The 65,477-nt window shown below is 45.6% G+C and overlaps 1 long non-coding RNA gene and 1 other non-coding gene across 3 annotated transcripts; both read right to left on the reverse strand.

Annotated features, from left to right (window-relative positions):
- Positions 1–19,994: 19,994 nt before the first annotated feature.
- Positions 19,995–20,098, reverse strand: LOC112438835 (small nucleolar RNA U13). Its single transcript, XR_003027156.1, has one exon. It is a non-coding gene; the product is annotated as a small nucleolar RNA U13 (small nucleolar RNA).
- Positions 20,099–28,006: 7,908 nt separating this feature from the next.
- On the reverse strand, positions 28,007–50,010 carry LOC134730958 (uncharacterized). Of its 2 annotated transcripts, none has more exons than XR_010112905.1 (3): positions 47,287–50,010; positions 36,735–42,327; positions 28,007–29,005 (listed from the first exon to the last, which is right to left on the reverse strand). It is a non-coding gene; the product is annotated as an uncharacterized LOC134730958 (long non-coding RNA). The 2 variants fall into 2 exon arrangements; XR_010112904.1 differs by having other exon boundaries at positions 36,735–44,221; positions 46,257–50,010.
- Positions 50,011–65,477: the final 15,467 nt, after the last annotated feature.

The following is a 65,477-nucleotide window of genomic DNA, read 5'->3' on the forward strand; positions in this document are numbered from 1 at the left end:
AGCACATGAAAATTTGGTCAACACTATTGGCCATCAGAGAAAAGAAAGTCAAAACTATTGGTATCTAGTGGGATATACCAATTCACACCACTAGAATGGCTATTATAAAAACAAAGAACAAAAAACTAATTAAAAAAAACAGATAATAACAAGTGTTGACTGGGTACGGTGGTTCACATTTGTAATCCTAGTGTGTCCGGAATTGGTGGGTTCTTGGTCTCACTGGCTTCAAGAATGAAGCCGCGGACCCTCGTGATGAGTGTTATAGCTCTTAAGGCAGTGCATCTGGAGTTGTTCTTTCCTCCTGGTGGGTTCATGGTCTCACTGGCTTCAGGAGTGAAGCTGCAGACCTTCTCGGTGAGTGTTACAGCTCATAAAGGCAGTGTGGACCCAAAGAGTGAGCAGCAGCAAGATTTATTGCAAAGAGCCAAAGAACAAAGCTTCCACATTGCGGAAGGGGACCCAAGCGGGTTGCCACTGCTGGCTCCGGCAGCCTGCTTTTATTCTCTTATCTGGCCCTACCCACATCCTGCTGATTGGTCCATTTTACAGAGAGCGGAGTGATCTGTTATGACAGGGCGCTGATCGGTGCGTTTACAATCCCTGAGCTAGACACAAAGGTTCTCCACCTCCCCACTAGATTAGCTAGATACAGAGTGTCCACACAAAGGTTCTCCAAGTCCCCACCAGAGTAACTAGATACAGAGTGTAGATTGGTGCATTCACAAACCCTGAGCTAGACACAGAGTGCTGACTGGTGTGTTTACAAACCTTGAGCTAGATACAGAGTGCTTACTGGTGTATTTACAATCCCCTAGCTAGACATAAAGGTTCTGCAAGTCCCCACCAGAGTCAGGAGCCCAGCTGGCTTCACCCAGTGGATCCCGCACCAGGACTGCAGGTGGAGCTGCCTGCCAGTCCCGCGCCCTGCGCCCACCCTTGGGTGGTCGATGGGACTGGGCGCCATGGAGCAGGGGGCGGCGCTCGTCGGGGAGGCTTGGGCCGCACAGGAGCCCACGGAGGGTGGGGGAGGCTCAGGCATGGCAGGCTGCAGGTCCCGAGCCCTGCCCTGCGGGAAGGCACCTAAGGCCCTGCGGGAAATTGAGCACAGCAGCTGCTGGCCCAGGTGCTAAGCCCCTCACTGCCCGGGGCCAGCGGGGGCCCGCAAGCACCTCGCGCAGCCCTGGTTCCCGCCCGCGCCTCTCCCTCCACACCACCCCGCAAGCTGAGGGAGCCGGCTCCGGCCTAGGCCAGCCCAGAAAGGGGCTCTCACAGTGCAGCGGAGGGCTGAAGGGCTCCTCAAGTGTCGCCAAAGTGGGAGCCCAGGCAGAGGAGGCGCCAAGAGCAAGCGAGGGCTGTGAAGACTGCCAGCACGCTGTCACCTCTCACTAGCACTTTGGGAGTGTGAAGCGAGTGGACTGCCTGAGCTCAGCAGTTAGAGATCAGCCTGGCCAACATGGCAAAACCCCGTCTCTACTAAAAAAAAAAAATTAGCCAGGCGTGGTGGCACACACCTGTAGTAGCAGCTACTCGGGAGGCTGAGGTAGGAGAATCACTTGAACCTGGGAGGCAGAGGTTGCACTGAGCTGAGATCACGCCACTGCACTCCAGCCTGGGCAACAGAGCAAAACTCTGTCTCAAAAAACAAAACAAAACAAAAACCCAAAAACAAAAAACAAACAAAAACCCCCGCCCAAAAAAAAAATAAATAAAAAACCCAAAAAACAAGTGTTGGTGAGGATTTGGAGAAATCAAAACCATGATACTCTTCTGGTGAAAATGTACAATGGTGCAGCTGCTTTGGAAAATAGTCTGGCAGTTCTTCTAAGTGTTAAACATAGAGTTTCCATATTATCCAACAACTCCACTCCTAGGAAGATCCTCAAGAGAAGTAAGAACATGTCCACACAAAAACTTGTACATGAACATTCCTAGCAGCATGTTCATAAAAGTCAAAAAGAGGGAAAACTCCAATGTCTATCCATCAACTGATGAAGGGACAAATAAAATGTGATATGTCCATAGAATGCGATATTTGGCAATAAGATGAAGTATTGATGCTCCTCAACTCACAGTGAGGTTACATCCCAATAAACCATTGTAAGTTGAAAACGTCAAAAGTCGAAAAATGCATTGAATACACCTAATCTACCAAACAACACAGCTCAGCCTAGCGTACCTTAAACGTGTTCAGAACACTTAAATTAGCCTACGGTTGGGCAAAATCAGCTAACACAAAGCCTATTTTATAATAAAGTGTTGAACATATCATATAATTTACTGAATACTATAATGAAAGTGAAAACCAGAATGATTGGATGGGTTCTTGAAGCACAGTTCCTACTGAATGCATGTTGTTTTTGCACCATCATGAAGTCAAAAAATTGTTAGTTGAGCCATTTTAAGTTGGGGAATGTCTATATTGATACATACTACAACATGCATGAATCTTGAAAACACTGTGCTAAGTGAAAAAGAAAACAGTTACAAAAGACATCATATTGTATGATTTTATTTATATAAAATGCCCAGAACAGGCACATCTGTAGAGACAGAAAGTAGTTGCTGCCTAGGACTGGGGTCAGTGGGATGAGGTGTTTCAGCAGTGGTGTCTAAGGGGCATAGGTTTTGTGTTTTGTTTTTGTGGTAATTAAAATGTTCTACAATTAATTGTGGTCCTAGAAGTGCACTTTGTGAAAATACTAAAAACCACAGGTTTGCATAACTTGAAAGTGTGAATTGTATGATATGTGAATCATATCTCAATAAGATGGGTATGGTACAGGACTCTCTGTACTGAAAAAAAGAAGGGTATGCAGCAGTGGAAACTCTCAAGTGATGTTGATGGGAATGAAAATTAGCATAACCACTTTGGAAAGATGTTTGCCAATATCTCGTAGTTGAAGACTACATAGTATCTCTATGACTCAGCAATTGTATTCCTGAATATATCCACTTGGGAAACTTGTACACATGTGTAGCAGGATACATTTATGAGAATAGCAGCGTTAATTGCAATGACTCCAAAAGGGAAACAACCCAAATGTCCATCATTAGAGTGTGTAATTAAATTGTAGTATCGCAATATCATGGAAGACTTTTGAGAGAAGAAAATGAATGAACTAAAACTATTCTCACCAATTGTGGATGAAGCCTAAAAACTTAATGTTGAAGGAAAGAAACATGACACCAGAAATATAGACAGTATTAATTCATTTACATAAAGTTCAAAAACCTGAAACTAAAAAGCAGAAACTAAAACACAGAATTTAGGGGGGCTATCCATAGATGGTAAAAGATAAAGAAATACAAAGAAAGTAATTATCTAAAAAGTCAGAATAGTGTTTACTCACCCTCAGTGGGGAGGGGACACTTAAGGGGTTTTGGGACCTTGGCAAGGACTTTCCTTGACCCAGTATGAGTACACAGCTGTTCCCTTTAAAATTACTCATTAAACTGTATATTTATATTTTTTGGTCTTTTTAAAATATGTAGTAATACACAATAAAAAAGCTCAAAGAAAAGTCTGAAAAATGTTTGGAATTAATAAAGAAAACATATTAATATTTTAAAATTATTTTAAATATATTATTCGTAGATGTTTGAATCGAATTGGAAAGAATTCTACATGTTCATATATAATATTGTCCTACTGACCCAGAAATTGACATGTTGCATTATAAACAAAAGAACTCATTACCTCTAGTGCCCTCAGTGGGACTGTATGCTGAAATGTAAGTAGGTTCAAGAAGGGTTTGGAGGAATTGATGGAAGACAGATCTCAAACAGTGATACATACAATAAATTCCTAACCTTTTGAAGTGGATGTCGAAGAGGGTAATTGGATTCTCTTCAACATGTTTCCTGTTGCTGCTGTCAGATAGAAAGCAAGACTGGATCGATGGAGGGTCTGACCCAGGAAGGCAAATCTCATCTTCTTCTGTAACTACGGAAGATACAACTCTTCCCCAGAGGATCGCATTCCACGGCAGGTGCCCAGGATGAAGGAAAAGGCTCATCAACCAGTATTTACCATGCAACTTAAGACTAGAGTAGTTTCTGGGTCCCTGTTTTCAAAGAATTGATAATCTGACTGGGAAGACAAAGTGACACTCGTGACCAGAAGCTTCAAATTTTGAATTATGTGGCTTTAACAATAAATATATTCTCAGGAAAAATATTTGCAGATATTAAGTTAGGAAAATTTACAAATCAATAAGAAAAATATAAACAACCCCAAAGAAAAATGAGCAAAGGGACTGGATGGGCAGATCACAGAAAAAGAAATCGAGACACCAACAAGCATATGAAAAGTTGGTTACCTTCATACTCAAAATGAACAACTGTAGATCAAAGCAATAAGGTGTTCTTTATCACCTGTATTGTCCATTCTCACATAGCTATAAATAACTACCTGAGACTGGGTAATTTAAAAAGAAAAGAAGGTGAAGTGGCTCATGGTTCTGCAGGTTGTTCAGGAAGCATGGCTGGAGAGGCCTCAGGAAACTTACAACATGGTGGAAGGCAAAGGGGAAGCAGGCACATCATCATATGGCCAGAGGAGAGAGTGAAGGGGGACATGCTCCACGCTTTTAAAAAACCAGATCTTGTGAGAATTCACTCATTGTCATGAGAATAGCAGGGGAGAAATCTGTCCCCATGATCCAATCACTTCCCAACAGATCCTTCCCCCAACATTGGGGATTACAATTCAACATGAGATTTGGGTGGGGATGCAGAGCCAAACAATTCATCACCTATTACATTGGCAAATATTTACGAGTTTAAAAAGAGCCAGTGTTGGTGAGTGTGTGGGCAAATAAATATTGTTTGCTACTAGTAGAAACATAAATAGCTATTTATTAATTCCTAATTACTAAATTAATATTTAGTAATCACTAATTACATCCGTACAACCTTTTTGAAGAACAAGTATCCAATATCAACTTTAAAAAAACACACACATACTCTTTGACTCAGCAATTTGAGTACCAGGAATTCAGCCCTTGGATATTCACCTAAAAGTACCAATGTAGAGATAGATAAGAAACAAGTAACATAAATTTCCCCCATGGAGGGGAAAATAGTGGCTGGGGGCTGTCTAGGAGGGATGCAATGGGGATTACAGAGAAAGAAGGGGAGACTTTTTGCTTTATAATCTCTTAGATATTTGAATTTTGAATTTTGTAAATGAGTTTATAAAATCATTAACAAATTTGTTTTACATTAAAAATAATTTTAAAAAAACTTAAAAAGAGGATCTCACCACTGTAAGATGAGTGTGTATAATAATATTATTCCTAGTAGCTGGGTGACAAAATAATCTGTAAAACAAATCCCTGTGACCCAAGTTTAGTTAAAACACAAACCTGCACATATATCCCTGAACCTAAAAGTTAACAAAACTCAATAAATATTATATGGTTTCAAATAGCTAGAAGGGGGATATTGATGTTCCCAACAAAAGAGAGTGATAAATGTTTGAAATAATGGATATGCTAATTACCCTCATTTGATCACTACACATTATATGTATCAAAATATCACTATGCACCCCATAAATATGTAAATATTATTTGTCAATTAAAAAACATAATTTAAAAAAGGACTTCAAGATACGTTCATTGGAACATTACTATTGCAAATCACTGAAAAATACCCAGATGGTCATCAACAGGTGACTGCTTGAGTAAATGTACGTGGAATCTATGTAGCTGCTTAAAAGAGTGAGATGAGGCCAGGCATGGTGGCTCATGCCTGTCATCCCAGCACTTTGGGAAGCTGAGTAGGGAGGATCGCTTGAGGCTAGGAGTTCAAGACCAGCTTGGGCAACATAGTGAGACCCTATCTCTAAAAAAAAAAAAAAAAAAAAAAAATAGCCAGAAGTGGTGGCCCTGCCTGTATTTCCAGCCACTCAGGAGAATGAGGTGGGAGGATCACTTGAGACCAGGACACGGAAGCTGCAGTGAGCTATGCTCGTGCCACTGCACTTCAGCCTGGGTGACAGAAATGAGTGGGACAAACTCCATGGGGGAATATCTCCTAGATACATACAACAAAAGCAAGCTATAGATGTCTCCACAGAGGAATTCTAAGGAGTTGTGTTTTTTTTTTTGTAAATTAAAAAACATACATGCAGATAATCTTTGAGGGGGGAACTGGGAGTGGGGAGGGAGGAAGATTTATCTTTATTTTGAAATGTCTATATTGTTTGAATATATTACATTTTCCTTTTTAAATACGTAATTTTTACTTTAAAACATTTTAATAAAGATTTTTGGAGATCATTAATTTAGCAAACGCCTACTGAAATTTGTTGTGTTCCAGATTCTGTGGTAGACAGAAGGGAAGAAAAAGTATAAAAAAGACATAGCACCTTTGCTGGAAGAACTCAGTCTCACTGAAGACCATTTATAGACAATTACAGCACAGTGGAAAAAGCCCCACTGAGAGAGAGAGACTAATGCTGTGTGGTGGGGTCACAGAAGACTTGGGTTTTGGAAAAATTTCTCAAAGTTCCTAGGCAGAAAGAGGGGTGCTGCCCTAAACCAGGCAGAGATGACCAGGAGCTGACCCAGGTCATTGGCAATGGGATGGACTGAAAAACCTTTTCTATAGTAGAATCGACTCAAGATAGGTGATTAGTGGGCTGTGGGCAGGTGAAGGAGAGAGCTATTTCTATGTGATTGAGTTAGGAACATCAACTGAATTTGGTATTATTTTCAGAACAGCAGAAACTGTTATGCAGTGTTCGGATGCAGCAGGCATATGAAGGTCCCCACCCCCAGAGAGGCTTAAATCTGGTTGGTGAGAAAAATGATACTGGCTTTTACCTGTCATTAGTCTAAGCTGACACTTCAATTCACTAAAACCTGCCCTTTTGCCAACAACCACTCAACGTCTCTGCTGCAATGTGTTGAAGAGCAGCACCCAGCGCCTTCCCTGATCGACGGTTGCACTGCCTGGCTCTGCCACTCAATGGCTGCGTGATCATGAGCAAGTGACCTCACTGCTTCCACCACTCTTTCTTCATCTGTAAAATGGGGATGAGGATAGCACAGGCTTTATGACACGTAAATGATATAAGGAATGTAGAGACTTAGCATAGCGTTTGGCATGTAGCAGTGCTCACCAAATGCGATCTGTGACTGTTACTATTATTTTATAAAAATCATGGGGGAGGGACCAGGCACGGTGGCTCATGCCCCGTAACCCCAGTGCTTTAGGAAGCCTAGGTGGAAGGATCGCTTTGAGTGTTGAACTCCAGCCGGAGCAACATAGGGATACCTCTGTCTTTACAAAAAATAAAACTAAAAACATTAGCTGAGAGTGGTGGTACACGCCTGTGGTATCAGCTACTTGAGAGGCTGAGGCGGGCAGATCCTTTGAGCTCAAGAGTTCAAGGCTGCAGTGAGCTATGATCATGCCACTGCACTCCAGCCAGGGTGACAGAGTAAGACCCTGTCTCAAAAAAAAAAAAAAATCATGGGGAAAGGAGTTCAGGTGTTGATCAGCAAAGCTCCTCCAGGCCATTTTAAGTTGTGAGGAGGCAGCCCTGCTGCTTGAGCTGTGAGGACTGGCTATGTACATGCAGAGTTTGGTAATAACATCTGCAATAGTGACACATGTGTTTGTTACTGTGCTACATGGTCATTAGATATAAATAGCAAGCCATTCACATAAATAAAAATATTTACTTTTTTAATGAGACCAACCTGGCCAACAGGGTGAAACCCCGTCTCTACTAAAAATACAAAAATTAGCTGGGCATGGTGGCAGGCACCTGTAATCCCAGCTACTCGGGAGGCTGAGGCAGGAGAATCGCTTGAACCCAGGAAGCAGAGGTTGCAATGAGCTAAGATCGTGCCATTGCACTCCAGCCTGGGCAACAAAGTGAGACTCTGTCTCAAAAAAAAAAAAAAAATTGCAACAAGAAGAAAACAGGCCAAGTGTGGTGGTTCACACCTGTAATCCCATTACTTGGGAAGGCTGAGGTGCGAGCATCACTGGAAGCCAGGAGTTCAAGACCAGCCTGGGAAACAAACCAAGATCCCATCTCTACCAAAAAAAAAAAAAAAAAAAAAAAAAAAAATCAGCTGGGCATGGGAGCGTGTGCCTGTAGTTCTAATTACTCAGGAGACAGGATTGCTTGACCTCAGAAGTTTGAGGCTAGTGAGCTATGATTTCTCCACTGCTCTCCAGCCTGGGTGACAGAGCAAGACCTTGTCTCTGAAATAAACAAGAAGTAAATGCATTGTTGATAAAGTCAGAGAATAATGAGGGAAATGTTTTGTAGAGAAAACAAAGCTGGAGTGAAGGCCTAAGAAGAAGCCGAAGATGTTTGATTGCAGAGTTACGGGGCTAAAGCCAAAGCTACCTTGTGTGTGAGATGCAGAGACGCATTACGGGAAGAGAAGGGTGTCTGAGGCTTTTAAAGAAAAATCCAAAAGAAGGAATAAAGGGGATTGGAAAAGAAATGAGTGAGAAGGGAAGAACTAGGGCTGGCAGTGACCGTTTCCTCTTCCTAGAATGCCTCTTCAAGGAGAAAGCATTTATTGATGAGCTGCAATTCATTCCTTCACTTGACATCTGGAGATGGTTTGAGAAATCCTGCTGTAGAGTAGCCGGGGCTGCTGCTAATGCCTGCCTAATCCCAGATGGCGGGAAGAAGATGGGTTCCTTCCTTCGGTCTCCTGTGCCAGAGATGCCTTTTGCATGAAGATGCCTTGGCCTTGTAGGAACAGGAGAGGAAAATGAGCTTCCTTGGATGTAGAAACACAAGGCTGGGAGGAGAGAGGGGTGTGGGGCCCAGAGGCAAGGCTTCTCAGGTGGCCTGTGCCTCCACTACCATCACCATCAGATCCCTGCTGCATGTGTCCAGGCAAATCGATTAGTATGTCCATCTCAACAGACCCATTCAGCAAGAATGAGTTCATATGCCAGTGTATGGGTTGGCCCACATGCCCTCTGAACCAAAACCAGAAAGCAGGCTGTTGTGTGACATCAACCCCTGAGAAGCAAGGTGTCTTTCTTTCTCGTTTCTGCTGGGACACCCGCTGACTTCAGGTAGTCAATGTTACACTTAGGGAAGAGGGTGGCAGGACGAGAGGCAGGGAGGGAGAAGCAGTTTCGAGTTTATCAAGAGTGGAAGGGCTCATGCTGTATTTAATTTTATTTAATTTTTCATTTCTGTGGGTACATAGGAGGTGCATCTATATTTACAGGTTACATGAGATGTTTTGATACAAGTATGCAAAGCTTCATAATCACATTAGGGTAAATGGGGTATCCATCACATCAAGCATTTATCATTTGTATTCCAAACTATCCAATTATACTTTGTTATTTTTAAATGTACAATTAAATTATTGACTACAGTCAGCCTGTTGTACTACAAAATACTAGGTCTTAGAATTCTTTCTAGCTACTTTTGTACCGATTAACTATCCCCACTTCTCCCCACCCCCCACTAACCTTCACAGCCTCCAGTAGCCATCATTCCACTATCTCCATGAGTTCAATCATTTTAATTTTTAGTTCCCACAAATAAGTGAGAAAATACAACACTTGTCTTTCTGTGCCTTACTTATTTTACTCAGCATAATAACCTCCAGTTCCATCCATGTTGTGGCAAACGACAGGATCATGTTCTTTTTTATGGCTGAATAGTACTCCATTGTGTATAAGCACCATATTTTCTTTATCCATCTTTCTGTTGATGAACACTTGGGTTGCTTCCAAATCTTGGCTATTGTGAACAGTGCCTCAGTAAACATGCGACTGCAGATATCTCTTTGATATACTGATTTCCTTTCTTCTGGGTTTATATCCAGCCGTTGTATTGCTGGATCATATGGTAATTCTATTTTTAGTTTTTTGAGGAGCCTCCAACTGTTCTTCATAGCAGTTGTACTAATTTACATTCCCACTAACGGTGTACAAGGGCTCTGTTTTCTCCACATCCCTGCCAGCATTTGTAATTGCCTGACATTTTTTTATTTTATTATTTATTTTTTTGAGACGGAGTCTCACTCTGTCGCCCAGGCTGGAGAGCAGTGGCGTGATCTTGGCTCACTGCAAGCTCCACCTCCCAGGTTCATGCCGTTCTCCTGCCTCAGCCTCCCAAGTAGCTGGGACTACAGGCGGCCGCCACTACGCCAGGCTAATTTTTTTGTATTTTTAGTAGAGACGGGGTTTCACCGTGTTAGTCAGGATGGTCTCGATCTCCTAACCTTGTGATCTGCCCGCCTCGGCCTCCCAAAGTGCTGGGATTAGGGGCGTGAGCCACCGCCGTCACCCAGGCTGGAGTGCAGTGACGCGATCTCGGCTCACTGCAACCTCCGCCTCCCGGGTTCAATTGATTCTCCTGCCTCAGCCTCCAGAGTAGTTGGGATTACATGTGTATGCCACCACGCCCGGCTAATTTTTTTGTATTTTTAGTAGAGCTGGGGTTTCACCATGTTGGCCAGGCTGGTCTTGAACTCCGGACCTCAGATGTTCCACCTGCCTCGGCCTCCCAAAGTGCTGAGATCACAGGCGTGAGCCACAGTGCCCGGCCTGTTATTGCCTGACTTTTGGATAAAAGCCATTTTAACTGGAATGAGATGATATCCCATTGTGGTTTTGATTTACATTTCTCTGATGCTCAATGATGTCGAGCATCTTTTTATACACCTGTTTGCTATGTCTTCTTTTGAAAAATGTCTATTCAGGTCTTTTGCCCATTTTAAAATCAGATTGTTAGATTTCTTTTTCTATAGAGTTCTTTGAGCTCCTTATATGTGCTGTCATTAATCCTTTGTCAGATGGGTAGTTTGCAAATATTTTCTCACATTCTGTGGGTTGTCCCTTCACTTTGTTGATTGTTTCACTCGCTGCTCTATTTTAAAATCTTTCTATATCCTTGGTCCCTTTTAGGAATACTAGCAGTGTCACTTTGTTAGGATCTATAGTTGCATTGCCTTGAGGCCTATGAGCTTTTAAGGAGCCTACAAAAAATATCTGAGGTCTAGAAAAAAGAACATATGACTCTAAGATGGAAAAAATTGAAATAAACATATGTTTGCACTACATGAACATGTGAACTATGTGAACAAACATATATAAAGTGTAAATTTCTATCAATTTTATGATTGATTAAATTTAGTGTTCATAAAATGTCATTACATGTATAGTTGAAAGCTACCTATAGGTTTGCTTTTCTCACTTCACAAGAATTCTGGTATATGCCTATCTGATTGCAGAGAAGTCGTAGCGGAATTAAATGTGTTCCTCAGAGGTAAAGAATTTCAGAAGCCAAATTATAAAAATTATTTTAATTTTTTACAGCAAAAACAATTGTACTTAACGTGAGCCACATGTGCATTTGAGAATGCTTGATATTAGGTAGGATGAAATTTCTCAAAGTGAACACGGAGGGACTGTGGAATCTTAAAATGGCAGTGCACACATATATCTGCCTGCAAGGATGTTCATCACAGTTTGGTTTACAATAGCAAATAAGTTCAAGTCAATGACAACTTGAAAAAAATAGCAAATAATTTGAAATCACCTATATTGACACCAATCAGAGACTATTTTAAGAAATTATGGTACCACAAAATAGATATGAGGTAATTGCTGAAAATGAGGTCGTCATAGGAAATTATTTAATTTGATCAGAAAGACCTTCGAGATGTATTAAAATGTAAAACAGTTTGTGCAATATGATTGCCCTTGTTTATACAATGAAAAACTATTTCCAGAGAAAAAGACTGGCAAGAGGTACATCAGTGTGGTCTCGATGAGTGGTTATCTCTGGGTGGTACAATAACAAGTGAGTTACATTTTATTTTCTTTTATAATTCTCTGTGTCTTCTACCAGGAGTATTTACTATTTCTGGAAAGCAGACAGATATGTTTTATACAGATAGGAAACACTTCATAATGGATGACTTTTTTCCTGATAATCAATATGTTCGAGTCAAAGAAGGCTATATGTGGGGTTGGACTGAGTGGAGTCAGCAGACGTCTGCCTTTCTCAAGTTTGAGGTTGAACACATTGAAATGTTATAAAAATAGAACTACCATTTGATCCAGAAATCCCTGGATCTACCCAGAGGAAAAGAAGTCGGGATAGGAAAAAGACACTCAGACACACGTGCTTATAGCAGTACAATTCACAATTGCAAAAATATGGAAACAGCCCAAATGCTAATCCATGAGTGGATAGAGAAATTGTGGTGTATACCACACCATATAGATATATATATGTATATATATATACACACACACACACATCACATCATATATATATATACCACATCATATATATATACCACATCAATATATATATACCACATCATTCATATATACGTGATGGAAAACTACTCAGCTATAACAAGGAATTAATTAATGGCATTTGCAGCAACCAGGATGGAACTGGAGACCATTATTCTAAGTGAAGTAACTCAGGAATGGAAAACCAAACACAGTATGTTCTCACTCATAGGTGGAAGCTAAGCTATGAGGATGCAAAGGCATGAGAATGGTACAGTGGACTTTGGGGACCAAGGGGAAAGGGTGGGGGGGGTTGAGGGATAAAAGACTACAAACTGGATGTAGTATATATTGCTCAGGTGATGGGTGCACCAAAATCTCACAAATCACCACTAAAGAACTCACTCATGTAACGAATACCACCTGTTCCTCCAAAACCTATAGAATTTTTTTTTAAAGAAATGCCATTTAGACAGAGATTTTGACTACATAATAGCAACACTCATGTCACCACCAGTAGTCAAAATAAGCCTTTTATTTTCTCTTAAAAAAATTTTTTTTAATTATACTTCAAGTTTTAGGGTACATGTGCACAACGTGCAGGTTTGTTACTTGTGTATACATGCGCCATGTTGGTGTGCTGCACCCATTAACTCGTCATTTGGCATTAGGTATATCTCCTAATGCTATCCCTCCCCCCTCCCCCCACCCCACAACAGTCCCCGGTGTGTGATGTTCCCCTTCCTGTGTCCATGTATTCTCATTGTTCAATTCCATGGAACTTTGCTATGTTGCCCAGGATGGTTTCGAACTGCTGAGCTCAAGCGATCCTTCCACCTCAGCCTGTCAAAGTGCTGGGATTACAGGTGTGAGCCATGGCACCCGGCTTCTTTTCTATTTTCTTTTCAGACAGGGTCTTGCTCTGTCTCCTAGGCAGGAGTGCAATGGTGTTATCATGGCTCACTGCAGCCTCTGCCTCCTGGGCTCAAGCCATCCTCCTGCCTCAGTCTCCTGAGTAGCTGGTGTGCAACACCATGCCCAGCTAGTTTTTTATTTTTTTTGTAGAGATGGAGTCTCAATATATTATCCAGGCTGGTCTTGAGCTCCTGAGCTCAAGTGATCTTTTTGCCTCAGCCTCTGAAAGTGCTGGGATTACAGGCATGAGCCACTGTGCCTGGCCCGGAATAAGCCTTTAAAAAACTAAATTGTATTTTGCAGTCCTTCAATGTTGTCTCTTATAAAGACTTATAAAGATAAGATTCCAAGACATCACCTTAGCCTGCCCCTTCTCCTCAACTGTATCCATATCTCCAGCGTGATCTCCAGCTACTCTGATGCCCCTGCGTGACTATCTGAAGGCACAGACATGTGCCCCTATCACATTGGGTAGGGAAAAAGCAGATTACATACAAAGCATGTCTGGCATATCCTAGTTTATGTAAAATTGAAGACACCTATTTTATATAATATTAATTTTTTTTTAAGAAATGGGATCTTACTATGCTGCCCAGGCTGGAACACAGTGACTATTCAGAGAACCCATAGTTTAATCTGCATACATGCACAAAACTTTCAGGAAGGAAATGCTCAAAACATTCACTGTGGTTACCTATGGATGGTATCATTGTGAGCAACTTTAAAAATACATGGTTTGAAATTTTTACAGGGGTAAAATGTCATTTTTATAAAATTGATCTGTGACTCTTGGATTGTTTGACTCATTCTTTGTTTAAGAGCTCTGATAGGAAAGAGCAAATGAAATATGATCTCAGGCCGGGCGCAGTGGTTCACACCTGTAATCCCAGCACTTTGGGAGGCCAAGGCGGGTAACCACCTGAGGTCAGGAGTTTGAGACCAGCCTGACCAATATGGTGAAACCCCATCTCTACTAAAAATCCAAAAAAAAAAAAAAAAAATTAACGGGGCGTGGTAGCATGCGACTGTAGTCCCAGGAACTCGAGAGGCTGAGACAGGAGACTTGCTTGAACCCAGGAGGTAGAGGTAGCAGTGAGCCGAGATCATGCCACTGCACTCCATCCAGCATAGGCAACAAAGCGAGACTCCATCTCAAAAAATAATAAAAAACAAACAAATAAATAAATAAATAAGACATCAAAATGCCGAGTGTTGTGACTTATGCCAGAAATCCCAGCACTTTGGGAGGCTGAGGTGGGAGGATCTCTTGAGACCAGGAGTTTGAGACCAGCCTGGGCAATAGCGGGACTCCATCTCTATAAAATATTTAAAAACTAGCTGGGTGTGGTGGTGCATGCCTGTAGTCCTAGTGACTTGGGAGGCTGAGGCAGGAGGATCACTGGAGCTCAGGAGTTTGAGGCCACAGTGAGCTATGATCATGCCACTGCACTCCAGCCTGGGCAACACAGTGAGATCCCATCTCGAAAAAAAAATTCTCAAAAATTAATTTTTAGAGAAAAAGTGGATGGAGAGTGTGCATGGTTAGCAGGATGAAGTGGGGCTACTGGAATGCTTGGCTTTGTTCTGGGGCATGTGTGCTTGGTCTTGGGGTGGTCGTCACCACTGAGCATGTTATGAGGGACACATAGATTCGATTTTACCCCAGGCAAAGGACTCAGAATGTTGGCACTGCTGAGGCCACTGTTCTTCCACGGAGGGGCACAGGCCATCTCCTTTAGGCAAGAATCATGAATGTAGCCAAGAGTCTCAGCTACCTGGGAGGAGGGGACCTATGTGTAGACCAAGCAAATAGAAGAAAAGCACCTTTTGAGAGGCGAACATTCAGCATTCAATTTAGAGGGTTGTGGGAGGCAATATGAAAAGGTGGGTAATTAGGAGGATCTGGGATCAGAGAGGCTTCTATCCCCATCCCACCCCACCACTCAAAGTGGGACCTTCTTACCATTCCAGACACGTTCAATTCTCATGCCAATGAGGGACTTGTTACCCCAACTGCTGGGAGTGTGGTCAAAGACTACCTCCAGCTGCCAGCACCCTCAGGGTTTGCCTCAGCTGCAGAGCCACCTTGCCCAGAGCCACACCCTTCAGGGCTGTCCCACGTCCAGTGACTGATCGAGAGGGCGTATAAAGTCCTGGCCACCCCGGCCCACTTAGAGAAAACCATGAAGTGCCATTCAGGCTCCAGAGCTTCCCGCGTGCTGGCTGAGGCTGGCAGTGGTTGCACCAGAGCTCCACTTCTTTATCTGCCCACTCCTGCTCCCCTCCCTTCCAAGGGTATCAACTCAAGGGCACCCCCCGAGGAACACACTGCATACTAACCCTGGAGTCTCCTTGCTGAGGAGCCCAACCTGGGACAGTTAAGTTACTTAATCACTCCGAGCCTCCATTTCTTTTCTTGTTTTAGAGATGGGGTCTTGCCGTGTTGCCCAGGCTGGAGTGCAGTGGTTATTCACAGGTGCAGTCATGGCTCATTACAGCTCGAACTCCTGGGCTCAAGTGAACCTTGTGCCTCAGCCTCCCAAGTAGCTGGGATTACAGGCACATGCTACTGTGCCCACCTTCCATTTCTTCATCTATAAAAATCAGGATGATAATAATTTGGTGTCCATTGCATAGGAATGAGAATTATATGAGGTCATATATGTAAAACACTTACCAACTTTGTACATAATTCCTTAATAAATGGTAACTATTGGTATTGCTATTAGGAAAGAAACAACCTATCCTTGACTCTCCCCATCATAATTCATTAACAGTTTATCCTGTAGTTTAGCCCCTAAGAGAAGGCTCCAGAAAATGTGGACACAGGGTGAATAAGGGCTGGTGGAAGACAGAAGTGAAGAAGGTTTGGAGGAAGGGATGTTACCAAACAAGGGCAGCCTGCAAAAGGGTGCATTCTTCTAATAAAAGATCAGTCCGGGCCAGCTGCAGTGGCTCACACCTGATAGCCCAGGATTTTGGGAAGCCGAGGTAGGAAGGCTGCTTAAGCCCAGGAGTCTGAGACCAGCTTGGGCAACTTAGCGAGACCTCGTCTCTACAAAAAAGAAAAAAAAGAAAAATTAGCTGGGTACGATGGTGCATACCTGTAGTCCCAGCTACTCGGGAGGCTGAGCCAGTAGGATGGCTTGGACCCAGGAGGTCACGGCTGCAGTGAGCTATGATGGCACCACTGCACTCCAGCCTGGGTGACAGAGTGAGACTGTCTCAAATAAAAACAAAAAAAAGACCAGTCCACAGGCATCTGGGCCAACCACAAGCCTCCTACAAGTCTAGTTAGCACAAGGCAGTTCCCGTCGGGCTGGCCACTTTGGAGCAACCTAACCAGTTGTGATATTGGTCTGCCATGCTGGGAGAAGCTGGAGCCGCAGTAGCTTCCAGGAGAGTGGGCATCCTCCGTGGTCCATCTTCTCGAGGTGCTGGGCCTAACACAGGTAACGGTGGCCCATGCTGCAGGACTGTCCACGCAGTGTGGCCTCACGGGTGTACAAGGCTGGGCCCTCACACTTTAACGAGGACTAGAGAGGGGTATGTCTGCCCTCCCCACTGTCGCTTCTGTCTTCCACATGCATGCCCCTTGCCCATTTCCTGGGCCTTGGTGTCCGACTCTAGGTCCTCCCAGACACCTGGCAGCTGTCCTCCTCACCTCCTTCATGTGGTGCTCCATTTGGGGCAGCAGAGGGAACCATCGCTTTACAGTGGTGGGGACTTTTTGTTCCCTCAGATGTTTTTGTATCTGGCTTGGCTGCATTTTCCTCTAGAAATCTGCATCCTGGGTATAGATTTGGCTTTGGGGGAGCCGTCCATCTGGATGTGTTTGATTGTAAATTACCATCGTGTATTTAAAGTTATGGCCATCCATGATGAAGAGCAGACCTGGGCATGTGGTTTTCTAGCCCAGAGATTGCACGAAGCCTCTGGGGCTTCAACGACTGCAGGAGGCGTGCAGTCTGTAGAGTCATCGGTATTCTGAGACATCCTATTTGTCCCCAAGCTCTGGCAAGTGAAGCTCAGAGCAGCCCTGGCCTGCCAATCCCTCTTCACAGTGCCTATAAATTTCAGAAATCTTACTTTGAGGATATCATTTAGCTAACACATAATTTTTTTCTGGCAGTTTATTGATACTTAAAAATAATGTTTGCCGTACTCCAAGTTGGGACTAGTGTACATTGATAGTCTACCATATGGCATCACTAGGAAATAAGGGAATTCTTTCTCTATCTAAATAAAGATAAGCCCATTAAATAGAAAAATCACTTCCCAGGTAAATCTTTCATATATATAGATGAATATATAGTTCACCTTTTAAAATAATTCATATCATTACTAAATACTAATGATCTTCCAGGCTTTTACATACATTGTTGCATTTAGCCCTTAAAAACCCCAAAAAGCCGGTATTATTCTCGCCATTTAGCCAGTGAGGAAAATAGAAGCCCAGAGAACTTACTTAACATGGCCAAAATTATACGCTGGGTGAGCGAGTGCCCGAGTGGGGATTTGAATTCAATTTTGTCCAACCCTGCAGCCCATGGGATGGCCACCACGCTGCGATGCCTCACTTATTTCTTTCAAATTAGAGGTGATCAAGCATATTTTTAACCTTTTCTTCATGAGTTATCGACAAAATTATGAACATCAGTGATAACGCAGTGCCAAAGGACTGACTCAGGCAGGATCCTCAGGTGAAGTGATGGAAATCAAGTAATGCTTAAGCAAAGAGAGAAGGAGCAGGGTGCAGCCGGGTCTCAGGAATGAGCTGGGACTCAGACCCATACCCATCGGGACCTTCTCCATCCTTCCTCTCTGCTCTACTCCATGCACCTATTTCTATTTCTTTTCTCCCTTTTCCTGCAGACCAGTCTGAAGGTGGGCAGTCCAGAGCTGGTGTCCATGACTCTAGGGCATCATCAAAGACCTAGAGTCCTCACAGCTTCCCGCTCTGCCTTTCTTCTGCTTTTGCTCTTGTTATCAGAAGATGGCTGCCATTTTTGCAGGAACCTGCCTCTCCTTCCAGGCTAGAATACGGGATAAAGGTGAAGGGCAATGGAGAATCTGTCTTTTTGCCTCCAGTGCACAGGGGCAGATCCTGCCTTACCATCATGGAACTTCTAAACCCTCAGGGAAGATGAACATGGAGCAGTTAATTGCACAACTGAAGAACGCCGTTAAGAAGACGTAAGAGTACCCAAGAGAAATGAGCGCCTACGAAAGGCAGCTGTAAGAATGTTCATATAGCTTCATGCATAATAGCCCCAAATGGCAAATAACCCAAACGCTCAACAACAGAAGAATGAATAAATAAATTTCATACAATGGAAGACTATTCAGCAAAAACAGCAACAACCCGCTGCTGAATGCAACAGCATGAATCACTCTCACAGGCGTAGGGCTGCATGCGAGAAAGCAGACACAAAAGAGCACACGCTGCATTCTGTTTATATGAAGTCTAAGAAGAGGCCAGAGAAGACAGAAGAGCGTTTACCTCCGAAGGGGAGTTAATATTAGTATTTTTTGAGTCAGGGTCTCGCTCTGTCACCCAGGCTAGAGGGCAGTGGTGCAATCTCAGGTAATGCAACCTCCGCCTCCCAGGTACAAGTGATTCTCCTTCCTCAGCCTCCCGAGTAGTTGGGATTACAGGCTGGCACCACCATGCCCAGCTAAATTTTGTATTTTTAGTAGAGACAAGGTTTCACCATTTGCCCAGGCTGGAAATGGTTTATATCTTGATCTGAATGGTGATTTTGCAGTTGTACACATATGCAAATTTGTCAAGGTGTGCACTTGTACAGTTTTCTCTATTTACATTATCCCTCAGTTTTTGTTTTCTTTCCTTTTTTTCCCGAGTCTTGCTCTGTTGCCCAGGCTGGAGTGCAATAGAGCAACCTCAGCTCACTGCAGCCTCTGCCTCCCAGATTCAAGAAATTCTCTTGTCTCAGACTCCCGAGTAGCTGGGATTACAGGCGCGCATCACCACATCCAGCTACTTTTTTAAAAGTAGAGATGGGGCTTCACCATGTGGCCAGGCTGGTCTCAAACTTCTGGCCTCAAGTGACCTGCCTGCTGTGGTCTCCCAAAGTGCTAAGATTACAGGTGCGAGACACCGTACCTGGCCCATTATCCCTCAATTTTTTAAAGGTAAGTGGATATGGACCTAAAAGGGAATTTTCAACTTTTTTTTTTTTGAGACAGGGTCTCACTCTGTTGCCCAGGCTGGAGTGCAGTGGTGCAATCACAGCTCACTGCAGCCTCAAACTCCCAGGCTCAAACGATCCTCCCACCTGAGCCTCCTGAGTATCTGGGACCACAGGCACCTTGTTCCAAAATAAATAAAGAGAGATAGATATGTAGATAGTCCCTGAAGCTTGTAATTGGCCTTGTAGTTTTCACTGTTGGCTCACAGCTATGTTGCACAGTAGTTCTCAATTGTGGCTGTGCATTAGAATCACTTTTGTTTTAATTTTGTTATTTCTTTTCTTTTCTTTCTTTTTGTTTTTTTGAGACACAGTCACACTCTGTCGCCCAGGCTGGAGTGCAGTGGCACAATATCGGCTCACTGCAACCTCTGCCTCCTGGGTTCAAGTGATTCTCCTGCCTCAGCCTCCCAAGTAGCTGGGATTACAAGAGCAAACCATCATGCCCAGCTAATTTTTGTATTTTTAGTAGAGACAGGCTTTCATCATGTTGGCCAGGTTGGTATCAAACTCCTTAGCTCATGTGATCTCCCGCCTTGGCCTTGCCAAAGTACTGGGATTACAGGTGAAAGCCACCATGCCTGTCTCCTTTTTTTTTTTTTTTCTTCATGTCAGACAGGTAATGTGCCAATGTTGTAACAAGGTTTGAGGGAGGCACATCTCACACTTGAGCACAACATCCCAATCATCGCACTTATGACCTACAAAAGGGTCTAATCTTTGACACAGGTAATCTATTTACGTGATTTAACATTCAACTAATTTTAAAAGGTCCGTAGGAAAAGTTGCTCTCTGCCCTCTGTCTCCCAGCCTCCTATAACTCCCTCAGAGGCAACCCTCATCCCAAGGATCTTGTGAATCCTTCCAGAGATTTTATGCTTCTATAACCAAAGGCAAATACACATTATTATCCCCTATACAAATGGAAGCATACTGATTTATACCAGCTTCATTCATATAATATTGGATCTTGAGACTTTTTTCTTACCAGGGTAATAAACAGCTGCCCCAGTCTTTTTGATGGTTGCCTAGTAATCCAGTGTCTATGTTTACCAGCGTTTATTTGAGTCCCTGGGTTTTTCTAAAGATACTCATGCCCTGGGGCTTCCTCAGCTCTAATGTGCCTGGGTGTGAGGTGCAGGCAGGTGTGGGAACCACTGGCATGGCTCACTGGTCTCCTTCTTTCTCAGCCTATGGTAGGAACAGTCCTGGTTTCCTAGCACTTAGAGAGCTGGTTCAGGGTTTTGGAAAGTGAAATGAATTCCTTCTTTCTGATGAGCAGAGAGCAGTCATAGATAAGACTCTCATTTGCAATGGACACAAGACCAAGAAATTGAGAAAAGCTGGCCCAAAGCCCTGGTCCTTTATGTAAGAGTAGGGAAGGAGATTGCATGGCACAGTCCCTAGGTTTGCAGATAGCACAGGACTTGACAGGTAGTGGAGATACAAACAAAAAGTCATAAGATACATGAAACTCTTGCCAGATTCTCTGAGCTACAGAGAAGTGGTAGGTGGGTTTCAGCCCAGGTCAATGAAAGATGGAATTTTTATTTTTATTTTTTAGAGACAGGGTCTCGCTATGTCACCCAGGCTGGAGTGCAATGGCGTGATCATAGCTCATTGAGCCTTAAATGAACTCTTGGGCTCAAGTGATCCTCCTGCCTCAGCCTCTCGAGTAGCTGGGAAGTATAGGTGCCTGGCCAACATGGAATGTTGACAAAAATAGTGCAGACTATACTTACAGCTCCTAGGGCTAAACATACGTCTGTGAGGAATATTAGACTGTTTTCTGAGCTCATCAACTTTAGGCAGCCAAAAAAGTTGGCTATATGTTGGGCCGAATCAAGAGAAGTAATAGAAACATAAGATAAAACATTATTATACTATCATATAAAAGTATTGCATTTTAAGAAAGAAACAGGGTCTTGTTCTGTCACCCAGGCTGGAGTGCAGTGGTGTGATCATAGCTCACTACAGCCTGGAACTCCTTAGCTCAAGCAATCCTCCCACTTCAGCCTCCTAAGTAACTGGGACTACAGGTGCACGCCACCACGCCTGGCTACTTTTTAAATTTTTTGTAGAGACATGGTCTTGCAATGTTGCGCAGTCTGTTCTTTAACCCCTATTATACCGCCTCAGCCTCCCTAAGGGCTGGGATTATGGCTGGGATTACAGGTGTGAGCCACTGCATCTGGCAAAATTATTGCATTTTTGAGTCTGAATTTTATGGAATTTTGGTCAATAAACCTCAGAAAAATATGCTTAGGACGTGAGCAGGGCAGTTTAAAAGTTAAAGGAAAAGGTAAGAACAGGGATTTGGAAGGAAACTGGAAGCATTTGGACTTTTTAATATGGTAAAATCGACAGATGATATGCCTAATGATTTTATTTTATAAAATTAAATAGACCTGGCCAGGTGTGGTGCCTTATGCCTGTAATCAGCCGTTTGGGAGGCCGAGGAGGGTGGATCACTTGAGATCAGGAGTTTCAAACCAGCTTGGCCAACATGGTGAAACCCCATCTCTACTAAAAATACAAAACAATTAGCTGGACATGGTGGCAGGTGCCTGTAATCCCAGCTACTTGGTAAGCTGAGGCAGGAGAACTGCTTGAACCCGGGAGGTGGAGGTTACAGTGAGCCAAGATCACGTCACTGCACTCCAGCCTGGGTGACACAACAAGACTGCATCTCAAATAATAATAATAATAATAATAATAATAATAATAAATTAAATTAAATTAAATAGACCTAACCTCAAAGTGGAAACAACCAAAATGTCCTTCAGTAGGTGAATGGTTATACAAACTGTGCTACAGCCATGCTGTGGAGTACTATTCAGCAAGAAAAGCAAATGGCTATAGATGCATGCACGTACTTGGGATGAATCTCAAGGGAATTATGTAGGGTGAAAAAAGCAAATTTCAAAAGCTTACATGCTGTGTGATTCCACTTAGATAACATTCTATAAATGAAACTGCGAGGTACAGTGGCTCATGTCTGTAATCCCAGCACTTTGGGAGGTCGAGGCACGTGGGTCGCTTGAGTCCAGGAGTTTGAGACCAGCCTGGCCAACATGGTGAAACCCCATTTTTAGGTTGGGTGTGGTAGCTCACGCCTATAATCCCAACACTTTGGGAGGCTGAGGTGGGTGGATCACCTGAGGTTGGGAGTTCAAGACCAGACTGGCCAATGTGGTGAAACCCCATCGCTTCTAAAAATACAAACATTAGCCAGGCATGGTGGCATGCACCTGTAATCTCAGCTACTCAGGAAGCTGAGACACGAGAAGAGCTTAAACCCAGGAGGCGGAGGTTGCAGTGAGCCGATATTGTGGCATTGCACTCCAGCCTGGGTGACAGACTGAGACTCTGACAAAAAAAGGAAAGAAAGAAAGAGAGAGACAGAGAAAGAAAGAGAAAGAGAAAGAGAGAGAGAGAGGAAGGAAGGAAGGAAAGAAAGAAAGAAGGAAAGAAATAAATAAAGAAAGAAAGAAAGAAAAGAGAAAGAAAGAAAGAAATCTTGTGTCTATAAAAAAATAGAAAAATTAGCTGGGTATGGTGGTGTGTGCTTGTAGTCCCAGCTACCTGGGATTCTGAGGTGAGAGGATCACCTGCAACCTCACTTGAGATTGAGGCTGCAGTGAACGTGATTGCACCACTGCACTCCAGAGCCTGGGTGACAGAGCAAGACCCTATCTCCAAACAAAACAAAACACCCAAATTATAGAGATGGAGAATAGAATAGACAAGTGATTGCCAGGGTTAGGGAGGTGGGGAGGAAGGGAGATGGCTATGACTGTAAAAGTGAAGCACCAGGGGGCCGGGCACAGTGGCTCATGCCTGCAACACCAGCACTTTGGGAGGCCGAGGCGGGTGTATCATGAGGTCAGGAGATCGAGACCATCCTGGCTAACATGGTGAAACCCCGTCTCTACTAAAAATACAAAAAATTAGCTAGGCATGGTGGCTGTTGCCTGTAGTCCCAGCAACTTGGGAGGCTGAGGCAGGAGAATAGCGTGAACCTGGTAGGCGGAGGTTGCGGTGAGCAGAGATTGCACCACTGTACTCTACCCTGGGCAACAAAGTGAGACGCCAGCCCAAAAAAAAGTTAAAAGTGAAGCACCAGGGACCATAGTGGTCATGAGACTCTTACATAGCTTGCCTGTGGTGTTAGTTTTACCCACCCATGCAATAAAACTATGTAGAACTAAATACACACACGCACACACAACTAGTGAAAATCTGATGTAAAACGAGTGAAATCTGAAAAAGATCAGTGGATTGCACCAACGTCAATTTCCCAGTTGTGACATTGGGTACTATAGTTACGCAAAATGCTACCATTAGTGAGAGACTGGGTGAAGGGCACAATGGATAGATTTGAGATCTGCAATTATCTCAAACATCTAATTTAAGAAATCAAATAAGCCTAGACTGTTAGTGCTAGAGAAAAGTGGAAATGGACCACAATGACTTTTACCCAACTCAAAAGGGGTCAGCTCTTGACTTTTAATAGAGGCAGATTTTAAACAAATGAAAACTATGCACCTTTTCACACACTGAATAATAAACTTATGAAATGTGTTAGCCTAACAAATGAGAGGATGAAGATTTATACAATGTGTACGTGTGTGTGTGTGTGTGTGTGTGTGTGTATATATATATATATATTAATTAAAGACAGCATCTCCGCTCTGTCACCTAGGCTGCTAGAGGGCAGTGGCGGAATCATAGCACACTGCAGCCTCAAACTGCTGGGCTCAAGTGATTCTCCTGCCTTGGCCTCCCGAAGTGTTTGGATTATAGGCATGTTGAGCCACTATACCTGGCCCAAATGTACCTGGCCCATATATGTATATGCAACATTGGGTTTCTAAGACACATGAAGTTTTGGGAGCATTTCTGACCTTGGAGTTTGACATCACAAATAAGAGCCTCATGCATCTACAATCAGGTCCCAAGTCAATTTAAAATGAGCTCAGTGAACATTTGCTGAGTTCCTATGAAGTGTCAGGCATGTCTTGGTTGCTCAGTGTTAGAAACGCTGGGTGCAGTGGCTCGTGCCTGTAATCCCAGCACTTTGGGAGACCAAGGCTGGAGGAAAACTTGAGCCCAGGAGTTCAAGAGCAGCCTGGGCAATATGGTGAGACCCCATATCCACAAAAAGTCAAAAAATTAGCCAGATGCATTGGTGTATGCCTGTGGTCCCAGCTGCTCAGGAGTCTGAGGTGGGACGATCGCTTGAACCCAGGAGTTCCAGGCTGCAGTGAGCTATGATCGCATCACTACCCTCCAGCCTGGGTGACAGAACAAGACCCTGTCTCAAAAAAAGAGGAAAGAGAGAAAGAGAGAGAAAGAGAAGGAAGGAAGGAAGGAAGGAAAAGAAAAGAAAAGAAAGAAAAGAAAAAAGAAAGAAAGAAAGGAAAGAAAGAAAGAAAAGAAAAGAAAGGAAAACATAAAAGACACAACCCTGTCCCTCCTGGTAAGTGTCCCATTGTTCAGGAATTCAGTGCTGGTGACATTACTTGTGGAAGGGAAATGAATGTCACCCTGACATATTATTTTTAATGATATCCTGATTAATAGTCATACTTGAGGCTATTTTAAAAATGGAAGCAGTCACCACGAAGTGTGATAGGAATTACCCCAAAATAGACTATGTTATCCTCTGTGAATAATTTAGACACCAGCGCTCCGAAGGCAGCGAGAGCATGAGGACTGTGAACAAGCTGATTGGGAGCTTTGGGAAAGTGAGGCTGGCATCTTATTATCTCCGCAGCCCAGGACTTAACAGTGCATGCTTGGTATGCAGCAGGAGCTCAATAAGTAAATGCTGACTTGACAATCACGATCTTTTTATTCTTATTTTATGTAAGTTTAGGCCAGAAGGAGCTTATGGGACTCTACCACTGATAACTGGAAACTGATTTTGACTAGGATCAGGAGGTACTGGGATAGGATATGAAATAAAAGAGAAAAAGCAGAGGACAGAGGTAAAGATCTGTTGGCACAGGATAGACCTGGAGCTGTCCTGGGAACACCTTTGGCGATCAGGGGTTCTCTGGCCTGCAGTAGCTCATTCCCAGACAGTGGCTGCTCTGCTACTGTGGACTTGAGCTTCTCCCCTGGGTAAAGGAATGAAATCCCACCCACTCACCCCTTTTCTTTCAGAAGTAGTGTGGGGATGCACATTTACTGGCCATTTAACATTCACAGAGATGCATTTAGCATCATGAACGTTATAGAAACGACAGTGGCAAATCATTACAACTGCTTTTTGGTGGTAAGCTTCCCAGAAGAAAATTATGGAAGAGATGTGGTACAAAACATGAAGACAGCATTTAGCATACTCAGCCTCATTTCCTGCCATCAATGGCAGGTTGTTGTTGTTGTTGTTGTTTTGAGATGGAGTATTGCTCTGTCACCCAGGCTGGAGTGCAGTAGCATGATCTCGGCTCACTGCAGCCTCTGCCTCCTGGGTTCAAATGATTCTCCTGCCTCAGCCTCCCAAGTAGCTGGGATTACAGGCTCCCGCCACCATGCCCAGCTAATCGGTGTAGTTTTAGTAGAGATAGGGTTTCACTATGTTGGCCAGGCTGGTCTTGAACTCCTGGGCTCAAGTGATCCACCCCACCTCGGCCTCCCAGAGTGCTGGAATTACAGGCGTGAGCTATGGCGCCTGGCATGCAGGTAGTTTTATCTTTAACTTCTAGGAGCAAATAATGAATACCTACCAGTACGGTGGGAACTATGGGCATAAGGAAGTTGATCTCTGTCATTTATTGGCAGAAGTGGATATTTAGATCAACACCCAAGAATTTAAAAATGTTATAGGCTAATTCTTTTTGAATGTCACATTTTTATCTCTCTGATAACAAGTCAGAGAAGACTGGAAACACTGCAGAGTGAGTGGCCTCATGAGACTCTTTCTCTCTCTCTGCCATGTGAGGACGCGGTGAGGAGGTAGCCATCTGCAAGCCAGGACAAGGGCCCTCACCAGAAACGGAACTGGCTGACACCTTGATCTTAGACTTTGCAGCCTCCATAACTGTAAGAAAATAAATGTCTACTGTTGAAGCTGCCATCTATGGTATTTTGTTACAGCAGCTGGTGTAGACTAAGACAGCCTGTGACTCTGAAGCATGGATGGGAACATCTAGATGGATGTTGAAGATGTTGATTCCACAGACGCCGGTAGACCCCCTGGCCTTGCAGAGGTTGTCTGCCCTGCCAGCTCGTCTGTTGTGCCTTCAAGGTGCTGTCAACACTTCTCCTTGTTGAGGCATTAGGTGATCCCCTAAGGAACACCCTCATCTCCGCTGCCAGGCTGATAACTGGGTTAAGTTCCAGCACACCATGGATGGAAATGAACCGGGCCAGATGAGGGAGAAAAAGAGAATCCACACCTAAGGAATTGTAGGAAACAGACAGCCAGAGCAAGGGAAGGGCTTCTGGGATTGGATTTTAGGGTGTTTGATCAGGTGGGCTGGAGTGGGAGGTTGGATAAATAAGAATGGATTAACTTGGAGACTCTTTCTTAGAACATGAGATGTTAACACCCAATTGAGGACCCTGAGGGACGGAAAAACTCAGCTGCTAGGCCAGGGTGGTACTTAGATGCCTGGAGAAAAGCAACGGAATTGTTAACACAGAGCAGAGTGGGAAATGCTTGAGCTGCTCTGGAGGATGGTGGCAGAAGGTGTATGAGGCTGAGGGAGCAGGTGTGCTGGGGTGGAGAAGCAACACAGTGTTAGAGGGAGACCCACCAGAGGAGAACGTTCCATGGAGGGCCCAGAAGACACATCCACCAAGGGCACCAGGAATGCATGACATTCAGCAGTGGCTCATCAGGCCGGAAATAACTGAAGGAGAGATGGTCACAGAGAGGGCCTCACTACCCTCCATGGGGATGAAGGGGCCCTGAGGAACAGAGTCCAGGGCAGCATGCAAGCCCCCAAAACCATGAAGCCATAATAACTGTAAAACCTGGCAAAGCTGGAGTGACAGTCATGGGGCTTTACCCTCAGAGAGTTTTGGAAGTGGTTTGTGAAACATGGCATCTCTAAAAGATAGACAAGCAGCCAGAAAGTGTGCTGCATGACATCTTTAATGAAAAATAAGGCAATTAGCTGGGCTTGATGGTGCACACCTGTTATCCTAGCTACTGGGCTGAGGTGGGAGGATTGCCTGAGCCCAGGAGTTCAAGGCTTCAGTGAGTTACGATTATGCCACAGCACTCCAGCCTGGGCAACCAAGCAAGACCCTCTCTCTTAAAAAAAAAAAAAGTGAAAAGAAAGGAAGGAAGGAAGGAAGAGAGACAGAAAGAAAGAGAAAGAAAGAGAAAGAGAAAGAAAGAAAGAAAGACAGAAAAAGAAAGGAAGAAAGTAAGGAGAGAGAAAAGAGGGAGGGAGAGAGAGAAAGAGAGAGAGAGAGAAAAAGAAAGAAAAGAAAAGAAAAGAAAAGGACAAGACAAATAAGGCAAGAATGGAGGTCCAGTGGGCTTGAATAAAAATTCAAGATCCCTTGTTCAATTCCTAAGCCTGAGCCAATTTTAACATCAGAAACCCACAGACTGAAGAGACAGTCCCTGAAAAGAAGGAATCTATAATACTAGGCAAGTATGCATTTGTGAGGATTCCCCCAAATCCTTCCCCAAAGGGACTTAATTTATTTGGATGAGATTGTACACTGGGAAAAAGGGAATAGCCAGATATTTTGAGAACAATTGGACCCAGGATTTGCAATGACATTGATAGCCAGAGATCCAAGGTGTCATTATATCCCCTTCTAAGAGTGGAGGTCTATGAGGGCCAGGTGATAAATGGAGTTCCAGTAAAGTCCAGCTCACAGTGGACACACTGGGTCTGCAGATCCACCAGTGGTCATTTCTCCAGGCCTGAAGTGCACAACTGAAATGGGTGTACCTGGCAGTTGGAGTAACCTCCACATCAGGCCCTGGTCTGTGGATTATGAAGGTACCATAGTCGAGGAGGCCAAATGGAATCTCTGAACTGAACTCCTCACACCCCACACCCAGCCAAAGTAATAAAAAACAATATCATAGCAGGGGTTGGGGAGGGGAAGATTAATACCGTCATTAAAACTTAAGGATATAACAGTGGTGGCCCAGGTTATTTGCCAGTCTGGACTCTGCAAAAGCTGGTTGGATATTGGAGAATGACCATAGACTACTATGGACTTTTGCCAAGTAGTAGCCTCGATTTCAGTGACTGTATTGAACATGGCATCACTGTTAGGATGGATTAGCAAAGCTTCATAGGTGGTCATTGATTTGCTGAATGCATTCTTTTCCATTCTAATCAGAAAAGAGGATCAGAAACACTGTATTCTACTGCGATGGACAATAATAAGCATTCACAGTTTTGTCTTACATCTACAGGAACTCTTCTGTTCTTGGTCATCGTGTAGTCTGAAGACATCTAGATTACATCATTACATGGGTGCCAACCTGCTGATTGGTCAAAATGAGGAAGAGGTGGCTGGTATGCTAGAGGCTTGGGTAAGACACATGCACTCCAGTTGGGGGTGAGTAAGCCCTGTGAAGAGCCAGGGATTGGCCACTTCAGTGAAGATTTTAGGAATCCAGTAGAGTCAGGGGCCTACAAAGTAAAAAAACAAAACAAAACAAAAAAAAAACCTTTGTGTATCTTGCATCCTCTATCCCACTGAAGGAAGCCCAGCACCTTACAGGCCTTTTTGGGTTCCAGAGGCAACACATTCTGCAACTAGGAATACTGTTTTGGCCCATATACTGAGGGACACTAAAGGTGACCATCTTCAAGTGGAGGCTCAGAGTAGAAAGGGGTACTTCAGCAAGTCCAGACTGAGGTGCAATTGCCCTGCTGCTTAGGCCATGAATTCTGGCAGATCCTATGGTGGTGGAGGTGTCAGTAGTGAGAAAAAGCACAATATAAAGCTTACGGCAGGTACATTGGAAGAATTGCAATGGAGGCCGCTGGAACTTTGGAGTGAGGCTGTGCCATCATCCTCTGAAACTGATACAGCCTTTGAGAATCAGCTTTCAGCATATTACCAGGCTATAGTGGAGATGGAACACTTGACCAATTTGCCCATGGGGTACTTGGTGATCACGCATTGGGAACTGCCCATGGTGAGTTGGGTCCTGTCTGACCTGCAAAACCATAAGTCTGACAGCTGCAGTCCCATCATACCATGGACGTGGTCCATCCCAGGCTGGGGCTCACCTGGCCCAGAGGGCATGAGTAAGCTATATGAGCAAGTAGTGCAGACTCCCTTGTCATTCATCACATCATCTCTGACTGTATGTGAGATCCTGCATGATCGGCTGAAAGAGGAGGAAAATCCCAAGCTTCCTTTGCAAATGGGTTGGCTGAATATGGGGAGCAAACTAGAAACAGATGACAGTCTTCCATCCAAGTACTAACCAGGCCTGACCTGCTTAGCTTCTGAGATCAGAAGAGAAAGGGGGCTGAAGCCAGGGAGCCAAGTGGTCTGGCTCAACGGGTCCCAACCCCATGGAGCCCAGCAAGCTGAAACCCACGGGTTTGAAGTTCTCACTGCCAGCACAATAGTCTAAGGTCAACCTGAGATGCTCAAGCTTGGTGTGGGGAGGGACATCCGCCACTGCTGAGGCTTGAGTAAGCGGTTTTACCCTCACAGTGTAAACAAAGCTGCCAGGAAGTTCAAACTGGGCAGAGCCCACTGCAGTTCAGCAAGGCCACTGTGGTCAGATTGCCTCTCTAGATTCCTCCTCTCTGGGCAGGACATTTCTGATAAAAAGGCAGCAGCCCCAGTCAGGGGCTTACACAGAAAACTCCCATCTCCCTGGGACAGACCACCTGGGGGAAGAGGCAACTGTGGGCACAGCTTCAGCAGACTTAAATGTCCCTGCCTGGTGGCTCTGAATAGAGCAGTGGACCTCCCAGCACAGCATTCGAGCTCTGCTGAGGTTCAAACTGCCTTCTCAAGTAGGTCCCTGACCCCTTTGTATCCCGACTGGGAGACACCTCCCAGTAGGGGCCGAGAGACACCTCATGCAGGAGAGCTCTGGCTAGCATCTGGTGGGTGCACCTCTGGAACGAAGCTTCCAGAGGAAGGATCAGGCAGCAATCTTTGCATTCCACAGCCTCTGCTGGTGATTCCCAGGCAAAGAGGGTCTAGAGTGGACTCCCAGCAAACTCCAGCAGACCTGCAGCAGAGGGTCCTGATTGTTAGACGGAAAACTAACAAACAGAAAGGAAGAGCATCAACATCAACAAAAAGGACATCCACTCAGAGACCCCATCCGAAGGGCACCAATGTCAAAGACCAAAGGTAATAAATCCATGAAGATGGGGAGAAACCAGTACAAAAAGCCTGAAAATTCCAAATACCACAATGCCTCTTCTTCTACAAAGGATCACAACTCCTCGCCAGCAAGGGAACAAAACTGGACAGAGAATGAGTTTGACGAAATCACAGAAGTGGGCTTCAGAAAGTGGGTAATAACAAATTCCTCTGAGCTAAAGGAGCATGTTCTAACCCAATGCAAGGAAGCTAAGAACCTTGAAATAAGATTAGACGAATTTCTAACTAGAATAACCAGTTTAGAGAGAACATAAATGAGCTGATGGAGCTGAAAAACACAGCACGAGAACTTCGTGAAGCATACACAAGTATCAATAGCCGAACCGATCAGGTCGAAGAAAAGATATCAGACACTGAAGATCAACTTAACGAAATAAAGTGAGAAGACAAGATTAGAGAAAAAAGAATGAAAAGGAATGAACAAAGCTTCCAAGAAATATGGGACTATGTGAAAAGACCAAACCTACATTTGACTGGTGTACCTGAAAGTGAAAAGGAGAATAGAACCAAGTTGGAAAACACTCTTCAGGATATTATCCAGGAGTACTTCCCCAACCTAGCAAGGCAGGTCAACATTCAAATTCAGGAAATACAGAGAACACCACAAAGATACTCCTCGAGAAGACCAACCCCAAGATGCATAACTGTTAGATTCATCAAGATTGAAATGAAGGAAAAAATGTTAAGGGCAACCAGAAAGGTTGGGTTACCCACAAAGGCCGAAGCCCATCAGACAAACAGTGGATCTCTCTGCAGAAACCCTACAAGCCAGAAGAGAGTGAGGGCCAATACTCAACATTCTTAAATAAAAGAATTTTCAACCCAGAATTTCATATCCAGCCAAACTAAGCTTCATAAATGAAGGAGAAATAAAATCCTTTACAGACAAGCAAATTCTGAGAGATTTTGTCACCACCAGGCCTGCCTTACAAGAGCTCCTGAAGGAAGCACTAAACATGGAAAGGAACAACTGGTACCAGCCACTGTAAAAACATACCAAATTCTAAAGGCCATCAACACTATGAAGAAACTTCATCAACTAATGGGCAAAATAATCAGCTAGTATCATAATGACAGGATCGAATTCACACATAAAAATATTAACCTTAAATGTAAATGCGGTAAATGCCCCAATTAAAAGACACAGACTGGCAAATTGGATAAAGAGTCAAGACTCATCAGTGTGCTGTATTCAGGAGACCCACCCCATGTTCAAAGACACACATAGGCTCAAAATAAAGGAATGGGGGAATATTTATCAAGAAAATGGAAAGCAAAAAAAAGCAGGGGTTGTAATCCTAATCTCTGATAAAACAGACTTTAAACCAACAAAGATCAAAACAGACAAAAAAGGGCATTACATAAAGGTACAGAAATCAATGCAACAAGAAGAGCTAACTATCCTAAATATATATGCACCCAATACAGGAGCACCCAAATTCATAAAACAAGTTCTTAAAGACCTACAAAGAGACTTAGACTCCCACACAATAATAATGGGAGACTTTAACACCCCACTGTCAATATTAGACAGATCAATGAGACAGAAAATTTACAAGGATATTCAGGACATCAATTCAGCTCTGGACCAAGTGGACCTAATAAACCTCTACAGAACTCTCCACCCCAAATCAACAAAATATACATTCTTCTCGGCACCATATCACATTTATTCTAAAATTGACCACATAATTGATAGTAAAACACTCTTCACCAAATGCAAAAGAATGAAAATCATTACAGTCTCTCAGACCACAGTGCAATCAAATTAAAACTCAGAATTAAGAAACTCACGCAAAACCATACAACTACATAGAAACTGAACAACCTGCTCTTGAATAACTACTGGGTAAATGACGAAATGAAGGCAGAAATAAAGACGCCTTTGAAACCAATGAGAACCAAGACAACATACCAGAATCTCTGGGACACATTTAAATAAATTTCCCTCTACCCAGTGTGTAGAGGGTAATTTATAGCACTAAATGCCCACAAGAGAAAGCAGGAAAGATCTAAAATTGACACCCTAACATCACAATTAAAAGAACTAGAGAAACAAGAGCAAATAAATTCAAAAGCTAGCGAAAGACAAGAAATAACTAAGATCAGAGCACAACTGAAGGAGATAGAGACACGAAAAACCCTTCAAAAAATCAATGAATCCAGGAGCTGGTTTTTTGAAAAGATCAACAAAATAGATAGACTGCTAGCCAGACTAATATACAAGAAAAGAGAAAAGAATCAAATAGATGCAATAAAAAAAACAATGAAGGTGATATCACCAGTGATCCCACAGAAAAACAAACTACAATCAGAGAATACTATCAACACCTCTATGCAAATATACTAGAAAATACAGAAGAAATGCATAAACTCCTGGACACATACACCCTCCCAAGTCTAAACCAGGAAGAAGTTGAATCCCTGAATAGATCAATAACAAGTTCTGAAACTAAGGCAGTAATTAATAGCCTACCAACCAAAAAAAGTCCAGGACCAGATAGATTCACAGCCGAATTCTACCAGAGGTACAAAGAGGAACTGGCACCATTCCTTCTGAAACTATTCCAAACAATAGAAAAAGAGGGAATCCTCCCTAACTCATTTTATGAGGCCAGCATCATTCTGATATTAAAACCTGGCAGAAACACAACAAAAAAAGAAAATTTCAGGCCAATATCCCTGATGAATATCAGTATGAAAATCCTCAGTAAAATACTGGCAAACGGTATCCAGCAGCACATCCAAAAGCTTATCTACTATGATGAAGTGGGCTTCATCCCTGGGATGCAAGGCTAGTTCAACATATGCAAATCAATAAACGTAATACATCACATAAACAGAACCAGTGATAAAAACCACATGATTAGCTCAATAGATGCAGAAAAGGCATTCAACAAAATTCAACAGCTCTTCATGCTAAAAACTCTCAATAAACTAGGTATCGATGCAATGTATCTCAAAATAACAAGAGCGATTTATGACAAACCCACAGCCAGTGACTTACTGAAGGGGCAAAAACTGGAAGCATTACCTTTGAAAACTGACACAAGACAAGGATGCCCTCTCTCCACTCCTATTCAACATACTATGTTGAATAGGAAATTATGGCCAGGGCAATAAGGCAAGAGAAAGAAATGAAAGGTATTCAAATAGGAAGAGAAGAAGTTAAATTGTCTCTGTTTGCAGATAACATGATTGTATATTGAGAAAACCCCATTGTCTCAGCCCTAAATCTCCTTAAGCTGATAAGCAACTTCAGCAAAGTCTCAGGATACAAAACCAACGTGTGAAAATCACAAGCATTCCTATACACCGATAACAGACAAATAGAGAGCCAAATCGTGAATGAACTCCCAGTCACAATTGCTACTAAAAGAATAAAATACCTAGGAATACAACTTACAAGGGATGTGAAGGACCTCTTCAAGGAAAACTACAAACCACTGCTCAAGGAAATAAGAGAGGATACAAATAAATGGAACAACATTCCATGCTCATGGATAGGATAGATTCAATGCTATCCCCATCAAGCTACCAACGACTTTCTTCACAGAATTAGAAAAAAACTACTTTAAATTTCATGTGGAACCAAAAAAGAGCCCACATAGCCAAGACAATCCTAAGCAAAAAGAACAATGCTGGAGGCATCATGCTACTTGACTTCAAACTATACTACAAGGCTACAGTAACCAAAAGAACATGGTACTGTTACCAAAACAGATATATAGACCAGAGGAACAGAACAGAGGCCTCAGAAATAACACCACACATCTATAACCATCCGATCTTCGGCAAACCTGAGAAAAACAAGCAATGGGGAAAGGATTCCCTATTTAATAAATGGTGTTGAGAAAACTGGCTAGCCACATGCAGAAAACTGAAACTGGACCCCTTCCTTACACCTTACAAAAATTAACCCAAAGTGGATTAAAGACTTAAACATAAGACCTAAAACCATAAAAACCCTAGAAGAAAACCTAGGCAATACCATTCAGGATCTAGGCCCGGGCAAAGACTTCATGACTAAAACATCAAAAGCAAGGGCAACAAAAGCCAAAATTGACAAATGGGATCTAATTAAAGTAAAGAGCTTCTGCACAGCAAAAGAAACTGTTATCACAGTGAACAGGCAATCTACAGAATGGGAGGAAATTTTTGCAATCTGTACATCTGACAAAGGGCTAATATCCAGAATTTACAAAGAACTTAAACAAATTTACAAGAAAATAAACAACCCCATCAAAAAGTGGGTGAAAGATATGAACAGACACTTCTCAAAAGAAGACATTGATGCAGCCAACAAACATATGAAAAAAAGTGATCATCACTCATTGTTAGAGAAATGCAAATCAAAACCACAATGAGATACCATCTCATGCCAGTTAGAATGGCAATCATTAAAAAGTCAGGAAACAACAGATGCTGGACAAGATGTCGAGAAATAGGAATGCTTTTACACTCTTGGTGGGAGTGTAAATTAGTTCAACCATTGTGGAAGACAGTGTGGCGATTTCTCAAGGATTTAGAACCAGAAATACCATTTGACCCAGCAATCCCATTACTGGGTATATACCCAAAATTTATAAATCATTCTGCTATAGAAGACACATGCACACATATGTTTACTGAGGCACTATTCACAATAGGAAAGACTTGGAAGCAACCCAAATGCCCATCAATGATAGAATGGATAAAGAAAATGTGGCACAAATACACTATGGAACGCTACGCAGCCATAAAAAATGAGTTTATGTCCTTTGCAGGGACATGGATGAAGCTGGAAACCATCATTCTCAGCAAACTAACACAAGAACAGAAAACCAAACACTGCATGTTCTCAGTCATAAGTGGGAGGTGAACAATGAGAACACATGGACACAGGGAAGGGAACATCACTCACTGGGGCCTATCGGCAGGTGGGGGGCTAGGGGAGGTATAGTATTAAGAGAAATACCTAATGTGGATGACAGGTTAATGGGTGCAGCAAACCACCATGGCACGGATATACCTATGAAACAAACCTGCATTTTCTGCACATGTACCCCAGAACTTAAAGTATAATAATAAAAATAAATAAAAATGAAAAATAACAGATGACAGTCAGATTTAGGGGTGTCCCTGAAACTCAGTGGAGAGATGAGCTCTTCCCTGGAGACAGGGTTGTGAACAGTGCACCTTGTCATCAACCCTTTGCATAGGGAAATAAAAGTGGCCCAAGATGAGAATTTGTGCAAATCCTGGATAGTGACTAAGGAGGTGTGGGGCTGAGGTGTGTGAATGTACACTTGAGAGTGGGCATACAGTGTGAAGGATTCTGTTGCACATATTCATGTCTACTAGGACACATCCATCATGGAAGAGCCTCTGAACAATCAATTAGACAAGATGACTTGGCCCAGTGATGCCGGCTGTCAGTGTCCACCCCAGAACTGGCATGACAGGAACACGAACAGATAGATGGCTGAGGTGTGGAGATGGAGGCTGTAAGAGGTCAACGGCATGGCTCCGGCTTACCAGTCTAGCCACTGTGCCTCTGAATGTCAGCAGCAGAGCTGCACCTGCTATGGCGCTATTACCATAGGACACCAACCTAAAAGGGCCAGTGGTTTGTCTTCACAGGTGTAGATACTTTGGGAATGGATCTGCCTTTCCTGCCCAGAGCATCTCAGCCAGCACTACCATCTGGGGGATTATAGAATGCCTGAGCCATAGCCATGAGTCCCACACAGCACAGCAGCCAACTAAGAGACACACCTCATAGCCCACGACCATGGGGTTCACTCACTGTATCACACACTGCAACCCCCTAGGGCAGCTGGCCTCATAGAATGCTGGCATGGCCTTTTCAAGGAGCAACTGAAGTGCTGACTCAGAGGAAACCCCCACAAGGACGAGGTGCCATCCTTCAGTGTGCAAAGACTTGTATATGTCAGTGTGTCCCCAAAAGGAAAGACCCATGAGTCTGGAAACTAAGGAGTAGAAGCAGAGGTGACTTACCACCAGTCTCTAAGACCCACTGGGGGATTTGGGGCTTCCTGCTCTGCGACTCTGGGTTACGCAGGGTTGGAGGTCCGGATCCAAAAGAGGACACGCTCTGGCCAGGAGACACAGTAAGGGTCCTGTTGAACCGCAAGTCGAAGCTGCTGCCTGGACACGCAGGATGCCTCGTTCGCAAGGATCAGCAGGTTAAAAGAGAAATCATCTTATTGGCATGCGTTATTGACCTAATCAGCAGCAGGAGGCAGGCGCTCTTTTACCTAGTGGGGGCGGGGAGGAACAAGGGCAGAACCCAGGGGCTGGGCTCAGGTGCCTCCTGCGGCTCCCTCACCCACTTGTAACTGTGAATACGCAGGTGCAGTCACTCCAGACTGAGCAGGGTGTGATTCTAATTTAGACCCTTCAGGAACGAGGGTCATCCCATCAGGTAAGCTACCGACACCTGCTTACCTGATAGCTGAGGGTGAGGGGAATTTAAATGCCGGGCGGAGGAGGGGTTAGGGATGCTCCAAGACCCTCGGCCGTCACGGGGGCTGTGGTTTATCGCTCAGGAAGAAAGGCCCCTGGGAACCTTGGAGGAGCTGCTTTCTGAACTTCCCTGGTTGGAGAAACAGATCTGTGTGGGGCAAGGGGTGGGCGGTGGTGGTAATGAGCATGAGTCTCACGGACCATCATCAACGAGAAGCGTCAACAAATCAAGGGCCCAGGCGGCTGCGCGCAGACATCCATGGCTGTGTGTGCCCTGGGCTGCCCTCCCCGCGGGCAGCTCCCTGTGAGTGGCTGATTGCTGCAAGGATCTAACGCCGGTTCCTGGAAGACATCCACGGATAGCTGACTTTGGCTGGCTGGAGGACTCGCTGACCCTTCCTTAGAGGGCATGCAGTCTGGGACACGTCCACGCCACCTCCTTTCCCTCTCTCCTCTCTCTTCCCTTCCCTGGTTTGCTGTCGGACACGCCATCGCAGCCTATCTTACCTCCCTTCCCATTTTTTTTTCCTCACACAAGTGCTTTCTCTAATATAACCTTTACACATTTGATCCCGACTTGGCACCTGGTCAGTGGTGTGCTGGTAAATGGATCCCCCTCAAACAAAAGCTCTCATTTGTAGCATTGGCTGATTTCCACGGTATAGGTGGCCCCACCATGGCAGTCTTCTACTAATGGTTCTTGCGAAACTCCCAGGTAGCGGCTTCCATGAGCTGGCACCAGTCACTCCAACGCACCACTTCATGTGCCTCTGGGGGCTGAGAGACACGGAGGGGCGTGAACCCATGGTGGATCCTATGTGCTTCAGGGTAGGGTGAGTCAAAATCTGGGGAAGGCGGAGGAGTCTGCTGATTGCCAGCATTTGATCTCAGTAACAGGGTGTCTTCTCGGTGCTTGACATGTCTCTTCGGTGTTTCGGACACTAGAAATCTGACATGCGCCAGTCCTTAATGACATATCCACCGTTCTAGTCATTTGTCTCTATCCCCCTCAATCCAAGCAGCAATCCGCCATCTGATTAGCCTTCCTAAAGCAGCACTCTGACCATGTAAATGCCTCTGCTAAAAAGCTCCAATAGCTGCCTTTACTAGGGAGACGTTTCCCTAAACATGTGGAATGCTTTTGGAGGATGTTAATAGGTGTCACGAGAATCCCAGGGCAGCATAATCCAACAAGTTTGGGCAACACTGACTTTAGCAAAATGAGGCAGATATCTTTACGTCAGGATTTACCAATGTAAGCTAGTGTGCATGGCAAATTGGCCATAGGGCTATGCAGCCTTTCTGAGACCTGTTTGTCCATGGCTCCCTTCCTCCGCTTTTTTCAGAGCATCTCATAGAATTAGTGTCCTGTGGAACACTATGGAAACGGTGGATGTGCTGACTTAGAGAATAAAATCCAAACTCCCTAGTCTAGCCTTCAAGGCTCGCCATTGTCTGGGTTTCAATGGCTGGCTGACCTTGTTTTCCTTCTGGAACCCTTTGTTCCAGGAAACTTAAACCACTCACTGTGGGTACCCATGGATAGATACTTCACTGCCTTTGATCCTTTCGTGTCCTTCCCCTGGTCTCTAATGTCCTTCTTCCTCTTCTTTATATACTGAAATTCATCTGTTCTTTCAGGCAGCTCAATGCCACATTTCTATAAAGTCTCATCTGAAACTACATGAATTTGAAAAAAAATGTGGTAAAATACCCTTACATAAAATTTACCATCTTAATCATTTTTTAAGTATGTGGTTCAGGGGCATTAAGTACCTTCACAGTGTTGTGCAGTCATTACCCCATTCATTCCCAGAACTCTTTGGCAAAACTGAAAATCTGTTCCCATTGACAGTAACTTCCCACTCTTCCATCCTCCCCCCTCCTATCAACCCCCATTTTTATTTCTGTCTCTGAATTTGACTAGGTGCCTCATATAAGTGGAATCATACAGTTTTATTTTTTGTGTGTGATTGGTTTAGTTCACTTCATAGAGTTCATCGCACAAACAAATTCACGAAGGGCATAAAACTGGAAGGTCTCCAGAAGGCTCCTGACCTGGGTCCCCAAGGTCAAGCTTGGCAGCTCCTCCATCCTTCCATACTCATCCTGGAGCTCAGTGGCCCTGTTGAATGGAGATGTTGAAGGGTGAATGGGGAATTGTTTCTCAGCATTCCTGATCCCAACTACTTTGGGAAGAAGACATACACCCAGTGGACTGCTCTTTCTTTTTTCTTCTTCCACTCAAGGTACATCTATGTTGTAACACGTACCAGAATTTGTTTCCTTTTAAGGTTGAATAATATTCTACTGTTGATACATAGCATGTTTTACTCATTCATTCATTGGCCAGTGGACACTTGGGTTGCTTCCACATTTTGGCGATTGTGAATAATGCTGCTGTGAACATGGGTGTGCAATTATCTGTCTGAGTCTCTGCTTTCAATCGTTTTAAGAACATACCCGGAAGTGGAGTTGCCGAGTCATATGGTAATTCTACATTTAATTTTTTGAGGACCCGCCATATTGGCTTTCACAGCAGCTGCAACTTTTGACATTCCTGAACCCACACAAACTTTTACCAGCACACTCTGCATTAGTTATTAGTTATACTCCTCAGTATATTTTTAGCCATTTATACAAGTCTTCTCTTTCCTGTATTATAAGTCCCTAAAAGGTAAGAGGCATGACACATTTTTCTTTGCTTCTTCCCAGTTGTCGAGAATAGTGCCTTAATGTGGTGCTCACTGATGTTCTGTCCCTTAATATTGGGCCTCACCACTTGTGGGAGGACTGAATTTCTCTCCACACTGACATATTACTAGCAGTTTTCACTAATAGTCACACACATACACACACACACACACCAAAACACACTCACATCATAATCTTTCTACTCTTCATTGTGGTAAATAAAGCCTCTACCAAAGGATAGCAAAGAATGTTCAGACGATTATTTGCACCAAGAATGTCCTCCCAAAGCACCAGCATACCTAAAATGTTGGGTGGAGATGGTGCCTTTTCCAGTGGAAGCTACTCATGGCATCAGAACAAACCCACCCCACCGACAAATTCACAAAGGGTGTAAAACTGGAAGGCCTCCATCGGGCTCCTGACCAGGGCCTCCAAAGTCAGGTTTGGCAGCTCCTCCATCTTTCCATGCTCATCTGGAGCTCAGTGGCCCTGTTGAATGGACATGATGAAGGATAAATGGAAAACTGTTCCTCAGTATCCCTGGTCTCGACTACTTTGGGAGGAAGACATCCACCCAGCAGGCTGGTCTTTCTGTTTTCTTCTTCACATTCCTCTTCACATAGTTACTGTTCCTCTTTTCACAGGTTAACATTTAACTTGGAAAAAAAATTAGCTCCTTAGAATTTCGAGCAAATGTTAATCACTACCAGCAGTCCCCGCTGTCCACCTTACACCTTCTCCTGAGGTGGGCAAGGCTAATTTAGCTTGTCAGTGGAGGTTTTGTCTGCTGTTAACCTCTTCACCTCTTTGTCTTTCCCAAGTTTGTTTGCTTTACCAGGCTTTAATTGGATTAAGGTTCTGGTCTCAGAGACTTTCAGATCTGGAGCCTTTATTAGATGAGACGAGATCATAGAAAACAGAAGGTAGGGTGGGAGGGCCACTAATTCAACACCTGGCCCACAGGGGAGAATTAAATCCAGAATTAGTGAGACTTGGGAGCAGGACCTCCCCGTTGGGGTTTTCTTCATGTTCCAAACTGCTCTTTGGAATCCATTGTCTCAAGGACCCCATAGGAGATGAGAGTATAGGCATTACCTGCATCTCTCTCTCTCTCTCTCTCCTTTTTTTCATGTTTTAGAGAGGAGAGAGGAAATGTTGGTAGCTTGCTAGGGAGAGAAACAGTACAGTAAGACAGAGGTAGTGTGGTGTTGTGAAAAGCACCAAATGTTGTATATACAACTGGTTAAAAAACAAATCGGTAACAACTTGTGGTCTTCGCAACCAGCTTTTGTGGTAATCTGAACTTGGACACAGAGCATGCTGGGACCTTGGCTCCAGGATTGGGACAAATGGTCAGTATTTCAAACCACAGGACTCCAGAGGATCGGGTGAACTTGGGTGTCAAGATCTTCTGAGGAGGGCAAATGGGGAGGTAGAGGCCAATCTGATGGTTTGGAGTTTAGAAATAAGATATTCTACCAGGACCAGCATCACACGGCTTGCTTATTGCACAACTTCAGAGGAACTGTTCACAGCAGATTGGTGGTAGTTGTGGATACCTGTGGTCTTACCTGGCCAGCAGTACCTTTTTCTAGGTGGCTGCCCTCCCTGCCATCCACAGTTACCATAGGTGCTCCCTGCATGCACTTAACTCCAGCTTGATCAGTTGAGGTTTTCCATCCATTCGGTCAAGTTGACTGGCACAGGGGTGGCCACCTGACCTAAGCTGGGCTATAAAATGCAAAGCTTGGGACATCCCAATGGCCATGTTTCTTGCTGTGAACCTGGGAAGCAGAGGCCAGTTAGCAGAAAAAAAAGAAGATTTCAACATCTGCAGAGAGGCGCTGAGATGAGAAACTCAGAAAGAGATGTTCAAGTCAGCGTTTCTGCCTGTCCCTGGGGCACTGGGTTCCATGAGATACTAAATACCTCTGAGTGTTTCAGCTGGTTCAGCTTGGGTTTCTGTCACTTGAAATCATAAGAGTTCTGAATAATATGCTACAGATCAGGGTGAAGGATGCGAAAGTGCTTTGTTTTCAGTGCTTCCTCCGATTTGGAATAGGAGCCTTGTGGAGGTTAAATGTAGCTCTCAGGAATCGGAGGCAGGAAAGGTGTAGGAAGGGTTTCAGCAACCCAACCAAGGAGGGAGGTTTGAGGATTTAAGCAAATAAACCAGGTGGTGGGGAGGCACAGGACAATCACTGGGCATTCAGGTGAGCAGCGCACCACCCAGTGCAGGACTTAGGAGAGCTAGGCTTTATTCAGTGGGTAATGGGCTGCTGACTCCACCTCATTTGTCAAAACTGCACTGGAGTCTGGGCATGGTGGCTCTTACCTGTAATCCCAGCACTTTGGGAGGCCAAGTCAGGAGGATTGCTTGAGCCCAGGAATTCCAGAGCAGCCTGGGGAACATAGCAAGACTCTATCTCTACTAAAAATAAAAAATAAAATAAAATTAGTCAGGCATGGTGGCATGCCCCTGTAGTCCCAGCTAATTCAGAGGCTGAGGTGAGAGGATCACTTGAGCTCCACAGGTCAAGGCTGCAGTGAGCCATTATTTTGCCACTGCACTCCAGCCTGGGTGACAGAGAGAGACCTTGTCTCAAAACAAAACAAAACAAAAAAAACAAAAACAAACAAACAAGAGAACTGCCTTGGAATTTGCCAAAGTAATGATTGTCATGACAATAGCATCAACGACAACAAAAAACCCAAACCAACAACCCAATTAAGACATGGGCAAAGAAAGGACTTGGACATTTTTTCAAAGAAGGTAAACAAATGGTCAAGAAGGACATGAAAAGATGCCCAACATCACTAATCACTAGGGAAATGAAAATCAAAACCACAATGAGATACCACCTCACACCCTTTAAGGATGGCTACTATACACACACACACACACACACACACACACACACACACCCCACACACACCATAACAAAGATTGGCAAGGATGTGGAGAAATTGGAGCCCTTGTACAGTGTTGGTGGGTATATGGAATGATGTAGTATGGTAGGTCTTCAAAAAATTAAAAACAGAATTACCAGGCACTGTGGCTCACACCTGTAATCCCAGCACTTTGGGAGGCGGAGGCTAGTGGATCACTTGAGGTCAGAAGTTCGAGACCAGCCTGGCTGACATGGTGAAACCCCATTTCTACTAAAAATACAAAAATCAGCTGGGCGTTGTGGTGGGCGTCTGTAATCTCAGCCACTCAGGAGGCTGAAGCAGGAGAATCACTTGAACCCGGGAGGCAGAGGTTGCAGTGAGTCAAGATTGCGCCACTGCACTCCAGCCTGGGTGACAGAGTGACTCTGTCTCAAAAACAAAACAAAATAAAACAAAGCAAAACAGAATTGCCATATGACCCAGCCATTTCCACCTGCAATCTAGCCCCAAACTTTCCTTCTCCTATATTGTCATTGTACCTATGCTTAATTCTGCAAAACTTCCTCACATCTGGGATGGAGTGGATGCTAATCTTACCACTTACGGTGTTCCCTCCACCCCAGATCCCACCTGCCTCTTGAGGTTTCCCCAGCCCTCTCATTGGAAAACATGTCTCTTTCATTTGAACTCTCCTGGCATTTTGACTGTCTGTCTTGTATGGGACTGCTCATATTGGCTTTGTCATAATTGCTAATGTATTTGTCTTATCTACTGGACTGCGTGCTTGCTGAGGGCAGGAAGGGCGTGAGTCTTATTCATCCACAAATTCCACCTAGCTAACATTGGTGATTGACAGGCAGCACAATTTCAATAAAGAGTAGTTGAAAAACATGACTATAGGGGAGGATGAGAACCCTGGTTATTAATGGAATGAGAAATTAGCACAGAATTAAATTTAGGAACATGTACCACACCCATGTCTATTTTCTCCTCATTTGGCTTGTGAATAGGAACAGCTATCAGTCACTAGTGTGACCATGCTCGTCTTGTTATTTCTGCTGCACAGATGTACTGGGTTATTGTTTCAAAGAATAACCCTCCACAAAGGCTTGTTATCCCTGCTCCTTACACACACATGCATGGCAAGACAATCCTGGAGAGCCTGAAAGCCTTCCTAGAATCCCAGTGGGGAAGGTCAGGAAGATGTTCCTGGAAAATGGCCCCTTCAGGGACTGTGAAATTTTACCCTGGATGGGTGCGGTGGCTCATGTCTGTAATCCCAGCACTTTGAGGGGCCAAGGTAGGAGGATCATGTGAGTGCAGGGGTTTGCGACCAGCCTGGGCAAGATGGTAATATCCCCTGTCTACAAAAAAAATTTTAAAAATTAGCCAGGGGTGATGGTGCATGTCTGTAGTCCCAGCTACTCAGGAGGCTGAGGCGGGAGGATCCCTTGAGCCCAGGAGTATGAGGCTGCCGTGAACTGTGATTGTGCCACTGTACTCCAGCCTGAGCAACAGAATGAGACCCTATCTCAAAACATAAATAAAATTGTTCCCTGCTACGGTCTGAATGTTTGTGTCCCCCCGCCATTCATATGTTGAAATCCTGACCCCTTGAGGTGATGGTGTTAGGAGGTGGAGGCTTTTGAGGGGCAATGAAGTTGTGAAAGTGGAACCCTCATGAATAGAACTAGTCCCCTTATAATAGGCCCAAGAGAGCTCTTTTGCCCCTTCTGCCATGTGAGGTCAGTGAGAAGGCGCCATCTATGAACAAGGGAGTGGACCCTATCAGACCCCAAATCTGCCAGTGCCTTCATCTTGGACTTCCCAGCTTCCAGAATTGTGAGAAATTTATTTCTGTTATTTTATTTTATTTTTGAGACAAGGTTTCACTCTGTTGCCCAGGCTAAAGTGCAGTGGCATAATCATGGCTCACTGCAGCCTCGACCTCCTGGGCTTAAGCAATCCTTTTGCCTCAGCCTCCGGAGTAACCAGGATCACAGGCATGCACCACCGCACCCGGCTTATTTTTTAATTTTTGTTTTTTTGTAGAGATGGGGTCTCTCCATGTTGCCCAGGCTTGTCTCAGACTCCTGGGATAAAGTGATCCTCCCACATCAGCCTCCCAAAGTCCTGGGATGACAAGTGTGAGGCACCATGCCTAGCCCTCTGTTGTTTATAAGCCACCCAGTTTGTGGTCTTTTGTTACAGCACCCAGAAAGGACTAAGACATATTCCAAAGAGGCCCTGAACATGCGGAGCCTGGACTCATCCATTTCACAGGCCACGCACAGAACAAATGACAGGCCTGGCTTCAGATTTGGCATCTGAAAAAAGAGAAGGAGCTGCTCCTTGGGCCTAAGGGTAATGGCAGTGAGTATTCACTGAGCACTTACCATGTGCCAAATAGTATGCTCCACCTGCACTGTGTGGTAGATACTAACCATGTGGCTATTAAGTACTTGAAATATGCTCAGGGCTGGCGGCGGTGGCTCACGCCTGTAATCCCAGCATTTTGGGAGGCCGAAGTGGGTGAATCACCTGAGGTCAGGAGTTCGAGACCAGCCTGACCAATATGGCGAAACCCCATCTCTACTAAAAATACAAAAATTAGCTGACCGTGGTGGCACATGCCTGTAATTCCAGCTACTTGGGAGGCTGAGGCAGGAGAATCGCTTGAACCCAGGAGATGGAGGTTGCAGTGAGCCAAGATCGTGCCACTGCACTTTAGCCTGGATGACAGAGTGAGGCTCCGGCTCAAAAAAAAAAAATATATATATATATATATATTACATATATATATGTATTATATATATTATATATAATATATATTATATATAATATATATTATATATAAAATATATATTATATATAATATATAATATATATTATATAAAATATATATAATATATAATATATATTATATATTATATATAAAATATATATAATATATAATATATAATATATATTATATATTATATATAAAATATATATAATATATATGCTCAGTGCAACTGAAGAGCTGAATTTTTAATTTAAATTAAATTTTAATTTAAATTAATTAAAATTTAATTTAATTGTTAAATTTAAATTTAAATTTAAAAACAGATACTCTATTCAGTTATTAGAAAATATTTAAGAATGGTTGGAACTAACATGGGTATGTGAATGTACTTTTTCAACTATTATATAAATCTTATGAAATCTAAATGAGAAACAAGTATTTCTGATGAAAATTTAGCATCTGAATTGAGATGCATTGGGAGTATAAAATACACATCAGATTTTGAAGATTTAGTATGAATAAAAGAATGTTAAACTTCTCATTAATATGTATTATTTTTTGAGATGGGGTCTTGCTCTGTCACCCAGGCTGGAGTGCAATGGTGTGATCATGGCTCACTGCAGCCTCAAACTCCTGGGCTCAAGTGATCCTTCCCCCTCAGCCTCCTGAGTTGCTGGGACCACAGGTGTGCACCATCATGACATTTTTGATTATATGTATTGGGTTAAATAAAATATATGATTAAAATTAACGTCATATGTTTCTTTTTTACTTTTAAATGTGTGGCTACTAGAAAATTTTAAACACCACATATGGCTTGTGTTATATTTCTATTGAACAGAGCTCTGTGATATGCTGAATATTTTCACATGCATTATCTCATCTCCTCCTGACAATAACCCTTTGAATTAGATAGCATCATTATATCACCTTCTTACAGAGGATGCTCAGAGAGGTTTAACAACCGACGCACAGTTACACAGCCTGGTGGTAGCGCCGGGGACCAAGCAGACGTAATGTGATAACCAGGCTGGCGGTCATAGCGGGCTTCGCTTTCTCTGGGGGCTGAGGCCTTAACATCCAGGGGCTTTTCACGGAATCACACAGAGTGTTACAGTCTCAAAGGCTCTCATAGGCATTCCTTTTGGTAATATTTTTGGAAGATGCTATACATACAGCAATTTTTATAGCTCTGATTTGGCATTTCTGAATGTACTGGAAGCCTCAAAAAGAAAAAAAAGGAAGGTACCAAGTCTGTCTGGGCTTCTGAGAGGCCCTGGGATCACATTAAATAATTTTCCTAGCTGCTCCCACATGCTGTCTTGGATAGGTTTTGGTCAATAGTGTGATGAGTGATTCGGGAATCAGATAGGACAGGTTTAGTACAATAGAAAAGCAGTCCAGTCCAGGCACAGTGGCTCAGGCCTGTAATCCCAGCACTTTGGAAGGCTGAGTGGGGCAGATCACCTGAGGTCAGGGGTTTGAGACCAGCCTGGCCAACATGGTGAAACACCATCTGTACTAAAAATACAAAAATTAGCCAAGCATGGTGGCGCACGCCTATAATCCCAGCTACTAAGGAGGCTGAGGCAGGAGAATTCCTTGACCCTGGGAGGCAGAAGTCGCAGTGAGCCAAGATCATGCTGCTGCACTCTAGCCTGGGTGACAGAGCGAGACTCCATCTAAAAAAAAAAAAAAAGCGAGGCTACCTACCTTCACACTATGCTGTTGCTGTTGATTAATTGTCCACATGAAGGCGGCAAGATGCTGAGGTAGGAGTAGAAGGCTGGAAAGAAGGGAGAGATAATTGACATTTCCAAAGGCAAAGTTTTCTAAGAGGCTGGCTGGAGGCTGGGAAGGCTCTCACTCTCCCTGAAAGTCCTAACACATCTGCTTCTTGCCCCACGAGAACTTGCTCCTGGGTGCCGGCTTTGCCATTTGCGGGAAGCTCAGATGCACTGAGAATGGGACATGGGACAGGGTGCTTGGAGAGCCGGGGCTGCAAGGACATGAGAGAGTTCCGGTTAAGCAAGGGAAGGAGCTGGCTGAGGATGGGAGAGTGACCAAAACCAACCCAGGGAAGTGTCCAGTCCCAAGTTCCAGCTTTGCCTGGAGCCACTTTGCATCTACCTTGGGTTATCAGGTTGAAGTGGGCTTACTGTGTCACATAGTCTGGTATTTAATCAAATAATTCGTTAAATATAATTCATGGAAGCCGAGCACGGTGGCTTATGCCTGTAATCGCAGCACTTTGGGAGGCCGAGGCAGGTGGATCACCTGAGGTCAGGAGTTCGAGACCAGCCTGGCCAATGTGGCAAAACCCCATCTCTACTAAAAAATACAAAAATTAGCTGGGCGTGGTGGTGCACGCCTGTAATCCCAGCTACTCTGGAGGCTGAGGCAGGAGAATTACTTGAACATGGGAGGCGGAGCTTGCAGTGAGCCGAGATTGCACCACTACATCATTCCAGCCTGGGTGACAGAGTGAGACTCTGTCTAAAAAAAAAAAAAAAAAAAAAAAAAAAAAAACTCTTGGAAATAGCAAAATCAGAATTCACGATTATGCAAAGGGCTGGCTTCAAATTTGCAAAGATGCAGTAGCCTTGACCTAGACTGATATCTACCTGTCATCACAGGTATCGACATCACAGATGTCCCTGCCAAAAGCTTGGGGTGCTCCTACCAGTTGGTACTAATAGAGGAGGCAGAGGACAGAGCAAGCCATGAGGATTCATTAGGCTTCTTTACATGTGTTTTCCTGTTGTGTTATGTTTAAAAGGTTGAGCACCCATGTGTCTGGAACAAAGGAACAATGATGTTATCCTCAAGCAGAAAGTGGAGGCTCTGATGTGATTCTTCCTTACTGCTTTTGGGTGCCTTTACAAGAAACTCCTACAATTAGACTTGGTAGGTAAGTGCCTCTTTTCTTTCTTTCTTTCTTTCTTTCTTTCTTTCTTTCTTTCTTTCTTTCTTTCTTTCTTTCTTTCTTCTCTTTCTTTCCTTCTTTCTTTCTTTTTTTTTTTTTGAGAGTTTCTCACTATTGTCTCCCTGGCTGGAGCACAGTGGCCCGGACACAGCTCACTGCAGCCTCATCCTCTGGGGCTCCAGCGATCCTCCCACACTTAGCCTCCTGAGTAGCTGGGACTGTAGCTGGGATTGTGCCCCATCACGCCCGGTTAATTGTTTTGTTTTTTTTGTAGAGATGGAGTCTTGCCATATTGCCCAGGCTGGCCTCAAACTCCTGGGCTCAAGTGATCTTCCCTTCTTGGCCTCCCAAAATGCTGGGATTACAGTTATGAACCACCATGCCCACCTCTTCTAAAATGTTAAATATCTCTGGGGAAGTTAAAAGACTTGTTCAAGTGGCTCACGTGTTAGTATGAAATGCTTTAACCTCACTGTCTTTATCCTAATACCTCTTGAGCATTGAGAATATAGATACTTTCAAGGGGCTGGGGGAAGGAGAGTAGAAGGAAATAGAAGTTGATTATAGTTGTTGTTGTTGTTGTTGTTATTAGTCTTGTTTAGAGGGCATACCCCAGTGGGAAAGGCCTCGGTTGAGATGTGAATTGGAGTGGTGACAAGAGAGATTTGAATATGAGGATCTTTGAAAGTTAAAGTGCTCTCGAAGGACCATAGAAGGGTTCTAAAAAAGAGTTTTGTTTTTTTTTTCCCTCTTGTTTTCCCAGAAATTCTGTCTGGGACTGGGCACGGTATGTGGGGTCTTTATGCTTGGACTATTTTAAAAATAAAACTCAGCTGGGTGCGGTGGCTCATGCCCGTAATTCCAGCACTGTGGGAGGCCAAGGCGAGTGGGTCACCTGAGGTCGGGATTTCGAGACCATAGGCAGTCCTTTGGTAATATTTTTCGAATATTACCAATTCACCTGGCCGACATGGTGAAACCCTGTCTCTATTGAAAATACAAAAAATGAGACAGGCATGGTGATGCCTGCCTGTAATCCCAGCTCCTCGGGAGGCTGAGGCAGAAGAATCTCTTGAACCTGGGAGACCGAGGTTGCAGTGAGCCGAGATCATGCCACTGCATTCCAGCCTGGGCGACAGAGCCAGACTCCATCTCAAAAACAAACAAACGAGCAAACAAAAAAAGAAAAGAAAAGAAAAGTCCATGCCTCTGGACAAGCTAGGCAGGGGCTGAGGATAGAAGATGAACCAGAAACACTGTTAGCCCCCTCCTTTCCTAGGACGCCACTCTAACTAGCCTTTGCCCAAGAGGCCTTCATGCCTAATTGTAGCTTTTCAACAGGAAAAGCAGGACAGCTGCTGCTAATTTAATTACATCCAATTTGGGTGGTATTTATTGAGCCTTCTGCGTAAGGCACCTTCTTAACAATGTCCCAGCCCTCCACCACAGTCACCACCCACCTCCCCCCTACGACAAATCTGACCATAGGATTTCCAGGCGGAGAAGAAAAACTCCCACCTCGGGCTTCATCTGTAGGGGCCGCAGTCCAAGCCAGCAGCTCTGACGTATTGTTTTCTCTGCATTCGGTTCTGATGCCGACACTGCGCAGGTTGTTACGGAACTGCTAGAGATAAGTGTGAGGGCACATTAAGGCATGGGAGGCATTCTTTCCAAGGGGGGAAGGAGAGGAAGCAGACAAAGAAGGGCCTCTGCTGTCGTTAGGATTCTCACTTGTATGTTTCTGTTTCCAGAGCACCAGTGATGGGAAGTGTTTGCTTCTATTAGTGAACTCAAGGCACAAAAAACCAAGGCAAAAGAACACTTTTTAAAGGCTCTTGCCCCCAGTTGCATCAGCTCCATCAAGCAGGGTTGCGCAGTGCAAGGCTGGAATGGTTTCCAGGGCCTCTGTGGGGGAGGAGGGGAGAGCTACCCTCCTCATCTCTGAAAATAGTGCTTTTTCAAGTTTCCCTCCTTGAAATGTGGAATGACATCCTCCAAGCACCCTGTTTGAATCTATGGTGTTATGTCTATGTGGTGGCTTTAAGACAGTCTCGGAGGGGCTCCTAGGGAGGTGGGGAGGGGAGCCCTGAGGCCGGGGCACCTTGCTTGCTTTTGATGGAAAACTGCTCTCCAAAAATGGCTCCAGAGAAAGCAAATCTTGGGATAGTGGAGAAGCTTAGATTCCTTTTTAAATGGAAATTATTTCCACTGCAAAGAAGACATTTCCCTCAAAAAGGGGAAAACGTCTTAAAGACACCTCCCCCAGCTCAGCTAGCGCTGGGACACAAGCAAAATGCCTGACGGGCCGGTAAATCATCTTGGGAGGACAGAGTTTGAATACAGGGGAAGGCAGAAAAGCAGAAGCCCGGCATAGTGTGAGCTGATTCCAGCAGAGGCTGAGAGCAGCAAGGGGCCTGGGCTATGGGATACATAATTGGCTAACGAATAATAAAGCCAAAATTGGATATTAACAGCAATTAATTTCTGTAGAGGCACTGGGGAAAAGAGCTGCAGAAAACCCCATTGGGCCTTAAGCCGAAGCAATCTGAAATTAAACCAGTGTCTCAATTAAATGGGAATAAATATTGCCACATCAATCTGTGTAGAGTGGGAGGGGGCTGACAGAAGCCCCCCGTGCAGCTCAGGGCACCTTCCCGCACGTCCGAAGCTCTCGGTGGCACAGCCTCAGTCAGGCACATCCTGGTCCTGACCTGTGGCCTGTAGAGGCCACCCGGCCCATGACCTTGAGGCCAGGGCTCTGAAAGTTATTTCAGGGGACGGCCTGTTGACCCAAAGGGACCTTGCATCACTCACTGCACGCTGATGGACCCAACAGATGAGGAAATGGAAGGAATTGAGTTTTTTTGCAAACAGAGACCGCGTCCTAATGGCAGCAGCGGTTGCATTTGCAAGGAGATTCATGGAGACAGAAAGAGCCTTCTGCGCCTTCCTTCCAACCGACTTCGAGCGGCTCCGTCCCCTCCGGCTTCGGATCTGGAACTAACGCTGACTAAGGCCGAAGGAGGAATGTGTCTTTTTCTTTGTGGGTTGAAGATTTTTGTTGTGGTTTTGGCTTCTGTGGAGAGGGTTGCGGGGGTGGGGAAGGACGGTGTTTGGGGATGGCGAGGACACGTCTCTGGGTCCTGGGGGAAGATGCCCGCTCCCTGGCCGGGTCACTGGGGGTATGCGGGAGAGGAGGCTGGATGTATGGGCGGGGCGTCCTAATGGGGAATCCAGGAGGATGCACTGAGACGGACCCCCCACTCCAGCAAATAAAACCCAACCCCCAAGCGCTTTCGCGGCGGGGTCCTCTTCCCAGGCTGCACCTGCCAGCCCCTCTTTCTTGCAAGTTCTGAGGCTTCCCGGGATGCAGGGTGGGGTCCTCGAGGCCGCAGGTACTGAAGTGGATCAGAGAGAGGCCCGGAGCCGCACTGCGGGCGCCGGGCGCACAGGCTCACCGGCTGCACGGCCGGGAGGGCGCGGCTTCTAGGCCCAGGCCTGCGGCTGGGGAGCGCTGTGGGTGGCCAGGGGAGGACGTGACCTCCCGCCCAGGCCTTCGGTCTGGCTCGGCCACCCTTGGAAGCAAAGGATGTACCCTCGTCTCAATTCGTCCCGCTTCCTGCCCCCGACTCCGTAAAAATCTCTAACGTTGACCGTCGAGTGTCCATCTGGCAGCTAGAGTGAAATCGATGTGCATGGAAAATGGAAAAATGACCTCTCCGGGGACAGTCCCTGGCGTTTGTCGCCCTGACCTCTTCGCCTCCCCCTCGCCTTAGAACTTGGGCTTGGGGCTCATCCTAGAAAGACCCTGAGACTAACCCGCGTCTACCCACAACTCGGATGGATCCAAAGCTTTGGGAACTGCAGGAGGACCCGAATCTCAGGAGTTCCAGGTCTGCATGATTCGGGAGAGAGAGAGAAAGGAAAAAAAAAATCAAGACTGGGAAATGGGAGCAAAAAAGAAAAGGGAAACCAGCGCCTGCTCATCTTCTCCTTGCTCCATGGAGAAGTCTCGGGTGCATTCGAAGAGAAAGAGACGAGAATGCCTCTTGCGTGCTGGGAAGCGAGTCACTGAGAAGCCCTGGGCGCGGTCCCGGCCGACGGGGCCCGAAATGGGGCCCGCGCCCACAGTCGCGGAGCCGCAACTCGCCGCAGAACCGCCCTGGGAACATCACGCGAAGTTGCAACATGCACTTGCAGCGGAAGTATTGCCTCTTGGACCCCAGGTCTCAGTATTTTGTGTGTGCTTAAGCAACAAATAGGTTGGATTTGAATTTCAAAAGAATCCTCCCACTGTAATTTTGAGAGAGAAAGCCCTTAGTGATTCTGGAAGTTTGTTTTCTGGGCTTCCCGGACCCTGACCCAGGCCCTCAGGTCTTGGTAGCGTTTCTATTTTAAGACAAAAGGGAGAAGGACAGGAAATAAAAAGATGAACCTATTGAGAGTTGCTGACACTTTTATTTCTGACCTGGAACATTCCTTGCCCTCAATAAGGCCTGATTTTTTTTTTTTTTTTTTTTTGAGGCCATCTAAATTTGGTGCTGGAAGATCATTCCAGACCTTCTCCACAGCTCTATAAGGCAAAAAGCCGCACACATTGCCTCCCATAAATTCCGTTTGAAGTCCTTTCTTCTATGTCTACATTTGTGATGCAATTAAGTATTGAATACATTTTCTTTAAAAAAAAAAAAAAAGCTGAAATGAGATTGAGAAAGACTTGGCAAAACATCCAATGAAAGAATTGTAGATGGGACTTGGGAAAAAAAGTCTTTATTAGGTACCATCATTCTCATTCTTGTTGTTATTGACATCCTCGTCACTGTGAATCAGCCAGCCCAGCCTCCAACACACATACCACCAGCACAACTCCTCATGTTGACTCATGGGCCCTGAAACCACCCACAGAGTAGATGAGGAAAGGGAGGCTCCATCTGTCCTAGGGAGAACGCTTTGCAGCTGCCCCCAGAAGACTCCATTCTAAGGTTGGAATGGGAGGAGGATATTATGTAAGTTCAAGAGGAGGAAAGAGAAAATGTTTTCTCTGTGGAAGCAGCATAGATGGATGGACTTTTGGTGGCTAAATGCCTTCCTCTAAATGCTAGCATTCGATACGGTTATGCGGGAAAATGTATGTGTGCATATGGGCACACCCCTCCTCCGAATATCTCTCTGGCAAAAGCTCCTCATACATTCACAAAAGCCGCCCCCCTCCCTTTGGTAACAGAAGTAACTTACAGGAGTTTACCTTTGCCTCTGCTAGAAGGTCAATCTCTTTTCCGCTTAAGCGGAGATCTGGGCTGTTTCTGGCAGGGGAAAGAAGAGTATCACCAATTTTTCCTCTGACACATTTCTAAATCTGGAAGTATCTGATAGAGTTACCTCAAGAATCATATAAGCTTGCATCACGATGAGGACTGTGATGGCAGTGGTGCATATGAGCCCATCAGGTCCTTCTTCGCGTATTCAGTCAGCAAACTGCCTCAACCGTGTCCTACTTTTTCTTAACCATATAATTCCCCTTTCATTTAAGCCAGACTGTAGCTAGAGGGGCTCAAATAGGTAAGAGAGAAGATACTAAAGAGTTAAATGCACTCAAAGGGGAGAACTATTCAGATTTCTTGTAAAATTACTGGTGGCATAAATAGGCCCCAAATACAGAAGGGAAGGGCTGACCTTCACTCGGACACCTCATTTGAGCACAGAAGGGGCCTGGCAATTACACATGGGGCCAAGTGGTCTATTCATCTCTTTGCCATTTTCAGCCATTAAAGCCCTACATAAACATACATTTCACAATGAGACCCACCCGGTGGACACAGGCAAATGCCCACACCCATGCACACAGACCTAATAGAGCCAGAACACTCCCACACACATTAAAGCTTTCTGGAACAAGAGTTTACATAAGTAATGAAGTAAAAATATGCCCCTCCCATCATAGATTATTTGCAGCAGAAACCTGGCAGGCGTCAGCCATGGTACCTGTGGTTTAAGCTCTCGGCTTAAAGCATCTGAAAGGGGCATTACGTGGGAAGGCATCTGGAGGTTTTACAGGAGGGCACATCAGCGAAGGGTACAGCAACCTCTGAAGGAATTACGGGGAAGCAGTTACTAAAAAGAGGCTCGTCAATGTGGACGTTTGTGGGGCAAGGGGTTTAGTAATCGGAGGCTTAAACCATGCCTAAGAGAAGCATCCAGCGGCCTTCACAGTGAGCAGAAGGGGCAGAGCAAGGCGCTTTACACCCCAATAAGGCCCAGCACTGACTGCTTTCTTCTTCCCAAATCTGTCCAGAAAGGGCGGAGGGGACACCAGGACTCAGAAAGCTACTGGTTTCGGGGGAGGTATATTTTGAAGGCAACGGCAAATAGACAAGGGCTTGTGAAGGCTCAGGGGTGAGAGAAGCTGTTCTCCCTTTCTGTCCTGCAGCCAAGCTTGCCTTCTGGGACTCCAGAGGCAGCCCAGCACCTGCAGTCTGCAGGATGTGCACTGCAGCTTTGTCTCTGCGGGGGCAAGCAGGTTGTGCCACATTCTGCAGACCCAGAGAAGGTTCTGGAAGTATCTAGGTGAGGTGCAACACACTTAACCTCTGCCTGACTCTAAACACTGCTTTAGGAGGGCAAATGAAGAGCCTAAGAGGTAATAATTACACAAGGATTGCACATAGTAGGTACTTAATAAATATTTGGGGGAACTGAGGCCGGGGAGGGGCCCTGATCCAAGGCATCACTGAATACTACTAATTTATTTAGCAGGCTAGATTGAGGCTTTGGAGAGGAAAGAAGTCCTCAGTAAGCTTCAGTGGAGACTCTTAGGCCTTGATTATTGTGTCAGGAATCAAATTAATCTCCTAAGCATCCCTTATGGCCTTGGCCTTGCAAAGCCAGGCCTCTGCCATGCTCGGGGGAAGGGATGCAGCAGGCTTCCTGGGCAGAAGGATCCAGCTCTTGGCCTCCTTTCTCTGCTCCTCCCTCTACTGCAGGGACCTGCCCCTCCTCCATTTCCTCCACCTGGAAATTAATGAGCTTAGGTCTTGCCCCATCCGCTGCAGCTTGGTGGTTAATACAGAGCTGGAAATGGGATGAGATTGTGGCAGCGCAGTACGAGGGGGGTCTCTAGGACCAGCTGCTGCTCAGGGTCTAGTGATGGGAGGAAGGCCTGATTTGGGAAGCAGGTTCTTCAGGATGAAAAGCTTAACCTTTTCCATTCCCTGACAGCCTCTTTCAAAACAGTCTTTCCTCAGACCCCCAGTTGCACACATTCTGTTTTTCCTTCTGTTCACATTTTTAAAGGAACACATGTCTCCCTTGGGTCCATGTAGGTTATTGTGCCTCTCCCTTCCTCTGCAGCTCCTGGATCTCTGCCTGAAACTGCAATAACAGCTACAGGGAGGGCGTGAGGTGCTCCTTAGAGCCATGACCACGCTTTCAGCTCCGACAGAGCTTGTGAACCCGCTGGGAGCTGGCTACTTCTTGTCCACATAGCCCAACGACTTCCTTAAGCTTGTCAGGTGCTCTCACCTCTACAGCAAAGGGTGACAAACAGCTCCCCCTCTCCCTTCCTACCGCCTGCCCTCCTCCCCAAACCTCAAGCAGAACACAATATATCCGCAGTCCAGGCCCTGAGGCAGTCTGCCAGTCTCTGGATGCCAAATTATTATTTTTTTAAGGGCAAACCAAAAAACTCAGCTCAGAACAAAAACACAGTCACGGAGGAAGGTGTTGACCCACATACAATGAGTCCTGAGCCCAGAGAAAAATCTGCACACACAAGCACTCCGCAATGCGCTCCCAGGCGACCCCCTCCCCACGCACACCGCATCTGTGCTGCACAGATCTGCTTCTGTCACAGAATCAGCTTCTGTTTCTCTCCCTGAGTCTGTTTGCATCTCTAAGCCCCTGTCTGTCACAGGCTGCACACCTCCCCACCCCACGGGCTCCGGTGCGGGACAGGCAGCCGGAGGGAGCTCCAGACCCCTCCCCTCGCGCCCGCGGCCGCTGCGCGGAGGTCTGCGGAGGGCGCCTGGCTCGGTCGGTCGCTCCTTCCTTGGCGGGCCCTCGCCGACCCACGGTGCTCAGCCAGCCCCATTCTTGGCATTCACCGCGTGCCTTAATTGTATGGACATTTAAATCAAGGTCCGCTGTGAACACGGAGAGAGAGGCCTTTCTCCTGAGGAAGGAAAGGAGGAAGGAAGGAAGGAAAGGTGAAAGAAAGGAAGAGGGGTGGGTAGAAGATGGAATAAGAAAACCAGGAAAAAGAAATAAAAAGCGGCGCATGTGCGTGCGCACTGACAGCGGGGAGAGGGATGGGGGTGGGGAGCGCCGGAGGAAGGGACCACAGCATCCTCCCCGCCGCAGCTCCCCCAATCACACAGACAATGAGATAACAGCGACGTCTTCCAAAGGCTCTTTGTTCTCCCCCATCCTTTCGCATCCAGGCTTTTTCCTGCAAAGCGGAGGGGGTGGAGGGATGGGGGTGTGGGTGGAAGTGGGAGACGGAGGGGTGCCTCCCCCGTGTTAATTACCCCGGCTCCCCTCGCCCCTTTCCCCGCGCCTCGCCTCCCCTGCAGCTACAGACAATGAAAAAACAACATCGACCCCACCTCGCCCCAGCGCAGCAAACCCACCCACCCATGTCGCCCTCTGCTTTGCCCAGGAAACTGAAGGGGGCTAGGAGGAGGAAGAAGAGAGCGAAGGACAAGGAGAGCAGCGGGGGCTCGGCAGCGGCAGCCGGGGCACGGCGCGCGGCCGCCGCCTCTTTACCTCCATCGCTGAGTGGGGGCGCAGCCGGGCCGGGCGTGCCGCAGGGGCGAGTTGCCGCGGTCCGGGGCTGGGACCTGGGGATTCAGCCTTCCGGAACTCGCCTGCTGCAGTCCTCTCGCTCAGGTCCCAAGTGGTGGAGGGGGGAAAGGAAGAGAGACGAGAGAGAGAGACAGAGAGAGAGAGAGAGAGAGAGAGAGAGGAAGAAGAAGAAGAAAAAAAAAAAACCATAAGAGCGAGGCCCATCTGGCCCCTCATCAGCTTTGTCAAGTCTTGCATACGCTAAAATGCTAATGACCTAGATAGCTCATGCAAAATGCAGCAGGGAGGGCGGGAGCGAGGGAGGTGGGAGGGAGGAAGAGAGAGGAGTGCAGGGGGGAGGGAGGGAGGAGAGGCGGAGGGAGGGAGAGAGGGAGAGAGCACCCCTACACTCTCCCCACCCCACCCCCAACTGTCAGCGGGCTTTACCGGGTAAAGGGTGGACGTAGATTTAAAAGGTCACTCATGTATAATGCGGCTGGATCCCCGGGTCAAAAAAAGGGGGCGAGACAGAGGATGAGAGTCCCTAAAGCCGAAAGGACAATAAGACATCATTTTAAGCCCCCACCCCCATGCCCTCCTCCACCTCTCCACACTGTTTACACACAAATCCTGTCGCCGCCTCATGCATGTGCACGGACATGTCAATTTCTCATCAATTTCTCAGCGCTCCTATCGACAGACACCCGAATTCTCATTCCCAGCAAAACTCATCCACTGGACCCGAGGGAGGAGAAGACCCCTTCTCCTCCTCAGTGCTCTTCGGGCTGGCCCATCCCTACTCACCTCCATCTCCACTCTCTACTCCCTTAGCCCTCCAGGCAGCAGAGGGCTCCTTCTCTTTTCTAAGCCTTGAGTCCCCTGTCCCCTTCCCAACCCCCGCATCTTGAGAAGGAGAGGCAGAGTAGCAGGAAAGCCAAGTCAAGTCCACCTAGGTCTCCCACAATTCAGCTACCCCTCCCAGAAAAAAAAAAGAGACCCCAACAACCCCGACCCCTCTCCTACGTAGACACTGTGAAAGCAAGCCACAGGGACAAATAAAAGACAATCCGAATACCCTCAGCGTTCCGCACGCCCGGCGGACGCCCTTCCGCAGCGGCCACGCGTGTTCTGGGTTCAGCGCTCCTGCGCGTCCCTTCTCGCCGAACCCAAGGTGCTTTGTCCCGGCGGCCACACAAGGTCTTCGGCTTTTTGTTCTCCTTTTTAAGAGACTGGCCGCAGTCCCCAGCGATTCAGCCGGCCCAACCAAAGGCAGTGGATCTACTGAAATGAAAAGGATCGAGATAATACACAGGCAGATGAATGAGGGGGGGATGCTGGAGGTGCAGGAAGCATCCTGGGAGCGGCCGCCCGGGCCAAGCCCGAACTGCTTGCTGCCTTCGCTGGGGAAGGCGCAGGAGGCGAGCCGGCGCTGGTGGTCGCTCCACCTGGCAGGAGGAAATGATAACCATGATAAGGAACGTGATGATGATGATGATGATGATGATGATGATGATGAGCATGATTTAAAAAAAATCAGTCTCCCTCTTGGTGAACCAGAGCATGCGTGCCGGAGGGACTGCACTGCTGGCGGCGGCGGCCGGGGGAAGGAGAGCGGCGCAGGAGGCAAAGGTTGAGGAGGCAGCACCCTCGGATGAATAATAACACCGCGCCGCGCAAGTTGCGGAGCCGCCTGGAAATCCAGCCCTTCGCGTGAACTCGCGTCGAGCGCGGATTGCAGGGGATGAGGAAGAAGGGGGAGGGGAGGGGAGGGTGGAGGAGGGAGGGGGAGGGGCAGAGGGGAAGGCAGAGAGGGACAGAGAGAATTGGGAGCCTTTTAATTTTTCCTTACCAAGCCCTAATCTCGTGCGCCGTCCTCTTTGGCTGAGGTCGAGCTCCTTTTTAAAAATTATTACTCCTTTAAAGGATTATTCAGGTAAAGGAAGCCGCATCTGCTGACGGTTCCGAAAACAAGAGGATTAGGAGCCGGTCCACAGATCCAGGCCCGCAGACCCCCCACCCCCTCTGCACCAGCACACGTCATTCTCACTGCCCCCGGGTACCTCCCTCTCCTTCGTGCTCGGGGAGAGCTGTGCCAAGGAAAATGCGGATTTGGGGAAAGTGAGAAGTGGGAGAGCTCGGAAGAGCGGGAAAGCCAAGGCCGGAGGTGGCGATTCGCACCCCCACACTCACACGCGCTTCCGTTTATCCGTTTCTATCCCGGGAAAAGGGGGCGCCTGCCCGAGCCCACGCGCGCCGCCGCATCTGCAGCGGTCGGCGCCCCACGCTCCCTGAACGCCCCCCAGGCGGCACCAGTCCCGGGTAGAGTCCCCTCGGCGGCCGCGGGCGTCAAATCGACACCTGACTCCACAGCCCCCTTCCCTCTCCTCTTCTTCCTCCTCCCCGGGGGTCCAGGCACCGCCGTGCGTCCACTCCCGGTCTCCACGGCTTAGGCAGACGGAGTGGGGGACTCCGGGGACCCGCGCGTCCTCTCCTCCTCGGCCCTGGCGGGAGGCGCCGGGCTGGGGTTTCCGCGGGCCGCGGCGCGTTTTAGGGCTGCCGGGGACTGCGGCGGATGCGGTTGACATCACTGCGGAGAGCGCGCGGCTGCCGGGCCGCTGCGGCGACCTGAGCGCCGGTGCAGCCTCCCCCACCCCGCCTGGGCGGGCGTCTGGGCAGGACAGCTGCGGGGAGTTGGGAGAGGAGTCGGGGGGAGGGGGACGATCGCCCCATCCCCCGCCCCCCCCGCAGTCAAGGTGAACATGAAGGAGAGCCGGCGCGCGTGCCCGCGCCTGGGAGGCGCGCGGCCCCGCCCCTCCCGGAGCCCTCCAGCGCGCCCGGGCCAGATGGACGCCCGAGATTAGAGGCGCAGAAGTGCGCTCCACGACGGGCCCACCCGTCCCGCGGACATCAGACCTACTTCGGGGAGGCGCCTTTTGTTGTGGTGGCCGTGGCGGTGTTTGTGTCTTTCCGGGAGCACAGGGTGAGCTTGGCCTTCAGGAATGACTCAGAATGAATCCGCCTATAAGAGCCAAACTAAAGACGACCCCCCGCCCCAGCCCCCCAACCATAACCCAACGCCTGCCATGAGAAACCTTCGGACTTTCCAAGGGGTCAGTGCCTCAGCCACGAGGGGCAGCCCTGACCCGCGCGGTTCACGCACACGCAGGGCCCATCTGCTTCCCCTACTCCGGCTTTTCTTCTCTGTTGACTTAAAAGAGAGTGAGTGAGGGAGGGAGAGAGAGAGAGAGAGGGAGGTCTAAGTGTTTCTTGGGCACTGCTGGATTCAGGGCAACTAGAGATGGGGAGAACAAGCCCCGCCAGCTAAAAGCAGCCCTGCTGAAACCACATAGCCCGCGAGGGTCGCAGCAGAGGCGCCCACCCAGCAGGAGTGGCTGCACGAAGGGTGACCCGGGCGAGGCCCTTGTCGCTTCGAGGCCATTTCGGCTCTTGTCAATTATTGGGTGTTTGTCCCAGTATAAGTAGAATGGCGATCTCACACCCTTTCAGCACTAGCCTTTGCTTCCAACAATGCACCACTAGAAGCTTAGAAAAGAAGCAGTTTTTGTAAATTTCAAGAAGCAGAAAGCTTTGGTTTAAACAGAGAGAGAAGGAGAAAAGAGGAAGAGGAGGAGGAGGGGGAAGAGGAGGAGAAGAAGAAAAAAGAAGAAGAAAAATAAGAAATAAACCATTGCCTGCAACTGATGTTTAATTTCTGAAGACCATGCCTGATTGGAAAAAGCCATCATTTGGGCTGTCTTTCAGGGAAAAACTTACCATTCTGATAACGTTTCCCTCAAACTAAAATACTTTTGTGGTGGAAAAACTACACTGGCAGTGGCTTGGTTCAAGACTCCCACCATTTTGATAAGGGTTTTTAGCTTCAGGACAATTTGTTTCCTATTCACTAAGAATTCCTTTCGCAGACAGTTTCGGAACTCCTTGTATATGGAGGGATGGGGCCGTGACCCGAGTTGGCCTGGACTGAAGGACAGTAGGACACGCTGCTGCTCCCTTTTCCGTAGTTTTTCTTAAAGGCCTGGTTTTGTTTAGATTGAGGACGGTTTCTGGCAGTCCCTCCTCGCCGTTGCTGCAATGCAGGGTATTTGCCGCTCATCTTGCGGCATGGGGGGAGGGGAGGAGAGAATGGTTTTGTAACGGGCTCTGCAGGCCTGAGCGGGAACGCCTTAAATGATGAGCCCCGGGTTAAAAAAGAAAAGAAAAAGACAAAAAAAAAAAAAAAAGCAGCTGATGCTGAATTAATAGTTAGAGCATACCCCTGGGGCTTGCTCCAATCAGGGGGTCAGAAGTCCTTTCCCCTCCCCCAGTCACGGATTTCATATCTGTTTTTAACCAGTCTGATCGGATGCTGGGACATTTGTGATGGCTTCTTAAAACCTAAACCTTTGGGCTTAAGAGTTGTCTATGCTCCTGGTCAAACTCACCCCAAATACTAACATGTTAAGAAATTATATTGTAAAACCTCCCCAAATCCGATTGACTGGGCTGTTTGGGGCCCATATGGCCGGACAGCTGTGCTGCTCCACGTGAAAAGACATCATTGCCCTTCCGATGGTATAAAGCGAGGGTTCCCCAGAGAGCTCAGACATGACCTAAGTATTAGCTTAGCCTGGGGTGAAGACTGAGTTAAATCTCTCACTTCTTGGAGGTTAAAATAAAGACAACAACAAAAATCAAAAGAGATGCACTTTTGAATTCATTGTATATTGCGTGCCTCCTGCTGGTCCCACCAAAGGAAGGAAGGACAACCCGAGAAATAAACTCTTTAGCTTACCACAAACATGACGTTAGACAAACTGAAGACACAGGAAAGAAATATATTATTTGCCAAGCGTACCATGTGTCAGTGACATTTGTGGTTCCCTGTTCAGAGAAGCAGGGTTCTGACCTCAGCCGATGCCTGTGTTAACCATAAAGAACAGCCATCAGAGTGTAATTTCCATGGTGAGAAGATGAAACCGTGCTTGAAAAAGGAAAGCCCATTATGAAATGCAGCCGGATTTAATTTTTAATATGATGGCGGATCCTCGAACGCATTCTTTGCTGGTGTTTGCATTCAGAAGGAGTGATTCATTCTGTGGCAGAAATCAAAATAACATTCTGCAGTACTTTTAAATGCGCCTCTCGTTTTTAAAGGTGTCCTGAAATAGAATATTCTATAACCTTTCAGTGGTGGTGGCTGTAGAAGCGGAATACAAAACTCTGTTCCTAGTGAAATGCTCAGTCTAGATAAGACCCGGCTTGTTCTTACTTATCTGTTTGTGCATAGCCCCTTGCAGTCTCTCCAGGCCTTAACAAATGTTTTAAAAATAAGGGAGACAGAGAAAAAGAGAGAGAAAAAAACTCTCACAAATCCATCTGGAAAGTGAAATGAGGGGAAAATAGTGGTTAGATGGTTAGATACATAAGCTTTTAGTCCAAGTCAGTCAACATTGTTTTGGAAAATTCTTTCAATAGTGAAACTCCCTCATTTGAAACCTTTATGTACAGTAGCAGGTACTGAAGTGTTTTTGTGTTCCTTGAATATCACTTCACATTTTTGGAAATAGCTACAGAGAGTTCTGCAGTTACTGTGTCTTTAAAAAAACAATTTTGGAGGTATTATTTGCATAGCATAACTAATGATGGAACCCTGGAGATCATTTGGTGCCCCCCTTACTACTATAAAAGAGTAGAGCAGGGCCCAGAGAGATGGAAAAAGAGCTTCTAGAGATCATGTGGGTGGTTTGTAGCAATTTCAGTGGTGAAGTTAAGAGCAAAACCTGAGTCTCTTCATTTCTTGCCAGTATGTATTTTTTCCTCATGTATTTGAACATGAAAAGCTTCCTAAAGATTTTGGCAAATAAAACAAATAGTGGACGCTAGTGTGTTCATGTAGTGTTTAGCTTGGGTTGAATTTTGAAATTTGAGTTTTTTCTATTTAAATGTCTCTAGTTTTAGCAATATTTCAGGAGGTAATTAGGAAAACACACCCAGCCAACCTCTTGTGACCCTGGAGGGATAGGGCAAGAGCCACACAGAAGTGTCAGAGCCTTTGACCCAGTGAATTAAGAGCCACAACGTGTCTAGAAAATAATCACGTTAAAGCTAGGACTGGGGTTCTGAGGAAGGACTCCCCCAGCCCAAGACACAGCTATGGAAAACATAGTGTTCTTTCACAGTCATTTTGGGGGCAAGAGTCTGCGACACAAATTCAGTCTATCAGGTGACAGTCACCACGTCAATTTGTTTTGTTTCTGGATTACTTAATAAATTATTCATATTGCACAAAAAAGGAATATGTTTTTTAAAAGACCCAAAAGAAAAATAAGCTGTGGTCTCGGACACGTGTGGGATCTTGTGCAAGTAAGTCACTTTCCTTGTTTTCTATCCTCTTCCTCAACATGAGTAAATGATTTCTAAAGTCCCTTTCAACATGAACAGTGTGTGATTCTATTGTTTTTCAACAGAATCCACATTTCTGAGTCTGGAAGATATTGTCTCCCTTTTAAAATCTATCTGGCAGACATTGTGTTCAGGGCCTGAAAAGTTGAACATGGAAAGCTTTGAGAAAAGTAGAGACAGAGAGAGAGAGAGAGTGTGTGTGTGTGTGTGTGTGTGTGTGTGTGTGGGCGCATGCATTTAAGTGGCATTCATCTGAAAGTATAGCCATCTTTATTTCTGATTACCCTCTGGGTCAGGAAAAGGTCTTTCTATCAGGTGAAAGCATTTTTCTACTCCCCTCAGTGCGCCCGGCACAGCATAACTGAATGCTTTCTGTGTTTTCACCTAAGCAGATTCAACCTGAGTCCTGCAGCAGATTTAAAAGCCCTCCTCTTTAGCGCCCATCCTGACCTAGATTGCAGGATGAAGGCTAATGATTCATTTGCAATGGTCATGATGGGCATCTACTGCAGGGGTTCCCTCTCCCCTTCTTGTTCCGAAAGGAACCCTGTTACCCTTATCATCTGATATTACCACAAGTAAATATTTTTGTTCAGTTGCTACATAGGGCATGAGGCTATTTCCTAATGAATTATCTGCCCCAGGGAGGCGAACTATAACTCACCAGTGCTTCAGGCAATTTTTAGCATGTGTCAGATTGTGTTTGCATTAGAGAACTTGGACTGTGTTTTGGTGCAGGCAAACTGTTTTTCTTTTCCTCTTTGTGCAGAGATATACAATTCAACATACCTTTACAAGGAGAAAAGACTTGCTTGTGTTTGAGTCTGATGGGAGCATGAAAAAGATGTTCTATATGCATAAAGCATGAGACCATGCAGACGATGGAGTGCTCGTATTCAGATGCCAGATATTGTTATAATGCAAACTGGACAAGGCTTTCTTTGAATTTCATTTAGAAGCAGCTACCATGTACTATACATTATAAAATCAGAGGATTACACTTGACAAAATGGCCTTGACTAATAATGAAGTGCCGATTGGTGTGTTCATTAAATATACAGATTTGAAGCAGAATTAGTAGCGATGACTGAAATGGAAATCTTGTCAATCATAAATGAGGCAGCTGACAAGTTAGAAGGGGGAAAAAACCCCTCAAATGTGACTCAGATCTTGTAGGTTTGTGTCTGAGGATGATTTAAATAAATTTGGACATTAGGTGGTGACAAGACAAAAATGAAAAATAGCATCTAATTGGGCAAAAAGACTGTGGTAGGCCTGGGGGATTGTAACAGAAAAAAAAAAGGAGATGGAAAAAGGAAAAAGGAAGAATGAGGGGGTCGTTTGCAGGATAGCTTGTTTGTAATGAATGAATGAAGAGATGAAATCTAGAATATTTATTTCCCAGTAGCCGACACTCAGGAGACATTTAACTATTGTTCATAAAATAAAATCAGTGTCCCTCCTGTGTTCAGCAGCATCAAACAGATTATCTGCATATATAACTTTGCTGGGAGGCGAGAGTGTCGTCAGCTGGAAGTACAGTGTGGGGAACATTGGCTTACTTTCAATCTTTAATTTCAAAACACGGTAACTAGGCATTTAAAAACATTGTACGTAAGACAAAGGGCCACTGTATGGCAGCTCCATGCCAGCCACAGGGCTAGTTAGATGTTTTTCTTATATTATCTACAATCTCAGATCCACACTAACCCCATGTTACAAAGAGGTGACTTTCTCAAGTGCAGAAGCTGGCATTGGGATCCAGATATAACTGGCCTCAAAGACCCTCCTTTTTCCA

This window comes from Pan paniscus, chromosome 7 (assembly GCF_029289425.2).
Source record: "Pan paniscus chromosome 7, NHGRI_mPanPan1-v2.0_pri, whole genome shotgun sequence".
NCBI lineage: Eukaryota > Metazoa > Chordata > Mammalia > Primates > Hominidae > Pan > Pan paniscus.